The sequence below is a fragment of the Spermophilus citellus genome (genome assembly GCF_964194105.1).
Source record: "Spermophilus citellus genome assembly, chromosome: 1".
In the NCBI taxonomy this organism is placed as follows: Eukaryota; Metazoa; Chordata; class Mammalia; order Rodentia; family Sciuridae; genus Spermophilus; species Spermophilus citellus.
Window position 1 is genome coordinate 181,698,343 of NC_138182.1, and position 69,149 is coordinate 181,767,491.

At 43.5% G+C, this 69,149-nt stretch overlaps 1 protein-coding gene across 5 annotated transcripts; it reads right to left on the minus strand.

The window, feature by feature from the left end:
• Positions 1-917: 917 nt before the first annotated feature.
• On the minus strand, positions 918-52,550 carry ARHGEF37 (Rho guanine nucleotide exchange factor 37). 5 transcript variants are annotated; one of them, XR_014020743.1, is made up of 14 exons: positions 52,161-52,550; positions 33,260-33,447; positions 31,717-31,840; positions 28,280-28,427; positions 19,885-20,084; positions 18,275-18,405; positions 17,591-17,695; positions 15,199-15,309; positions 14,047-14,376; positions 11,573-11,701; positions 8,818-9,013; positions 6,941-7,098; positions 3,335-4,310; positions 918-1,442 (listed from the first exon to the last, which is right to left on the minus strand). XR_014020743.1 is itself a non-coding variant. In XM_081283295.1 (13 exons), exons 2-13 carry the CDS (start codon positions 33,434-33,436, stop codon positions 4,101-4,103), a joined length of 2,019 nt encoding a protein of 672 aa, XP_081139421.1. In that variant the 5' UTR covers positions 33,437-33,447; positions 52,161-52,550; the 3' UTR covers positions 2,676-4,100. The 5 variants fall into 5 exon arrangements, 4 of the variants coding, with proteins under 4 accessions (XP_081139421.1, XP_081139422.1, XP_081139424.1 ...); XM_081283295.1 differs by lacking the exon at positions 918-1,442 and having other exon boundaries at positions 2,676-4,310; XM_081283296.1 differs by lacking the exons at positions 918-1,442; positions 52,161-52,550 and having other exon boundaries at positions 2,676-4,310; positions 33,260-33,462.
• Between the last annotated feature and the right edge of the window lie 16,599 nt (positions 52,551-69,149).

The following is a 69,149-nucleotide window of genomic DNA, read 5'->3' on the forward strand; positions in this document are numbered from 1 at the left end:
CAGGAAGCCATTCCTGAGCACCTCAGCCCTCTCAGATCTCCCCCTTGCCTGAACACCTACCAGCCTGGCCCACGCACTTCTTCATGAGTGCTGACGGCATTGTGCCATCAAGCTGCTTGATGCTGTCCATCTCCAGCCAGTCGGGAGATGGCTTGAAGGCAGGGCTTTGGTGTTTCCATCCCCTCTGTGATGTCTAAGCAATATTCATCAACATCTATTACGTAAAGCACATGACAGAGGCTTAGAGAAATTCTGGAAGAAACACTTCCTGTCCTAGTAGGGCAGGCAATCTCCTGTGGGCACATCAGGCACACAGCCAGAGCCTAGTGATCTTCCTAAAATAAAATTCTGAGCCTGTCACTTTTCTGCTTCAAGCCTTTCCGTAGCTTCCCACTGCCCTCAGAATAAAACCTGAAGCTCCTTACCAGGCTGCCCCACACCCTGCAGACACCTGGGTTCCAGCCCTCTGGCACCTGCCATCACCGCCATCACCTCTGGCTTTTCCATGAGCCCTTCTGATTACCTTCACCTAACCCAGGTACCTGCTGGGCCTCCTCTTGGATAGCACTTCTTCCCGGAGTCCTACCTGGACCACCAAGTCTGAGTCAGAGGCCACCCCTCTGCCTTGAGCTCCTGTTACTGCCCTATCCTGACCCTTATATCTGCGTACCTAACTGCTGACTGGTCTGTCTCCCTCAGATTGTGGGCTCTGGAAGGACAGGACCCCAACTGTCTGATTTCTTACTGTATTCCCAGCATCTCTATTCAACTCTTGGAGGCACCAAGCAGGCATTCAAATAAACACATGGACAAACAAGGTGCCATTTTTATAGATAGCAAGTGTCCAATGAGCAAATGGCCCACCAGGGCAGCTGACTACCCAATGGTTAAAGCCACAAATTCCAGACACACTGTCATCTTTGCAATCTTTTATTTCCAGCAGTTCACATCAGTTACTCACTGAGCAAGTGTTCATTACATCAAACAAGAATTCATTCATCTTTCCTTGGATATTGCAATCTTTTTTTTTTTTTTTTTCAGTGCTGGGGATTGAGCCCAGGGCCTCACACATGCTAGGCAAGTGCTTCACCACTGAGCTACATCCCAGCCCTTGGCTACTGCAATCTTATTCTCATGTCCAAAACTGAGTTGGAGTCCAAAGGGTTAAAGAGGTCTCACTCCCCTGCAGGGAGCAAGGGTCACCCTTGTGAATGAGTCTGTAACTCCTGAAAGCCTTGTGCAGTCCTTAAGTAAATATCTTGGCAAGTTAGCACATGATAACCCAACGGTGAAATGAATGAGACACAGTGCAAAGGGTTCTAGGCATTTGGGGGTAAAGAAGGCACATTACACAGAGTCCCCTGGAAAAAATATAGGCCATTCTCTATCTTCTCGATATGCATTTTCTCACTCTTCAGTGACTTTTAATCTCATCCGCTGGCCTGTGAGAAACCATAACCCACATGCTACTGAACACATTTTTATTTTCCCTTCATGAAATAGCCTTGGTTCCAAGCATATTTCATTTTTTCTCCCTTATGCCTACAAGAACATCCAATTTTGTTTCGGTCCCTTTTAATGGCACTTAATAAATATACATTCTGGGACCTGACAGAACAGGCTGTCCTATTTCAAGCTGCCTCTAAAGCTGCCTGTTTCAACAGCTAGTACAAAGCTCAGATGGGGCACTTCCTAGTTCACCCCATCCCACCTCTGACCCCAGGTCTATCTGTCCACCACTGTGTGATCAGGCAGGGGTTCTCAACCTGGCTGCACATTAGCTGTACCTGGGGGGACTTCCTGCAGTTCTGAGGCCTGAGCCACACCCAAGATCAATCACATGAGCCTCTCTGGGTGGGCTCCTGGCTTGCATCATGATTTAAAGTTGCCCAGGTAGCCGCAGTGAGCAGCCCTGCTGAGAAGCCCTGAGCTAGATTGACAGCACACAGCGGGCTGTCAGTAAGTACCTGAGCAACCCACGAGTGGATTGCCTACTTTATTATCTGTTTCTCTCTGATTCCAATTTTTATCAGAATCTGAGCAGGAAAGAGAAAGGAGAATGCTACGAGCACATGTAGTAAAGTGAATTTGGGGCTGGGAATTAGATTGTGGGGACTGAGCTTCTCTTGCATTATGCAGAATCTTCATGCTTTAACAAGCCCAGAGGAGGCACATTACAGCCTGTCTGACACAGACAAGCATGTATTTCTCAAGAGCCTTCTAGAACCAGAGCTAACAGCGTTAGGCACTGAAGGTATAACACTGAGACATTCTTCAAAATAAATCTAAACAGGGATTTTTTTTCTTTTTCTTTTTTTTTTTTTTTTAGTACTAGGGGTTGAATTCAGGGGTGCTTAACCACTGAGCCACATTCCTTGTCCTTTTTTTGTGTTTTATTTAGAGACAGGGTCTCACTGAGTTGCTTAGGGCCTCACTAAATTGCTGAGGCTGGCTTTGAACTCTTGATCCTCCTGCCTCAGCCTCCCAAGCTGCTGGGATTACAGGTGCATACCACCACACCTGGCTTAAACTGTGTTTTATATACACTCTCATAAGGGTCCGTTCCAATCTTGCAAGATAGATGAAGATCACAATGCATCGACTTCTCCCTTCCTGTGAATCTTGAAGTGTATCTTAGCCCAAAGCATCAGCCTAGAGGCGGTGACCCTTCAGTGGCTACATTCAGCATTGCCCCAGATCAGGCTTCCTGGGCAGGCATGTTATTGAGGAGATTCAATTCCCAGGTTTGAGAAAGGGGTGACTTATTCACAGTGAATTCAGCTATGGGCCGCATGATGTCAACTATGGACTGTGTGGATGACAGTGGTCCTATACGATTATATCTCCCAATGCTGGCATAGCCTCTCTATGCCATCTGCACCACAAAACCTCCTAACAATGCATGGCTGTGCAGAAGGACCTCAAGATAGATCCTGGGTTGAGGGAAAGGACCCTGTGCCGTGAACCATGTCTGCTGCCATGGGCTGGGCACAGGGTGCACAGGACTGCCAACCTAGGCCAGCAGTGGCTGGGCCCACCCGACTGACACCACTGATAGAATTTACCCTGGTATCACACCCTTCAGGGTCGACAAGCCTCAACGTCCTGAGCCTCGGTCACTCTCACAGCCATGTGAGTGAAGTCATTCTGGGTGGGAAAGCTGCAGTGTGTCCTATGTCTAAGGCCCACAGCCAGCCACCTCCCACCCACACCCACTGCTGCCTCCGGGCCCTTGGAGGCAACCTGAAAGCAGGGGGTTCCTCAGCTCTTCTACCCAGAAATGGGAAACCAAGCCATTACCTCACCCCCACCCACCAGGCCTATAATCACCTACCTCACAGAGTTTCTGCAATGATTTGCATGTCCCATTGTCCCCTGGTCCAGAGAAAACAAGGTTGTGCACTGCTGCCAACAGCTCACACACCCCACCTGACATGCTGTCAAAATCCCCACTTCCCTGGAACCTCCTCTGAATTTGCCTACACACATTCCAGAACTGTGACTCGGTCATACCTCCTCCAGGGCCCAGCCAAGAGTCTCCTGGGAACCTCTCCACTGGCCAGACAAACCCATGGCTCCCCTCTGGAGAGGGCTCCCAGTGGTTCACCGTCCCAGATAACTTAGCTCACGGTATGGAGAAACAAAAGACAACTGGTCAACCCCTGACACAGGCTGGAACTGTGAGGCCAGGCAGCTCTGGACTTCTCCAGAGGTCCCTCCTTATAGCCACCCAACACAGAGGTAACATTCACCTGGTGGCCCACCCCTGTGGGCAGGCCTGGATGGAATCACAGGTAAGACTAATTACAAGCTGTGGCAAGTCCTGGCCAATCATCCATGACCTGCCATCTAGCAAGCTGTGACTGCAGGTTGGCATGGCTTCTTAAGGTAGACATAGTGATTGATCCTGGCTGAAGCCTTTGGTAGCCACCCCACCCAGCATCTGCCAGGCCCAGCTGCTTCTCCCTGCTGCCTTCTGGATGCCCTCCACTCACCCTGGCCTGATCTCTTCCACCCCCACATTTTCTTTGCTTCCTTTTCCCACCAGGATCACAGCCTCTAAACCTTTCCCATCCCTTGGCAACACAGAGGAGGTCACCCTAAGAGGGCAGAGTCCAGCCCCATGGAGCTGGACTTGGGGCTCTGGCCAGGAAGCTGGAAGGTACATATCCCCTCTGCCCATTCACTTCCACCAGGCTCCATTCTGGGTTCCCCTTCTTGTCCTGGGCCTCCAAGACGGTCACAGGCTGGCCTGCCTGCAGACTCACTTCGTGGCTGCTCCTGGCCACAAAGGGGTACACGGCTACCACCTGAAACACACAGAGGTGATATGGCAATGGTCAAGCCCCAGAGGCTGTTCATCCCACCCAACTCGGGTCCCCACGGCCAGGCATTCCTTGCCTCCCCGGTACATCCTTTGTGCCAAAGACAACGACATCTGCTAGCGATTACTAGGCAGTTGGCGCTGCTCCAGGACTTTTCTAGGTCTTGTTTTTCACTATTCTACCATTCTATTTGCCCCAGTTTTTCAGAGTAGGAAATTGAGACTTAGAGAAGTCAGGAACTTATTCAAAATTACACAGCTGTGACCTCAGAGCAGGTGAGCCGGCTTAGCAGCCTCTGCCTCCCCAGACCTAAGGGTTCTATCCATCAGGCCAGTTTCCCGGCCCAGAGGCAGGAGTTTGAGCAACATGGTTACTTGTTAAGGAAAAGCCCTCCTGGGCCTTTATTAAACTATTATTTAACTTCTCTGGGCCTTTGTTTCATCATCTTATGCAATGGGAGTAATGATGTTTTACTTTCTGGGTCATTCTGAGAATTTAATGAATGAATACATACAGAGGGCTTCACATGGGGCCCAGTACACAGTCAAGGCCCAGGCTACTTGGCTTGTGATTACCACTGCTGTTATTACCGTGGCCAAGCCTAAGGAACCATATGCAGCCTGGGAGGGTCCCAGGGGAATCCACTGAGCACCCCTGAACAGAGCAGAAGCTTCTACAGTGTTTGGGTGTTAGAGAGCTGAGCCCAGGGTGGGGCTTCCCTGAGATACTGCCAACATTGGCTGGAAGCTGGGTGGCAGTGGCGACCTTTCCCAGAGGCACTGGGCTGGGGCTGAGTTGGGTGGTCAGGGCCTCTGGTGCACCCTGTGAGTCCCTTGCAGCCATGGTGCACTATTTCTGGCTAAGGCTGAGGATGTTGGCCCAGAGCCTTCGTGGTGGGTGCAACAGGAGCCATGCAGTTAGGTTGTTTCTCCAGGCATCTCTACAGCAGCTCCAGGCTCCTCAGCACTCCAGCCAAGATATATGCAGGCTGCGCTCAGCACCGCTGGGTCCCTCCCCTTCATCTGTATTCTTTCTGTCACTCATACCTCGCCCGTGAGTTCCCCTTTGACTGTTGCTGACACCTGGGACAGCACCCTCCACTCTTGGATGTTCATAATATGACCCTCCAGCTTTGCCAGCTCATCCAGTCCTCTCAAGGACCCCACCATGCTGCTGACCCATCAAGGACTCTGCCCTGCAAAGCTAAACCCCTCAGTGGCCTCATTTTTTTTTTTTGGAGATGTAATTCATATACCAATAATGTTACTCTTTTAAAGTGTACAATGCAGTGGCTTTTAGTAGGTTCATAGATAAGTAAAACTATTACCACCATCTAATTCCAGAACGTTTTCACCACCCCAAAAAGAAACCCCACAGCAGTTAGCAGTCACTCCCTGTTCCCTGCCCCTCAGCCCTGCCCATGACTACACTTTCTCCATCCATGGATTTGACTATTCTGGACACTCATATAAGTAGAACCCTACAATAGGTGGCCTGTTGTGTCTGGCTTCTCTCACTCAGCATCATGTGCTCCAGGCTCAACCATGCTATAGCACATGACAGTACTTCATTCCTTTCTATGGTTGAATCATATTCCACTGCCTGGCTGTATCATGTTTTGCCTACCTATCATGTTGATGGACATTTGGATTGTTTCTACTTTGGGTTCTTATGAATAATGCTGCCATGAACACGGATGTTCATATTTCCCACTGTCTTTTTTTTTTTTTTTTTTTTTTTGGTACTGGGGATTGAATCCAGGGGTGCTCTACCAGTGAGCTACATTCCCAGCCCTTTTTATTTTTTATTTTGAGACAGGGTTTTTCTAAGTTGCTGAGACTGGCCTCAAACCTGTGGTCCTCCTGCCTCAGCCTCCCTAGTTGTTGGGTTTACAGGCATTGGCCACTGTGCCCAACTTTCCCATTGCTTTTGTGAGAAAGATTGAGGTCCTTGACAACATCACAAGCCCCAGTTAGCCTGTCTTCATCCACCTTGCCAGCAGTACCTCACCCCACCCTGCCCCTCTTTCTTTCCCCACCCACTGACTTCATCCAGTCCCTCACATAGCCCTGTCCTCTCCTTTACATAGGTCACACATACTTTCTGGAGAGCTCATGTCACCTGCACCCCTTATGCAGTTAATTCACCCTTCCTATCTGAGAAAAAGCTTCCTTCTCAGAAAAATCTCTCCACACTCAGGGCTCTTGCACTTAACCCTGCTGACTTTGCAGTAATCCATGCACTTATTTTATTAATCATTGTTTTCCCCAGGTTTTAAGTCTGAGGAAGAAAAGGACCATGACTTACTCTTGTTCATCATTATGTCTCATGTGCCACCAAACCTGGCCAATACTGAATGAATGAATGAATCCTGCTTGCCTGGCTGGTGGGGACAAGGATTAGCTCTCCATTGTCAATGTGGCAGGGGTAGGAGGCCCCTTCCTCCAGGTCCCACCCTTGGCCAGGACATTGACATGGTCACTGATCAAGGCCTGGCCTCACAGGGTGGTGACTCCTCTAGGTAGCAGGAGCATAGATTTCGACAGAACAGGAAAATCTAAGGCCCAGTCTAGGTGGTGGAGCGGAGGCAAGCCTGCACCCTCTCCCAGACTCACCTGGGTCACAGCCGGGACGGAGCAGACAGGGGCTGGAGTGGGCTCTGGTGTTAGGTGTTGGGAGCCTTCACGTGGCCCCGCCTGTCCTCTGAGCTCTTTCTCACTGGGGACCACATGGTACAGCTGCAGTTTGCCAGCCGGCACGTATCCCCGATGTCCTGGGGGAACATGCAGAAGGTTACCAGCTGCAGGCTGCCTTCCCGTCCAGTTTAGTGGAGGGAAACTCCAACAGTGCCTCAGCATTCGGGGGGGGGGGGGGGTGCCTGACAGGATCATGCAGTACCCTCTCAGCCTCCCTTCCCACTCTGCAATATTTCTAGCTTCTGCTTGCTTACCCCCAATGACAGGGGATGCATTCCCTCCTGGGACAACCCATTCCGCTGTAAACTGCTGACAGAGAGATACAAAATTCTCCCTTGGACTGAACGAAATCTGCTTTCCTGGTGGCCCGTGTCCCTCTAGTGGATGCCCAGAGCAAAGCTGCTTCCCCTCCCTGGGTGCCTTCCCCAGGCGGGGACGGCCATGCTCCAAGGGGCCTGCTCCTTCTCCTGCAGAGGCCACTCCAGTGCTGTTCTGGTTGCTGTCATGATGAACAGCCATTACTTCCCAGGGACTTGCTAGGTGACAGAACCAGCATGTGATTTAGTCTTCCCACCACTTCCTGAGGTGGGGTCAGGCTGTGACCTCCCTCCTATGTTGAGTTGGCTGAGCTCGGAGAAGCTCTGTGACTTCCCTGGGCTCACAGAGTTAGGAAACTGGTGGGGCTGGATCTACATCCGGTCCTCAGGGCCCAGGCCTTGCTCCAGCATGCATTCCATCACCTCCCCATCAGTCATCAGAGCACTCTTCTGTGACATCTGCCTATTTGTACCACTTTCTTAATTTTTAACACTGACCCACTCTTTAAAACTTGGCCTTATACTACATAATGAATTCATAATTCATAATATTATGAATACAATCATGGACTTAGAGATCAGTTACATTTTTTCCAATAAACATTAAAATACTTAAACAACAATTATAAGACACTGCCCGACGGGGACAACATGATCTGTGAGTCCCCTCACCACAATCCTGGGCAACCCTCACCTTGTGGGTCACATGCCTGTCTCTGGAACATGCTGCTAGGCCACTGTTGTCCGGGTTCATGGTGTCTCTTGTACTCAGCCCAGCTACACAGGGGCACCCAGGCCTGAGCAGCACACCCAAGGCCAGGGCCAGCAGAGGGAGGCAGCTTCATCACTGCCCTGGTTCTGGACATCAGGCTCCTGTCCATGTAGCCAGGATCCAAGCACCCCTTCTCTGTGTAGACCGCCAACCTTCACAGTATTGCTGAGGTTCTCGCCATATATCTGTCTACTCTGAGTCTATGAGATCCCCCAAGGTAGGGTCCTTGTTGTTTTTGTTTTTGTTTTGTTTTGTTTTGTTTTGTTTTGTACCAGGGATTGAATGAACCCAGAGGCACTTAACCACCGAGCCACATCCCCAGCCCTTTTAAAATACTATTTAGAGATTTGGAGACAGGGTCTCGCTGAATAGCTTAGAGCCTCACTAAGTTGCTGAGGCTGGCTTTGAACTTGTGATCCTCCTGCCTTAGCCTCCTAAGCAGCTAGGATTACAGGCATGCACCACTATACTCAGCCCTTGTCTTATTTTCAAAGTACCTGGAACACGGGTGCTTAATGAAGGATGTTGCAATGAAAGACTGAATTCCTGTTTTGGACATTCCGTACCCCATTGCCTGCACCCCAGGCCCTATATCAGTCACATGTGCTCATTCCCATCCTGGATTTGCACAGTCAGAATCTATCCCACTAGAGTGCTTGTCTCCCCACCAACTTTGATTGGGTGGCTTTCCCAGAAGGCACACATACCCCCAGTGTCCACCAGCCAGCGATTGCTGTTGCCCTTGGTGTCCTTGTTTTGAAGGAGGGCCACGATTTGGCCCCGTGGCAGGGTCAGGTCCAGAGTCCCAGACCCACTGATGTTGCCTGTGACCTGGTACAGCTTCCCGGGGCCATACCTGCTGAGGAGAGCCTGCACCTGCCGTTCAGAGCCTGGAAGGAGTGGCTGGGGAGAGGAGGGACAGACAGACACAGGGCTTGAGTTAAGTTGTCTAGGCTGGTGTCTATATGTGCTGAAGCCAGGGGTCCTGACCCCCCCTACCTCCATCAATGAAGGCCCATCCTGATCAGAGCAACTGTGCTCTCGCTAGTGGGTGGTTGGCTCTTAGCATCCAAAGGCATTTGAGGAGAAGCTTGCAGCTTCTGGAATTCCCTAGAATACTAACTCAAGTTCTGTAATTTCTCAGGTACAGAACTCCTAGGATTGAGGATGCAGAGTCAATATTAAAAATAAAAATTGGGACACAAGCTGGGCTCAGTGTCATCCTAGTGATTCAGGAGGCTAAGACAGGAGGATCATAAGTTTGAGGCCAGCCTGGGCAACTCAGCAAGTCCCTGTTTCAAAATAAAAAATAAAAAGGGCTGCTGGATGCAGTGGCACACACCTGTAATCCCAGCAGCTGCGGAGGCTGAGGCAGGATGACCGTGAGTTCAAAGCCAGCCTCAGCAAAAGTGAGGTGCTAAGCAACTCAGTGAGACCCTGTCTCTAAATAAAATACAAAATAGGACTGGGGACGTGGCTTAGTGGTCAAGTGCCCCTGAATTCAATCCCCAGTGTCCCCCCAGAATAAGTAAATAAAATAAAAAGGGCTGAGGATGTAGCTCTGTAGAGCACCTCTGGGTTCAAACCATAGGAATGTTTAAAAAAAAAATCAGGACAGAAGGCAATTTAGTAGTAGAGTTACTGTGTAGCAAGTGCAAGGCCCTGGATTCAATCCCCAGCAACAGAGAGAGAGAGAGAGAGAGAGAGAGAGAGAGAGAGAGAGAGAGAGAGAAGAATAAAGAATCAAGACAGCCCAGTGTTCCTAAACAGATCTAAAACAGAAGCGTAGAGCTGGGGCAGCTTTTTTTGGAACCGTGGTGCTGGGATAGTACTTCTTGGAATGGTGACGTCGGCATGAGTGTAAAAGCCAGTGGGGGAGCAGACATCTGCCTTTCTCTCAAGGCTGTCCAGCCTCCTGTGAAGAGAAAAGCAGCACCCCAGAATGTGCCGGGGGGCACATGAAGACACCACTAGGGAAGCTCCCATCTCATGGCCACCTGGTTCTGCGGCGTTCTGTGCTCTTAGCCAAGTCAGCCAGGAGTCCAGAGGGCTCTGTGTGGGTGGCAGGGTGGGAGGCTGAGACAGGTGTGCCTCTTTCCGCCAACTTACAACACACACTGGAAGTAGATATTTCCATTTGTTTCTTCTTTTTTGTTCTTCTGTGTCTCCTAATTTTTCAACAATAAGGATGGACTGCTTCTCCAGTAAGAAAATTACTATTTTAAGTAGACAGAGGAGATTGCCAGGATGAGTTTGAAGGGCTACTATTCTCTATTTTCTGTCCCCCTCCTTTTTCCCCAGGTTCAGGGTCCATAGCACACCCCCAAGAGACCTCTGACCTGAAGGCAGTGGGCTGCCCTCACTGCAGGGCGGGAGGCAGGGACAGCTGGGGACAATTGTGGCCAAGGAGTCAGTCTCCCCACTTGTGGCAGAAGTTAGTCCCTGCTGCCCTCTGCCCTCTGGCCAAGTGTGAAGGCCACTTTATCTGCCTGGCTCTGCTGGCCCTTACTCATCTCTGTGTCCCCGGGCCTTTTCTCCCTCATGGGGCATCTTGGTGCCATCTCGTGATCCCTCACTTCACATCTTACTTGTGACTCAACACAGTTTGTGTTCTCAGGTCCAGGCTTTGCCACACTCTGGGAGCCCCTTCTCCCAACAGCTGACCTGTGAGTTTGAAAATATGGATCACCTACATGTACTCTGTAAGTGGACTGGAAGACACTCTTTCTTTATATTTTAGAGTAGAGCACCACATACAAAGATGTTGTGTCTGCCGAAAACTGAAAAAATAAATATTAAAAATTCTCAAAAAAAAAAGAATATTAAAAAAAAACAACTGTCTGCCAGTCATAGCTCTATAAACCATCACAGAGCTAACATAGTGTGCTTTGCACACTGGGGCTGTGGCTCAGTGGTAGAGCACTTGCCTAGCATGCATGAGGCACTGGGCTCGATCCTTAGCACCACATAAATAAATAAAACAAAGTTGTTTCCATCTACAATTTAAATAAATAAATAAATAAAAATCAAAGTACCATAACAAAAAGAAAATTTAAACAACTTTTTATTCAAACTTTTCACTCATTTTAAATATTGCTTTTGAGCTGGAATCAGAAAGGAGTCAGGGAAAAGAACATGTTTTGATGAAATTTTTGAGGAAGCTCCAGATTTGGGATGCAATCACCACTTCCCATCCTTTTATCTAATTTCACTCTGTATTAACATGTTGGTTTTCTTACTCTTGACCCATGAGTCCTATGCTCTCCCTATGCTCATTGCCATGAAGAGGAGGTCTGTGTTGGGAGATGTGCCCACCCAACTGCATTTCACAGAGAGGAAGGAGAGAAGTGAGGAGAAAATAGTTCCACGAGTAACAGAAAATATTGGGAGGCGGGAAAATATTGAGTCCCCGCCAGTGGCAGGGGAAGAACTGGACAGTCTTTGGTGGGGAGGGACACTTACCTGCACAGTGGGAGGTGGCAGCACTTTCTCAAAGTTCTCTCGAAAGGCACGAAGCTGGCTACCCGTCTGGCCTAGTGTGTCCTCCACCAGCTTCCTGAAGGCTGGCTCAGAGAGGTGGTGGTGGGGCAGCTGAGTGGGACAGACACTGTCAAGAGAGCCTTCTGCAGGACAGGGAGGCAAGAAGCCCCTGGCCACCCACACTCTAGCCCCAGAGGTCATGAGGCCTTTTTGTCCTGGTCAGCTGGTTCACTCTCCTTTAAGAAAGTCTCTCTCTATAGAGCAGGTGCTACTGCCTGCCATGGTGCTCTAGCCACAGGACTGGTGGTCCTGGTATCCCTTCCTCCTAGCCACAGTGACTGATCCAAGGGATGACAAGGACGAGGGAAGGTCAATTGGACCCTCCCATCAGACTCCATAAGTAAAGGCTGCCCTTGGTCACTTTTCCTTTGGATTTTCTAAGGTAAAGGTACAAGCTTGTATGTCTTCCTAGTCACCTCTCCCACCGTGCAGGATTTAAAAACAAACAAAAAAACACTGCCTGAAAATACAGCCCATCTGGAGAGGAAAACAGCCCTGACAGCATTATTAGTCCTGCGTGGTACAGGCCTGAGCCTGGCTCCCTCCTGGGCTCTGCTTGTGCAAATCAATACATTCTTCATGCTGGAGCTGGTTTTGTCTGGGTTTATGTTATTTGTAACACAACGAGTCCTGAGTCCTGCGTAATGCTCTGTCTGGAGACCCTGACCCCATTAGGGACCTCTGTATCCCTATCAGACAAGCTAGGAGTGTGTGAGAACCCACGGCCAACAGGGACACGTCCAACTCTCTGAGTGGTGGCTCTTTACTCTGCATTTTGACCTCTGGACTTTCTTCCACAGACTGTGAAGAGGTGGAGGTATGTGCCATGCAGGCCTTTCCCAGCTGCACAGGGACGGGTCCAGGTGAAGGGACCACTGGACACAGATAAGGCAGGCTGGCAGCAATCCCCAGCAGGCCCCCGCAGTCTGCAGTTCAGGACCATTTAGGAAAGGCGCTTCCCTTCTGCTTTATAAACTTGGCCTCCCCCTGTTGGCCCCCAACACCGCCCAGCCCTGCACATCCCAGGCTCCACACCAGTGCAGAGGGTGAGAGAAGCAAGAAAAGATCCCCGAGCCAGGTTTACGCTTCTACTTTGGGGAAGACAAAGGCTTCTTTCTGCAGATGGCTCAGGCCTAAATCAATTCAGAAAGGGAGATTCAGACAGAACTCATTGCTAAATGCTGAGAGAGGAAAAAAGCAGAAAAGGCCACAGGGCCAGCCCTCCTGAGGAGGCAGCTTCCGGTGCTGCGCACATCCTAGGGGCTGTGGGATAGAAAGGATGGGAGGACAGAGTAGCCTCTCCGCAATTCTGAGAGCTTTGTGGAAAGACTTATTCTTCCGTACTGTATGCCAGGCTCTGTGGAAAGCCTGGGGGACGATGGAGGGGACTTCCAGGCTAAGGCAGTGACCAGGCAAAGGGAACATGGTCATGCTCAGAGATGGTGTGCTAGAGAGAGGGGCAGTGGGCCAAGAGTGGGGCTCTGGTCAGAGGTGATGGGAGGAGGAGGCAAATCTCAGAGGAATTTTAATGGAAGGAACTGGATGGGGAAAGCTGAGCAGAGCAACATGAAAAACAGGAGACTGAGTGTCACTGAGGACCACTGAAATTGTGCCCAACGTCCGACTCAAGAACCGTTCAGCTTGGATTAACACAGAGCAACATGTGGAGGCAGCGGGGTGCTCCTTCCTATACCAACTCCAGTCCTCAAACTTTTAAAATGAAAGTTTGCATGTTGAGGTTTGCACAGACCTTTCTGGAATCTATTTCTGTTTTCAGCTGAGAGCTCCTGTACAAGCTGAGCCCTATGTTCAAAGCCCAGGCTCTGGAATATGAACCAGGGTTCATTATCTGTGTGGCCTTGCATGAGCTACTTAACTTCTCTGGGCCTTGGCTTCTTTATTGTTAAAATGAAGTTAATAATAATAATACCTACTCTGTGAGGTTGTTGTGAGGATTAAATGAAATAATGCATGAAAAGTGCTCCAATCGGGTATATAACAAGAGCTCACCAGGAGGTGGTTACTAAAATTATAGCAGTAGCACCAGTTTCAGACATTTACTCCTGACTATGTAGAAGGGACCTTCTGTCTCTGCCACCTGGAGATGGGTCCCAAGTCTGCTATTTTCCCAACACAGCTTGGTCTGTTTGGGTCCCGGAAGCTGGGATGCCTGGAGTCCCAGTCCTTCCTTGCTTTCATGGTCTGACTACGCTAAGGAGGGAGAACAGACATGAAGGAGATCTAGAAGATCTCCACTGCCCCTCTTAGGTACTCGACAGCCTGTTTGGGGGGCCTATCCTAAAGAGGGGCACCATGGCAGCCCTGCAATCAGCTGGCTGGTGGGGCTGGGCCTTGCCTGGCTATGCCCCAGAGGTGCCCGAGTCCAGTGGCCTTACCTGGGCCACACTGCCTTCTGCCCTCTGCAGCACTTGCTCTGAAAGGTCCTTCTGGAGAGCCACAAACGTGCGCAGGATCTGGCCCAGCCACTGCATAACCAGTTGGTTAAATTGCGGGAGCTCGGCCACCAGCAGGGAGTTGAGGGCCTGGTAGGTGTGCCGGGCCGCCTCCTCCTCATACGTCACGCTGCCCACCTCCAGCAGCTTCTCTTCCACCCGCTCAAAGTCCAGTAGCTTATCCAGACGTTTCTTGATCAAGTTCTGAGGGCCGACCAGGGCTTTGGCCAAGTTGCACAGCGGCCTCCATACCAGGCCTTCCAGCCGCTGCTTCTGTGGGGAGGGAAGAACTTGGGAGGTGGGTAGGGAGGCAGCTTGGGGCTGGGGCTGGGAGAAGGGGCTTTGGAGGCAGGTGGGCCTGGGTTCCAGTCCCCCCTCCACCAACTGCCTGTGGCCTGCAGTACGTTATCTCATCTCTCCAGGCCTCTGTCTCAGGTCTGAAACACAGGGATGGCTGATAATGAGCTTGTGAGAGTGCCTGGCACAGAAGAGGCACTCACTTTATGTCCCTTCAGTATCATTACTGTGCAAAGATCTTGAAAAATAGTTTTTCAGAGGGTGATAGTCAAGAGCACAGTCTTTGGGGCTCAGACTCGAGCACACTACTGACCATCTGTGTAAAAACCCAAGAGGAGCTGGGGTTATGGCTCAGTGGTACAGCGCTTGCCTCACATGTGTGGGGCACTGGGTTTGATCTTCAGCACCACATAAATAAATAAAATAAAGGTATTGTGTCCTTCTGCAACTAAAAATTTTTAAAAAAAAGTTCAAAAAGAATCCAAGAGATCACATCCTCTGAGGCTCAAGCTCTCATCTGCAGAATGGAACTATTAATAGTATCACCCTCAAAAGCATGTGCTGAGGAGTTCATGAGGTAAAGAATGTAAAGGACTTGGCACAGCGCCCGGCAGAGAGTGAGGCTCAATAAACATTAATGGGGGCTATTTTTATCACCAAATGCACTAATAGTAATCCCTATCCTGCTGACCAGAGCACTTATGGATGTGGCAATTGTGTAAAGTGCCTGACTTCTAAATATTATCCTTGTAGGCTCTGCTACCTGCCTGGCAAAGAAAGGAGAAAAGTTCCACTTACAAACTCCAGGAAGGCCTGGCATTGAAGGTCTCTGGACAGGCTGCTGTACTGCTCCACAGGCCCTCCGGGGATGTCCAGATTGCATTCATGTGGCCGGAAGCGGAGGAAAGCCTGTATTCAGGGTCAACAGGACACATGCAGTCATGGCTCATCATGGTCATCTTCCCCCTGATCCCCTGCAGCCAAGCTCTGGAAGAGCAGCCCAGGCCCTCGGCACCCCACCACCCCCATGACAGGCAGGCACACAGCCTGTTCTATCCCCACACATCTTGGGTGATTACGAATTCTTCCTGAGACTGAGTCAACATCTTTCCCCCTCTGCCAGCACTTCTGAACTTCAAGCATTTGCAAACCACCTGTGATTTTTTTTTTTTTTGCCGTGTCTACATTCTGCATATTTCTATTAATACTTTTCCAACTATTCTTATTTAAATCAATGCATTAAGAAAATACCTACGATGTTACCACAAAGGGAAAACAGTAATAACTGCCATAGACACAGGAAAATAATTGCCATAAAAACAAAACAGTGTTAATAAATTCTGCCTGGGTACTGATGCCTACTGAAGACCCCTGAACCTGTGACTTCTTGCACACATATGAAAGATGGAACAGCACAGTAGGGCACAGTGGTGCATGCCTTAATCCCAGCAACTCTAGAGGCTAAGGCAGGAGGATTGCAAGTTCAAGGCCAACTTAGCAATTTAGAAAGGCCTAAAACAATTTTGCAAAATCTCAAAATTTTTAAAAATGAAAAAGGGCTGGGGAATGTAACTCAGTGGTAAAGTGCCCCTAGGTTAAATCCCAAGTAACCCCTCTCGCACTCCCTCCCCCCAAAACAAGATGCTCAGCACAGAGGCTTCTCCTTGACTCTGTTGGGGGGTAAAAGACAGAAACCCTTTCTTACTGTGGGATTCAATGTCAATACTGCATCTGTTGTATAAGCTGTGTAAGTCCTGCATCTAAGCAAACACAGCTTTGATGCTTCCAAATGTTCATTCTGCTGCCAAATACCCCTCTGGCTTCTCTCTGTCAAGGCCCAATACCTGCAGGTCCATTCCTCCTCTTTCTTGACCTGCCTCTGAGCACCTGCCCCTTCTATCTCACTGTGCCATAATAGGATCCTGGCTGCTCAGATCCTTGCACTGGGGACTCCAGATGAAGCATGAGCCAGCAGGGCCATCTGACCCCCACAAAGAGGAGTGTGGACCCAAACTTCCAGTAAGGCCACCCCAAAGCCCAAGTGGTCTGTGCCAATGAATGGGACTGAGGTAACACTGCCCAGGGGGCCATGCAGACAGAATGAGTCAGCACCAGTGATGAGGAAAAGAGGAATACTGGCCAAGAGAAGTGACATTCTGGGTGGCATGCAAACTGGTGGCCCTGTGGGCTGAATTTGGTTTGAAAAGATGCATTTTCTGGGGCTCGCAGAACATTTAAATTTTTATTTAATTAGTTCTTACGTTCACATGTCAGGATGTCCAGGGTATTCTTTCCTTAAAATCAGAAGATCTAGCCATACGGGGCCCACATTCCTATACAGCAATTGTCAACCAGAGTCAGGTAGCAGCTCTTCCTTTAGATCATTCATTCATTCAGCCTCCAAATTTCTTTGATTGAACCCAGGGGCATTTAACCACTGAGCCACATCCCCAGCCCTTTTTATTTTGAGACAGGGCCTCTCTAAGTTGTCTAGGGCCTCACTAAGTTGCTGAGGCTTGCTTTGAACTTGCAATCTTCCGGCCTTAGCCTCCCAAGTTGCTAGGATTAAGGCATGTGCTACCATACCCACCTCAGCCTCAAAATTTCAAACACTATATTTAAGTCTATTGAAAATGTCTCACAGGCAGCCTGTTGGACGTCAGGCTCCTGCTGGGTCCTATTGCTTCCCTGCCTCACTGTGCTACAATAGGATCTTAGCTGCTCAGATCCTTGTACTGGGGACTCCAGATGAAGCATGAGCCAGCAGGGCCACCTGACCCCCCAAAAGAGGAGTATGGACCCAGACTTCCAATAAGGCCACCCCAAATCCCATTATCCACTGAGCCCAAGTGGTCTGTGCTAACAGATGGGACAACATCTTTCCCCCTCTGCCAGCACTTCCGAGTGTCAAACATTTGTAAACCACCTACCACCAAGGAGACCTCAATAGTGGTACCTGCCTGTACTCTATCTGCACTGGAGTTTCTCTCCCCTGATCCAGGTGCTGGTCTGTCTGGGGGCCTTGTACCCCATTGAACTCTGACCCTGCTTAGCAAGAGATGCACCAGGGCTAGCTGGTCCTGGGCTGAAGTGTTTGCTTGCGCTGCTGACTTGGATTGGCCCTCCCACATTCTCCCTGTAGCTGCTGCTAGTCCAGACCCACCTGTTCTTAACCCTGCAGGGTCCTCACCTCCAGATTATCCAGGTAAGCAGCCACATTGCTCTTCAGCTCCGTCACACACAGGGACACCCATTGGAACCTCTCCTCTAGGTCATCAAATTCCTTGTCTTCTGTCTGAAAGTTACGCATGTGAGGGCTGAGAAAAGCCACATGGGGGCAGTGTACAACTGGCTCCCTTGTCCCATGTCATCACTGGGAACCATCTTTCCATAGACCCACCTACACATCAGGTTCCTGCAGCTCCAAAGCTGAGTGGTCAGTTAAAAGGCAGTGTAGCATAATAGTTTTGCATCCACATTATGGAATCAGACACAGAAGCATGAATTGGTTCCTAGCTCCCTAACTGTGTGACCATGGACAAGTGTTTTACTCTCTGGGAGCCTGTTTTCACATTTGCAAAATGGGGACAATAAAAACAGTTCACTGTGCAAATCAAATAATGCTCATTCAAATAGTTACTGGGAGCTACTTGTCAAGAACCAAAGCCTAGCCCTCCTATCTATAACAAGGACCCTGACAACCAGGAGCCCTACGCTGACTCTTCAGAATTGGGCAGAGGTACCTCTTCTTGGCACTTCATTCTCAGGCTCAACTGGTTCACTTCTGAAAGGAGCTTAAGCCTCCTGCCCACCACTGCACAGGGTCGTGTGCCTTGGTGGCTGTGTGGACTGTCCCTCCCCTGCCCATGCTCACCCTGGGCACCAGCCCTGCTTCCTGCTTCAACAGCTGGCTCAGCCGGGTAGTCTTCTTGGAGAGGGTGTGTGTGTTGATGCGGGCCAGCCGCTCCCGGAGGCTCAGAGGCTCCACCCTGGTGTATTTGGAGGCTGTACCAACAGAGAAGGCGGGCACCTTGGGTGACCCCGGAGGACCCAGGAGAGCAAGCATCCCTGATGTGTCTGGCTGGGGATCACATTCACCAGCAAGTCACACTGTGCTAGGGTCCTCAGTCCCTGCTGTGAGCCCTGGATGAAGAGCTGGGCTTTGCTGGGCTTTGCTGGACTTTGGTAAGTTACCACTCCTTCGGGCCTCGGTTTCCTCATCTGTAAGATGAGGCTGGCTACCTCTTAGGATTGCTGGGAGGATCACATAAGACAGCAGGTACAAGACATCCTAAAGAAGAACCCAGCAAGAGGTGATTTGCCCAGACTCCCCTCCGATGGTTTTAGGCAGGCCATCTGGGAGCCACAGCCCACCCCTTCTTCCTGCTCCTTTGTGACCTATGCACCTGGAAGGAGAAGCAGGTGAGGAGGACATGCAAAGCTGTCAAATGCCATGCGGCATGGTGGCGAGGCTCCCAGGCCCAGGACTGAAACTTGACTCAGTCTAGCTGTGACCAGGAGCAAAGGAGGTAAGTGCTCATCTTACCCAACTGTGAAATGGGGCCGGCAGGGCCTATCTCAGTGGGGACCAAAGATGAGGAAGGGAAAATACTGCATGGTTAGCTCTTACAAAACAGCTGCTCACTCCCCTGATTTGATCTCCACACACTGTATATGCATATCGAATTAATGCACTGTACCCCATGCATATTTGTGAAATTAAAATAATAATGATTATAAAAGAAAGCATTAGCTAAATACTCAGTGTGCAGCTGAATTTCTCTATACCTGGGACATTGCTTCTTTTCTAAACCTTTCTATTGCAACAAACTGAGAGGTAGAAATTCCTCCCACCACTGCCCCCTCATTTTATTTAACTCCTTAATTCCTCAGTATTCACTTCTCCCCCATGGTATGGCAGCCATGTGGTTTGAATGGGTTTGATCTCACTTTGGCTCAAGGAGTGGTTGCTGACTAATATAAACCAATCCATACAAATCCATCCTCCCGATAATAACAATGAGTTCAAAGAAGGGCACACACCCAGGCCTAAACCAATCAGTTCATAGCATTCTCCTAACCATGGTGATTGGTTCATAGTGCGCCTGTGGCCCAACTGGGTCTTATCAGAATGATGCTCCAATTTAATTTTTAAGGCTAAGGGGAGAAAAATTCTGTTTTATCCCAGAGGGTAAGGTATGCAGATATCAGTCTTGGAACAATAATAGCACTTTCTACTTCCAGGGAAACCAGCCTGAAAATGAAGCTAAAACACAGTAAAGAGCAAAGGCCAGAGAATTAAAGAAAAATGGAGCTACTACCTTGATCAATCCCTACCTAAAGCCCATATTACTTCTGAGTTTATACAAGCTGTTGCATTCTCTTTATTGGTAAAGTCAGTTTGAGATGAGTTGTTTTTCTTTTTGTTTCTGCAACCAGAAGCATTCATCACTGATGTATCCCCTAGATGTTCCAAGTCCTTACCCACTTCCTTGCGCATCTTATACTCGTTGATGTTGGCATTCACATCCTGGAGGGCAGAGGCAGCCCTCTGTAGGACCAGGTAGGCACTGGCATCAGGGAGTGTATTCTCCAGGATTTTCTGTAGCAGCAATGGGTACTTGGTAATCCTCTGCAGAGGAATTACCAGTAAGAAACTGAGGCCTGAAGGTCCAGCTTGCGGCCTGAGGGAGAAGACTGGTATTAGGTAGGGAAAGCCCATCCTTCAGGGGGCTGAGGGGCCCGGCTGTAGGCCCAGCTCTGCCATTTAACTTGCTCTGTGATCTTGGGTGAGTTACTCTCCCCCACGGTCTTCAGTGTCCTCATGTGTGATTTGTGAGGTTTACATGGGCAGTGACAGTCCCTTGCTTGCTCATCTGTACCAAATCCAATTGTCCATCCTCTGCCCTAGGTTTCCTCAGCCTCTCAGCAGCAGACACAGCTGACATTCCCTTATCCTTGATATACATTCTTCTTTCAGCCTCAAAGACATTCTCAGTCTTTCTTCTCCTCATTCCACAGGCCACTTGGCCTCCTCTGCTGGCCTCTCTCTACTGTTGGAGTGTCTTGGGCCTCCTCACCTCCCACTTACTCTCTTAGTGACCTCCTCTGTTCCTATGGCCTTAAATATATCCCAAACCCATATCTCTGCCCTGTTCACATGGCCAATTGCCTACTTGCCCTCTCTACTTGCACATGGCCCAAGCACAACTCTTTGTTGGGTACCTACATAATATTTCACTAAACAAAATAGTCTACTGCTTTTAAAAAAATGTTTTGAAATCACAGGAACTTAATTTTTGGTTTGCATTTAAGTATTCAGGAGCAAAAAGTCATAATATCTATAATAGACTTTAAATAATTTAGCATAAAAATAGATGGTAGGGTGGCACACCTGTAATCCCAGCAGCTCGGGAGGCTGACACAGGAGGGTCACAAGTACAAAGCCAGCTTCAGAAATAGTGAGTTGCTAAGCAACTCAGTGTGAGACTCTGTCTCTACATAAAATACAAAATAGGGCTGGAAATGGGGCTCAGTGGTTGAGTGCCCCTGAGTTCAATCCCTGGTTACCCCCCACACACACAAAAAAAAATGGGCTGGGATTATGGCTCACTGTTGAGTACTTGTCTCATGTGTGTGAGGCACTGGGTTCAATCCTTAGCACCATATAAATAAATAAAATAAAGGTATCATATATATCTACAACTTAAAATTAAGAAAAACAGATGAAGTAAGAAGCACAATGTTAGGTTTTGCTCCCTTTAGGTGGTGGGCATGTGAATACCCATTACCTTGTCCTATTTTTCTATAGGTATCAATTTTTTTATTTTTAAAAAAGTAAAACAAGCGGCTGGGGCTGTAGCTCAGTGGTAGAGTGCTTACCTAGCACATAAATATAAGGAAAGAAAGAAAGGTGTGTGTCCATCTTCTCTCTCTCTCTCTCTCTCTCTCTCTATATATATATATATATATATATATATATATATATAGTTGTAGATATATACCTATATATAAAGATTTTATACACACATATACACACACATACACACACACATATATATATAAAGTAAAACAAAATGAGGGGCTGGGGTTGTGGCTCAGTGGTAGAATGCCTGTCTAGCATGTTTGAGGCACTGAGTTCAAGTCTCAGCACCAAATGTAATTAAATAAAATAAAGGTCCATCGACAACTTAAAAAATTAGAAAAAAACCGAACACCTCATGGTGACAAGGTCCATGCCAGATACACTGCTAATGGCTGGATGGCATCTAGAATTTCATCAGGAGTCCAGGGCAGCTGGGGAGGGGCTCCGAAAGGCTTTCCTTGATCACAGCCAGCGGCCCACTGGCCTGGCTTCTGAGAAACCCCAGAGATCCAAACCTCAGATGTCCAGTATGCCTCCTCCAAAAAGACTCACGAGTGCTCTTCTGGCCCCTCTTTCTTTTTCTTTTTTTTTTTTTTTTTTTTGTAGATGGACACAACACAATGCCTTTTTTTTTTTTTTTAATGTGGTGCTGAGAATCGAACCTGGGTCCCGCCCGTGCTAGGCGAGCGCTCTACCGCTGAGCCACAATCCCAGCCCCTGACCCCTCTTTGATGGAGCCCCCACCTCTTGTTTTTCTTAAGTAAAAGTCTCCAGACCAAATGTCCAGGAAAGAGCATCCATGAGGCTAAGAATAGACAGAGCAAGTGGGAGCCCCTTTGGGGACTGCAGGGGTGCGGAGGCAGGGTGGGATTACCCATTGGGACATGCCTACACTGTCCATCTGCTCTCACCAAGGGAGTCCTGGAGCTTGGCTAACTGTGGGCAGTGGAGGTGGAAACAGTTGGCAGATATTTGCAAAGCTCCATCCTCTGGGCTTGCTTTCCACAGGAAAGAGCCAATTGCCTCCTGGGGACAACTGTCACCTTACAAATCAGTGAGGGCTCCTCAAGAGATGATTCCATCCCTTTCCTCATGATCATCATGGCGTTACTACAGAATGCTGGCAGCCACTCACATTTACAGGCTCTCTAAGGTAACCTGGAGAGAATTTGTTTTATTATGCTTTGTTTTCAATTTGGCTCCATGGGGATTGAAACCAGGGCCTCACATGTGCTAGGTAAGCACTGTACCACTGAACTACCTCCCCAGCCCTTTTTAAAATTTTATTTTGAGACGGGTCTCTAAGTTGCCTAAGCTGGCCTCAAAGTTGCAATCCTCTTGCCTCAGCCTCCCCCTCATCCCCAGTGGCTGGGATTACAAGCATGCATCCCTAAGCCTAGTGAAGAAACTTCTATGTGGCCTTTCAGATAGGGGAGAAAATATCCTGAAAACTGATACGCAGAGCTGGATGAATGTGATGAAAGAGGGCTTTTTATAGTCTCTCGTGGGTCATCCCTTGGGCAATTTGTGAAATGTACAAACCCTTTGCTCCATCAACCCCAGCCTAGAAATCCACCCCACAGAAATACTGGTTCAAGCAAACCAGGATAAAAGTAGAAGTTACTCAGCAACTCTAGGATTGCCAACAACTGGAAACAACCCCAAATCCACCAACAGGAGAATGATGGAGTAAACCAGAATCTAGTCACTGTCCTGGGAGGAACTCTATGCAGGCATTAAAAAGAACATGGGAGAACTACCCATACTGTTGTAAAAAGATATTCATGGCTATGATTAAATGAAAAAGAAAGTTCTAGAACAGCCTGTGTAGTAGGAGTACCTTAAAAATTCTGCTTGCCAATCTATCCATCTATTTGCAAATATACAGAAGAAAATTTGAATGGACAACGTTCACTGCTGGAGGAAGAATGAGGAAATGGGAGACAAGGAGAAGGGGCTTGCAGATCTTACTTTACGTATCTGTGCATGGTCTCGTTTTTTCAAAAAGTATTTATGTCCTTTATATTTGAAACAAACACTAGTAACTGGTAAAGGAAAAAAAAAAAAAAAAAAGCAGGTTTTTCTCCAGACTGCTACCTCAGCCGCCATTCTGGAACTTGGGCGCTAGTGCTACACTAACCAATCCATCTCTTCAAGGAGCCTCCAGGGTGGTCCTACCTAACAGGGAGCCTCCGCCAGCCACAGGGATGAATCTTTGGTCCCTTTGGTTTCTCAGGGGGAAATGCTGCCTTAAAAGACAGGACAGGGCTGGGGAGTGTAACCCCTGGGTCCCCGCCCCCATCCCCAGCACCATAGGGTGGGGGGAGGATCAACAGAACACCCTGCTTTCTCACTCACCCAAATAAAGGGTAGAGGACAGCATGCATTTTGGAATCAAAAAGATTCAAAATTAGAAGATTCCTAATTAGAGATACCATCTCTCCTGACAGACTGAGAAAGGACCTTTTTTTGGCAGGTAATGTGATTCTAGTTGGCCAAGCTCAGGGAAGTATCCTGTGGTCATAAGCACAAGAAAGCCAAGACCATTGTTGGAAGAGGGAGGAGACCCAGAGCCAGGAAGAACTTCATTACTGACGCAGCCAGACGTTCCTACTGAGGGCAGTTTGTAGTCTTATAGGCCGGGGGAGACCAGCACTTATTGGGCAGCGTCCAGGTACCCTGGATGTCTTGCGTGCACAGTCCCGCACTGCTAAAAATAGCTCCACGATTCACATGTCCCTCTGAACATCCAGAGCCTGAACACAGGCCTGGAAACGTACTGTGATTTCAAATACCAAAATATGCTTGTGACACCTGGACTCTATCCAGTCACATAGCACAACTCTGGAAATTACCAGTCACTTCCTTTTATATGTAAGACTCCGGTCACGTGCAACAATATCCCCCTGGCTCATTTTCTCCACCTCCCCAGGGGGTCCTATTTTCTGTGCTTCCATCATGTTCTTTTCTTCTTTCTCTTATCAAATGCAAGGAAGTCACAGTTGTTTGCACAGCTAGTTGCTGCCGCTGGGCACGCACCCTCTCTGCTCCTTCATTTTCCTGGGCCCCTTGAACACAACTGCTTCAGACTTCTCTTTCCTTAAATCCAACCTTATTTATTTGAAGCAGACGCAGCATCTGATGGCTTCATTATATCTGTAAGTGTTGCCATGCCTGAAGATTTACACACTGAAATAGGTACTATTTTATTAGGAATTATTTTCCTTGTATTTCTTCTCTGTATTATAGTTAAGTCATTATATTGTGTTTTATTTTTCATTTATGTATATAGGTAGGATTTTTCTTTCATGTTCTCATGATAATAAATGTATTTAATATTTCTTAAGGAAAAGGGGGCACTGGGACTGACAGAGTTAAGAACCACAGGGCAGTCTCAGAGAAAATACAACCCCCGCCTCACTAACATAACCAGAATAGCTAGTACTTATCGAGTGTCACTTGTGCGTCTGTGTCTGTGCTCTGGGAGGTACTGTTATTACTCCCACCTTCCCCATAAGGACACTAGGTTCTGACATGTGAAATAGCTCTTCCGTGATAAGGGGGCCACCAGATCCGCCACCAGGCAGCCTAGTTCCAGGGCCTATGAGAAAAGCTGAGAGGGCAGAGGGTGAGACAAACAGCAGCCTTGGTGCCAACGAGGGCTGCCCTACAGGGCTTCTAGCATGTCTGAACTAGATGCCAACACATAACTCCTGGGAGGTGTTACATCCAAGTTTCTGGATTCCTGTGAAAAATCAGAGGCTCAGGCCCCAGGGGACTCACATTCCCACCTAACTATAGAGGCAGATGATTCACAAAAAATGGCTGCAACAGTTTCCCTCCCTGTTTTCCAAATCCTTTGAACTTGAATTTGAAGCCCTTCTCAACAAGAAGGGGAAGGTGTTCCCTATCCTTTGAGTCTGAACTGGCCTTAGGACTTGATCTGAGTGACAACAAGACTCCACAGGCCTTGCCTGCCCCCCTAATCCGGAGAGCCTTGTAACCATCGCCTGAACAAGGCAGCCTGCAAGAAGAGAGCCTACGGGACGAGGGTAAGTCAGTTCCAATGTCCCAGATACAAGACAGAGCCCATCCAAGATCAGCAAGCTGACCCCAAGTAATTATAGTTTCATGGGGCTGCTCAGCCAGGACCAGAAGAACCATTGGCTCAGCCCAGTTACATTGCTAATATGCCTCATATTTAGTGTGAACTAAATAAACAACTGTTCTCAGCCACTGTGTTTGGGGTGGTTCATTATTCAGCAGAAGCTACCTGACAGCAGCAGTGCCCCAAGGCTGTGTGGCAGCCAGCTCACACAAGGTGTGCCGTTCTCCAGCACCAGCCTCCACGGCTTTCCTGTCCTACAGCTAGAGCCTCACCTCCCTGACTTCTGAACCCTGCCTAACTCCTACAGAAATGTATTTAGTGATCCTTGCAAAAGTCTGCATCTGTAAGACCCACAAGGGGGAAATGAGTGTGGTTTTTGGAGGCAGGGAGGAGCTGGGATCTGGGTACTTGAGAAGGAGAATTTCGTGGAAAGAGGGAGACTGAGGAGAGGGAGCAAAGGCAGAGGAGGAGAGGAGGTGGCTGGAGGTTCCCCCTGGGTTAATCCCATCTGTAAAGACCTGAATCTACACTCTCTTTCTCTTGGATATAAAAGGGATGTATGAGTAAAATGAATTAATAATAATAACTCTATCCTTCCTATAGTACTCTGGTTTCCAGAAAATGACCTTCATCTGCCTCCATCTGGTGAGTTGTCCTGGGTGAGATATTACCTTTTCTGTGTTTTCTTTACTGGTCATTGAACCTAGGGCACTCTACCACTGAGCTAAATCCCAAAGCCTTCTTTTTCTTTTTTTTTAATTAATTAATTTTTAAATTATTATTATTTATTTATTTATTGTTCAAGGAATTAAACCCATCCCTAGGTTCACATCCCCAGTCCTTTTGTATTTTTTTTATTTTGGGACAGGGTCTCACTAAGTTGCTGAAGCTGACTTTGAACTCATTTTTTTTTTAAGTTTTCTGCGGACACAACATCTTTTGTTTGTATGTGGTGCTGAGGATCGAACCCAGGTTGCACGCATGCCAGGCGAGTGCACTACCGCTTGAGCGACATCACCAGCCCCTGACTTTGAACTCATGATCCTCTTGCCTCGGCTTCCCAAGCTGCTAGAATTACAGGTGTGTACCTGTCTCCTTTTTATTTATTTATTTAATTTATTTTCTTTTAAGACAGGGTTTTACTAAGTTGCCAAGGCTGGCCTTGAACTTGGCAGTCCTCCTGCCTCAGCCCCCTGAGTAGCTAGGATTATAGGTATGCATGACAGCACCCAGTTATAATTCTTGTTTTTATATATATATTTTTTAGTTGTTGATGGATCTTTATTTTATTTATTTATATGTAGAACTGAGAATTGAACCCAGTGCCTCACACATGCTAGGCAAGTGCTTGCTATTCCACTGAGCCACAACCCAGCCCTCTTTTTTTAATATAGAAAAGAAGCAGAAAAATTTTGCAGGAAAGGACAAATGACTCTTAAGTAAACAAAAAAGATGACAAACCTATAGATGCAAAATAAAACCACACTGAGACACCACAACAGGCACTCTGACCTGTTGCTAAGGGGTATGTAAATTGACATTGCCTTTACAGAGAGAAATTTAAGTGTATCAAAATTATCCATATATATTTCCTTTGAACTAGCAGTTACATTTCTGGAAACATACCTTACAAATATACTTACACCAAGTAAAATGACTTAGGTTTGGGGAATAAACACTGTAGCTCTCTCTGCAATATCAAAAGAATGGAAACAAACCAAGTGTCTATCCAGAGACCAGTTAAATACTGTAGCCCAGATACTTCCTAGAAGGGTGCCTGAAGGTCAAAGGGCCATGAATGTTAAGGGTTGAAATAGAAAGACCTCCAAGGGAGATATATGCATAATTGAGATTTTTTTAAAATGACACAAACTGGGCTGGGGGAGTTGATCAGTGGGCAAATAACCTGCCTAGTGCCTGCCTGGTTCAATCCCCAGTATCACAAAAAAAAATTTTTAAAAGATAAAACTTTCATTTAAAAATCAGGAAAATAAGTGTATATATTTGCAATTGCTTGTATGTACAAAAAGGAACTACACAAAGAGACATGAAATATTTAAAAGTGGTTACCTTAACTTTGGGGATAGGAACCAGGTAGATAAAGGGTCGGAGTTGGGAAGATTCTTTTGCTATATTAATATTTATGTTTTACAGTTTTTGACTCATATAACTAAGTTATTCATTCAAAATTTAAATTAAAAAATACTTTCCCTGCATTTCTTTATCTGGAGTGTCTACACATGGTGCCAGCTCTGGGCTGTGAGGCAACTGGGGACAGTTCTGACACATTTTTATATGGGCTTCAGCCATCTGTAAAAAGGGGGCCCAAAGTGATACACACCTGCTTCCCAACCCCACTGTTGACAACGCTTGGTTCCTGGTTCCCACTATGTCACTGCCCCTCTCTGAAGTAGCATGAGTGTTATTCACTAAGTGTTTCTGCTTTTTTGCCTCTGGATACATGGCAGGATGGGGCTCCCCACCTCCTAGCAGGTGGATACAGCAGTGATTAGTCCTACCAAATGAGCTGTGGAAGCAACGGGTGTTATTTCTGTACCAGAGCATTTAATACCAGTGACTGACTTCTAGAGCTCCTTCTTCCCTTGCCATAACTTCTGCCAACACCCCAGAGGGTGGCTGCTATGAGCATGCCTCCTGGAGTGAGGGTGATAAAGGAAAGAGCCTGAGATGGAGCATAAAAAAGATATCAACCTTTGCCATTTGAAACCACTGCAATTTGGAAGCCATTTGTTTCAGCAGCATGGCCTGGCCTGTGCTGACTATAAAGGTACTGATATTAACACACTCCTGAAGCAGCATGAGCAACCCCAAATAGGGCTAAGATGGGAACTGCCCCCCTGAGCTCAAGGTCAGTGGGGCAAGAGCAAGGGTTCAATGCTACTCACACCACTGCCTCAATGGTGTTCTGGATCTTCTGCTGCAGCTCCGGCTCCTTCCGGTACGTCTCCAACAGCAGCAAGGCCTGGTCATAGCTGGCACAATAGACCTTATAGACTCGCTCAAACTCCTCTTGGAATTCCAAAAATAATTTACCTAACAACGAACAAGCAACAAGGGATTATCAAGGGCATGTCCTCTTGCTTAGAGGAAGGAGGCAGAAGGTGAGCTACCTGGCTCTGCGGTGAGACTGCCAGGCTTCACCAACATGTTGCTGTGGGCAAGTGATCTCCTATTTCTGTCTTTTTATCTGTTCCGTAATGTTGCTGAAGGACTGAGTGACACAGTGGTGAAGTGCCCAAGCTGTAACCTCCTAGTACAGTTTGAGTATCCTTCATCTAAGATACTTGGGACCAGAATCGTGGGATCATAATGTATTTGCACATACATTATGAGATATCTAAGGGGTGGGATCCAACACTAAACACAAAATTCATTTATGTATCATATAGACCTTGTACACACAGGCTAAAGGTAGTTTTATGCCATATTTTTAGTGTGCCTGTGTTTTGACCATGACTCATCACAGAAGGTCAGGTGTGGAATTTTCCACTTGTGGCATCATGTCAGCACTCAAAAACTTTTATATTTTGAAGAGTTTCAGGTTTAGGATTTTAAGATTAAGATCATTGTGATGTCATGTGTAGCTAATAAAAAAAAAAGATTAGGTATCATCAACCTATACAGAATAAACAGTAGCTACAATTGCTGCAATAATAGCAAAGATGCCCACATTTAGAACTGCCTTATGGCTTACAAAACACACTAGTGACCATCAGCTCATTTTATCTTTGTGATTAATTCCTGTGCAGCAAATACAGTCAGGAACCCCCAAATGTACCATGGAACACATGGTGCAGTATAGGCAGCATAGTATAGGTAGGTAGTTGCAAACAAGTGAAGGCTTTAGCATTAGAAAGAACTAAGGCCACATCATGGGGCAGACTTTCCCCAGTCTTGTAACCTGGGGAAAGATTTGATTCCTCTGACCCTGCATTTTCTCATCTATAGAATAGGCATAAAGTTAGTACTCACTTCCAATAGTGTGTGTGTGTGTGTGTGTGTGTGTGTGTGTGTGTGTGTGTGTGTGACAGAGAGAGAGAGAGAGAGAGAGAGAGAGAAAGAGAGAGAGAAATAATACATGTAAAGCACCTGAAATAAATTTCACTCACCAAATATTGACCAACTACTTATTTATTGACTATGTGCCAGGCACTCTGCTAAGCTCTGTGAACAAAACAAAGCCCCTGCCTCAGGGGTTTATAGCTTACTGGGGAAGACAGGCAATAAATACGGCAGTCCCGCCATATCCATAGGTTTTGTACGCATGGACTCAAACAACCGAAGATCAAAAATATTCAAAAAGAAAAATGTGTCTGTACTGAACACACCCAGGCTTTTCTTCTTGTCATTCCCCGCAAGCAATGAAGTACAACAGCTATCTATGATTGTGGTATCTGACAGGGTCCTGAAACCTGCAGCCTGCAGATACCAAGGGATGACTGTATACTACATACACGAGGTAGTGATGAGTGTCACAAATTAAAACAAAATAAAATAAAGAGAGAGTGGCAGGGAATCTATTTGGGGAAAGACTCCATGAAGATACAAGCGAGCATCTATTAGAGACTGGAAGCAACCAGCCCTGGGAACTCAAGGCAAGCGCAGTTCTCTGGCGTAGGATGAACAAAGACAGAGCCCAAAGGCAGGGGAGTCTCTGCATGAGGGGGCTCAGCTGGAGCAGAGCGAATAAGGACATAAGGAGGAAATGAACAGGAGACTAAAGCCCCATCATGGAGGGCCCCGATGGAGTGAGGCACAGTAAGTTATGCTAATCTTACTTGCGATCTTAAGGTGTCCAGATTGCATTCTACAAGGGTGGCAGGAAGCAAATGGAGGGTTTTGAGCAGGGGTGATGTGATCTGATTTCGGCTCAATTTCGGGAACATGTACACTAAAGCTGCAAAGCATAGGGAAGATTAGCACAGCCCCTGTAGAAGAGTGAAGTGCAATTCATGAGGTGTTTCATGTTTTTAAAATAAAAAAAACTAATGAGATTGGTGGCTTATAGTGGGCGGAAGGAACAAGGCATGAAGAATGAGGGAATGGGGGTGGCCCAGTAGGGAGGAGAGAGAGGGGAGCCATGCTTCATTAAAATTAATTTTGTGTATAGCTCTGACTCTTGGGACTGCGGTGATTTTTTCTATAAGCCTAAAAGTGCTCTAAAAGGTCGGGGGGGTCTGAAGGTATAGTTCAGTGGTAGAGCACCCTTGGGTTCAAATTCCAGTATCAAAAACAAAACAAAACAAATCTGAAGAGCATTTGGTGGCCCAGCAGTGAGAAAGTGGTAAGAATGAAGACAAATGTGTTAACCACAACAGGGAGGTGGGAACCAGGGCCACAGGCAGGACAGGTGACTTTTCTGCCTGCCAAAGTCATAGACTGGGTCTCTAACCAGGCCTCCTTTGGGACCATCAGATGGTTCTCAGTAAATTTCCACACATGACATCACCACCCCAGGACCTTCACTAGTGCAATCCAGCAAATCCTCAGGGATAACTCCTGGGAGAAGGCCCAGGGTCGGGAAGAAGATGACCAGGAAAGGAGACCCCCAAAGCTTGTATCTGGGGAGAATCTGTGGGGTAGAAGGAGGTCAGCCAGCTGCAGAGCAACTCCACTGAGAGCCAGTGTGGACCTGGCCACAAAACTTAGAGCAGCTTCTCCATTCTCTCAACATAGGGATGTTCTCAGGAATGTGAACATGTTAAAGACACTGTCACACCACTGTGGTCAGGGATAGGGGAGTTTCAGTAACTGAAGAGCAAAGGAAGGGAAATTCCCAGAGAGTGGAGAGAAAAACAGGATGTCCAGGACACCAAAGTAAAGGCTTTTCCCTCCCCTTCTTGTCCTGACTCATTTAGGAGAAAAAGAAGTCTGTTAAAAAAACTGTTGTGGGGCTGAAGATGTAGCTTAGTGGTAGACTGCCTGCTTAGCATGTGTGAGGCCCTGGGTTCCATCCCTACTACCAAAAAAGTCTTGCCTGAGGTCCAAAAATCTTTAAAAATGCTGTTGCTACCCCATAGGAAAAGGGCTTTCCTTGCATAGCACGGCCTGGGAAGAGAAGTTTAGCCAGCAGAAGCCAGAGTAGCCTGATCTGGCACATGGCTGCACCTTTAAGAGGTGATTAGGACACAGGGACCAGATATAATTCGAGGGCCCTACTGCCTCTGACATGTTGTGTTTCAGGGATCCCCAAACCAGACTCCCAATTAGACACACTTCCATAGAATTCTAAAGCCCCTTCCCCCCCATTCTGCAATGACCACATGCTAAGGACAGTTCCACAGGAAGTGAAGGCCAATAATTCCCTAGGTTTTCTGCTTACCAATTAGGTACACTTGCTCCTCTTCCTTGGAGGCCGTCTCCTGCAGACCATGAAGAAATCTGCTGCTCACCTGGATGATTTCATCCATGTTTGAGAACAGGACATCCAGATCTCCCTGTGGCAGCTGAAAAAAAAAACAAACAAAAAACAAAAAACAAAGAAGCCCAAGGAGGTCGCTGGGAGTCTGGTAGAGGGACTACCTGTGACTTTGCAGAGTAGCCTCAACCTCTCACACCATCAGTGTCCCACCACCCAGGAAGACTGCCTGTCCCAGTGGAATGTTTGCAAGGATTTGAAATTTACAAATTATGTTTTTTCACTACTCTGCAAGGATAAAGGAAGACATGGAGTACTCAGCATGCAAAAAAGGCTGAACGAGGGCTTCATTCCTAGGTCTGCTGCCAACTGTCACTTTTTTTCTCCCTGTTTCTCCATCTGTCATCTGACAATGGGAAGTTAGATTTCTTGCCAGCTCTGACATACTTGGCATATACCATCATTATCTGGAGATGCACTCCAAACTCCAGCCCCTATTAACCAGGCTACACTACTGTGAAAAAGGATGCAGGACATCTATATGTAACACACCAGCACCAAAGTGTGAGCTGGGTGCACGTCAAGAGGGAACTGTGGTACAACGTTTCTAGTATGTATGCTCTTATTTTTGCTAAAATGAAAAACAACATATATATTTGTTTTAGTGTCTATTATTCTGAAGGGTAAAATAATAGAGGTCTTTTATCTTCTACATTATCTATTTTGTTATTTATAATCATTCAAGAATCACTAATCAAGCCAAGTGTGATGGTGCACACCTGTAATCCCCGTGATTTGAGGCTGAGGCAGGAGAACTACAAGTTCGAAGCCAGCCTCAGCAAGTTAGTAAAATAAAATAAAGAAAGAAATTTGTCTCAAAATAAAAAAATTAAAATAAAAAGGGCTAGGGATATAGCTTACTGGTAGAGCACACCTAGGTTCAATCCCCAGTACTCAAAAAAAAAAAAAAAAAATCACTAATTGAACGTCCATTATTTATGTATCCAGACTGGGATATACTGAATTAAACAAAGCCTTTGCTGTTCTGGAGCTTGCATACTTGAAATTCTATAGCAAAATCCTATATTGCTTTTAAAATCGGGGGGGGGGGGGAAGATGCAAAAAGCGAACACTATAATAGAAACCCACGAGAGTGCTGATTTCTCCAAGTCATCACCCTGTGAAATGAGACAATTAGAATGTAGGTCAGTTTAAGCAATCTGTTCTAAATTGAAAAGGGGCTTGTCCATTAGCTCAATTAATTCTGAGGGGCTTACTCCTCTCCCCATTGGCCCGTGAATAAATACACTGCGACTCTAAGCTATCCAAGGCCTTGCTGGAGGTTGGAGAGCCAGTAAATGGTAGTCCTGGGGCTTATTGAACACTCAGACTTAATACTCACATGCTTCCTTTCCTTCAGGCCTGCCCCAGGACAGATGTGAGGTCTCAGAAGCACATCCACATGTACCCCTATAAGGATGGCCTATGGGTGGCCCCACCCAAGTACCTGGTGGAGGCGGCCCCTGATGTTGGAGGCACAGAGTTGAAGCATGTGCAAATAGGAGACCTCAGTGTCCAGGAGCTCCCTGACAGCCAGTCTCTGATGGAGCAACCGTCTGTCCTCAGAGCTGTGACCTTCCTCGTCCGGACTCCCTGGCCTGGAGGTGGTCTCATGATCACTCATGTCCTCAGGTTCTGGGAAAAACAAAACTATCCTGATTCATTTCCAGGGAGCACTACTGGGAAATGCTGTCCCTAATTTGAAGACAACTATTCATCAAGAGATCTAAAAACATCTCGTACAACAGAGTTAAGATGAAGTGTTGATTAGCCTTTAGGGGCAGTATCTGGACTATATAAAAAGGCAGACAACAGCTCAGATCAACTGCTGACATTTTAAATTCATTTCCCAGGACTCAGACAATGTGCTTTCCTGGCTCTTCTATTTTTGCCCCAGCTCTTGACCCAGATTTCTTCATCTGGTTCAGCTCAGTGCTTCTCCTCCTCTCTCTCTCCTGATGGTTCCCCCCCACCCTATTATGCCATCAGGACATACAACCTATCACCTGGACTACTTCCCCAGACTCTAGGATCATCCTTCCAAATCCACACCTCTCTCCTGCTGCCAACCATGTGCGCTCATTCTGAACATGTTTCCAGTTTAAACTCCCTGAAACAAAGCCGTGATCACAGTGCTCCCTGTTGTAAGGCTTTTAATAGCTCCCTGCTGCTCAGTGGTCCATTCAGCCTCATTTCCCCTCCAGTACAAGCAAGTGCATTACTTTGCTCCATACCTGCCTAGTCCTGCCCTGCTTTTGTGCTTCTATACCCCTGTGTCTCTATTCTCCAACATGCATCTTCTCTTAGGCCATTCCTGGTCCTCCCCCTTCTCACTCCACCAGCTGTACTTTTCTGAAACTCCCACTGCCCCTTTATCTCTAAATTTAAAAATATACAGGAAATAATGTGGACAAGATGACTTGGAAAAAAAACCTTCCTACTTCCAAACGCTTAGGAATGCCAGGTCAGCTATAATAAACTTTAATTTAACTGCATGACAGAGCTTGCAAGAGAGTTAAGGAAATCACAAGGCCCAAAGCCCAGGGAACTGACCTGAGCAGGGAGTAGCTCATCTGATGCAGCTGTGGTCCTCACAGGGAAGACAGCATGGTCACTCCCAGCAAACTGGGGACTTAACAAGCTCCTTCAACCATCTGGGACCCCCCAGGACTTCAGTAAAATGATAGGTCAGGAAAAAAGAAAGTCCACCCACATTTACAGAAAATGTCAAAAATACTTCTCCATCTTGGTTTGGGTCCTAGGTGAACTGGCCTTCTAGATTTCTACAATGACTTGGAGGCAAAATCAAGGAAAATAAAAGGACTAAGGGGACAGACAACATTTTGGCCCTCTGCCTCCTAGGTCAGCTGGGATGCAGGGAATGACACAATCCCTCTAAAGGGCCCTGCAATTCCAGTGAGACACCCAACCTCCTGATCAGAGGGATCAAAAAGATCCCAGAAAGTAGGAGTTATCAGTGCATGTTCTACCAAAAGGAGGGTCACTGAGCAGGAGAATGTCCCCCAACACTTCCAACAGAAGCTATGTGGTCCTCAAGACCTGAACCCATCCCCACAGATGGCACAATGGGTAGAGGAAAAACCAAAGAGGATAAGAAGCTCCCCACAAGTCCCTAAGAGTAACTCATTGACCTTGAAAGGAAAAAGGAAAAAAGTTAATTTGGGGCCAACATGAGGCTGCCTAATTGGGGTCTTAAAATACCCACGGGGAAGGCATAACCAGAGGCAAGTGTGCCATAATAGAGGTAAAGAAAAAACACAATCATGGAGCTCTTTAAAAGAAAAAGACCCCTACACGTACATAATTTATGGAATTGGACATCTTCTGACTTTGGCTCCCTCTTGTATTCTGCTTCAAAATTTACTTTTCAGCTTAAGCATCTGGCCTTTTTCACTTATGAAAGTTGGCCATTGTTTAAAGACCCTTGTTCATTTTCTTATGCACCAGTTTACCACCAGCCAGAAAACTTAGGAAACCCTACTGGCTGATGCCCTAATTCCCTCCAGAATGAATGAAAAAAAGGTAAGAGGGGAATTTTATGGGTTGGGGATGTGGCTCAGTGGTAGAGGGTTTGTCAGGCATGTGTGAAACCCTGGGCTCAATCCCCAATACTGCCAAAAAAAAAAAAAAAAAAGGTGAATTACAACAGAGACTTTATCAAAAGCAGTGACTATCTTCCTAGGCCAGCAGATGCCCCATAGGTAACATGTAAAAGTCTAGCAACTCTGCCTTCATTCTGTATCTGTCTCCTTTATTACCTTAAACTTTGTGACCTGCCCAGCTCTACAGGGAGACATGTCAACCATTTAAGGATTGTTTATCCAAAACTGCTAACCCAAGGTTTATTAGCCCTAAATTGATCTAACCTGTTTTGTCCCCCTTCAAGACTAGGACAAGATTTGCAGGGACATTCCTTTTTTTAATATTTTTTTTAGTTGTTGATAGACTTTTATTTTATTCATTTATTTATATATGGTGCTGAGAATCGAACCCAGTGCCTCACACCTGTCAGGTAAGTGCTCTACCACTGAGCCACAACCCCAGCCCTTGTAGGGACATTTGACTGTCAGCTTTTACAGGTTCCTGGCTCACACTCCTGGAGTTGCACCTAGAAGTCTCCAGTTGTCATCCTACACCTTCAAGGAACACTGCGAGGTACATCGCCCACAATGAGACTGTCCCCCAAGCAGGGGCCATCATCTCCTGGGAACTGTATTACCCCCCTTTCAGAATCACAGGTCTGAGAGATAAACCTCCTGAGCAGCAAGTGGAAATTGCCCCCTCAAGAGATAAGAACTTCTCCAGAGCCACCTGGCAGAACCAGAACTCAAATAATGATCAACCAGACCAGTTTGAGGAAGATTGCTTAATTAGGCACACTTCTCATCCCTTGCCCCAATTCTTCCTCCAACTAAACCTAAAGCTCATGGCAGAGCTGAGCTATTTGATCTCACTTATCCTTCCCAATATGGCCACATTGATTAAATCTATTTTTCGGCTTTTCACCATTACCTTTCTGTTTGGTTTGGGGGGTAAATGGATGGATCTGGTTTGTTGGAACCCGTGGAATCAGGTCTCTGACCTAGGACACTGGAAACAGCTACAGGAGAAATAACACATCTCCAGGAGGACACATCTTAACCTAAGCTACAGATAACCATGTCCTTCAAATGAGTTTGGATTCCAGAATTACAAGAAGACCATTTCTTGTAATAAGTGAGCACAAAGCAATGAGGAGCAAGATTAGACCCCAAATTATCAGGTAGAAATGATAATACAAAGGGAAATGAAAGGCATTACAAAAAATGAAAACCTATATGATTTTTTAAAGCAACTTACAGAAATTGAAAATTTAGTCTTTGAAGTTAAAAAAAACTGATTAGACAGATTAAGAAGACACTAAGGAAAAACAAAGACTAAAAGGGCAGATAGATCTGGAGAAATTTTCCAGATTGTTAAACAGAGAGAAAAATATGGAAAATACTAGAGAAAAATATAAGGGATATGGATGCTCAAATTTAAAAAAATCCACATAACAAATGCAAGTCCTGGAAGGCAAGAATACTAAAAAGGGTACTGAGAGCCATGGGGCACAACTGTAATTCCAGTGACTAAAGAATTACAGTTGAGACAAGAGGACCACAAGTCCAAGGCTAGCCTCCACTACTTAGTGAGATCATGTCTCAAAAAAAAGGAAGGGGGGCGCTGGGGATATAGCTTAGTGGTAGAGTGCCCCTGGGTTCAATCCCCAGTACATGAGAAAAAAGTAAAGAGAGGCAATATTTGAAGAGTTAAGACTGGAAACTATCCAGAATTTATAAAAGATTTGAATACTTAGATCTAGGAAGTACAAGTTCCAAGAAGGATAAGTTTTTTTTGTTTTGTTTTGTTTTTGTTTTTTTGTTTTTTCCACATCTAAACATGCTGTGGAGAAGTTGCAGGATTCTGAAGGCCTAGAGAATCTGTTCTTGGAAAACTACTGGAGAATTTGTTCCACAAAAACAAAGAAATAAGAAAGAGGAAGATTCAGGATATGGTAACTAAACACTGGAGAGGGAAGGACCAAAGGAATCCTCAGAATAGGTGAGGAAAAATCCTAGGCTTTGGTAGTTGGCTCCAGGCAGAGGGCACAATCTGGACTAGAGAACTGCAGAAGGTTCTAGAATGTCTTATAGGCTGGTTTATTGAATTGATACAGAATTTGGTGTTTAATTAGGAATAATAACATAGATAATACATAGAAAACTAAGAAACCAATCAACTAACAAAACAAAACAATTGTTAGAACAACTTTTATGCAGAAAAGAAAGAGTCCTGTCCAGGCTGAGCACAGTGGTGCATCCCTGTAATTCCAGTTGCTCAGGAGGCTGAGGCAGTGGCATTGCAAATTTGAGGCCAGCCTGGGCAATTCTGAGCCTTTCTTAAAATAAAAAGGGTTGGAAATGTGACTCCATGATAGCATGGCCCTGGGTTTAATTCTCAGTACAGAAAAAAGGAAAAAGGAAAAAGAAAAAAAGTCCTGTTCTGTCACCTTAATGAAGAAATGCTACAACTGAGGGACCAAGAAGAATCTGAACAAACAGGTCTTGCTGGGTTTCTCTACTCAGTCTATTACTATTAGCTCATATCGTTTTTGCACGATTAGTTTTCTACATAGTGTGTGTGCTCCACAAACCTAAGCATAAAGTCAGGTAGCTCCACTGGAGCTCCAGTCTGAAGGCTCCTATGTCAGGCACAACTATGATCATATAAGTTTGCTATGTCTTTCTCCTGTTAATCTACTGCCATTTTATTTCAGAAGACTTAAATATTCAACTTTCTGAGGGAAAGTATAAAACTTTTTTGTATGTGCTTTTTAAAGATAAGGGGGTAAATTCTAAAACAATTAGCCATAAACAATGGAAGGAGTTCTCTTTTGGTAGCTGGGACAGGAAGGAAATGAAGGAAGACAGGCTGTTTTTCATAACATACACTGTAGAATTGTCTGCTTTTTATAATAAACAGAACTATCCATCTCCTTGAAATATATGCTCTCGTGTCTGGGGCTGGGGCTAGGGCTCAGTGTTAGAGCACTTGCCTCACATGTGTGAGGCACTGGGTCCAATCCTCAGCACCACATAAAAATAATAAATATATTTTTAAAATGAGTCTAAAATTATGCTTCTAAGAAAAATAATTTTCTTAAACTTTTTTTTTTTTAAGAATTGCAAAATTTGGGACGGGGTTGTGGTTCAGTGGTATAGTGCTTGCCTAGCATGCGTGAGGCACTGGGTTCGATCCCCCACACCACAAAAAATAAACAAATAAAATAAGAGAAATTGTGTCCATCTACAAGTAAAAAATAAAAATAAAAAGAATTGCAAAACTTGGGGCTGGGGTTGTAGCTCAGCAGTAGAGCGCTCGCCTAGCACATGCGAGGCCCTGGGTTTGATCCTCAGCACCACATAAAAATAAATAAATAAAATAAAGGTACTGTGTCCAACTACAATTAAAAAATAAATATTGAAAAAAAGAATTACAAAACATTATTTCTTTCAAATTGTCTTTGTTGCAAATTTTAAAAACTGGGAAGGCCATTTTTCCCACCTAAAGACTTCATAAATAGGGACAGTGTAGGAAGTATGTCATTTAAAAGGATCATATTGAAAATGGTAAAAGATGATATCCACAGGCATTTATCCAACTTGTCAGAAGCAGGTCCTCAGGCAATCTCAGAACCACGATCAGGTTACTTCACAGTCCAGAAATTACACCTGAATTCCCACACTTAACAGGAAGGAATGTGGTTTTTATGATCCAACCAGGGAAAAAAACTGTCCCTACATAACACTCTTGGAAGGATTTCCAAGTATTCAACCTCACATGACAATGACCATTTCTGTCCTATTACCTCATCTTCTCATCACAAAATTTATCGGAAACTTTCTTTGAATGTGGTTTTGTTTGAACCTGGAATTTAGAACTGAGTGAAGTAGGAATAAAGATAATGCTTCAAGTGTCCATTCACCCAGGCAGGTTCAGCATTGTTCTGAAGTCAACAGTTCTGACAATGCAATACATTAGGGGTAGAGTCATGGAATCCTGAAGCATGATATTGGGATATGGCCAGTGAAATCTAAATGCACCAGATCATATGTGATTGAACTTTCAGTGAGAATTGCTAATGGATGTTCATGAACCATGATGCCATAGAAAGTTAGTAGATAAGGAATCCTGCTCTACTATGGTCCTGAGACAGCCACACCCGGGGGAGAGCTCGTTCAGCTGAGGTCGCAGTCATTCACTGTAGGTGCTTGTCTAACTCTGACCTGGAGCCAGGATGCAGGACAGGTGACAAACAAATCAGCAAGACCACGAATGGATACAAAAAGTATGAGGAGCCTTCCTAGCCCACCTGAGGGCTTCGTCATCACTTCAATCCTCAGCCCCAGGTAGCACAACAAGCAAGAAACCATTAAATTTATTTAAAAAATGGGAATCCTACAATTTTGCAGAGATTAATATTCAAAAGTAAAACTATATATAAACACCAACATTAGTAATTCAAAGGAAGATAAAAGCATAATAATAAAAAATCTTTAATAATGTAGTAACAATCAACAATAATTTTTACTCCTTAAATATACTAAACAAAACATGTATTAGATGCTTATGGAGAAAATTATAAAACTTGAGTAAAATACACTTAGGAATCAACTACAAATTGAAATATACCATGATCATAGATAGAAAGATTCTATCATAAAGATGAAAATTCCTTACAGAGTGACTAAATACAATTTAAAATTTTTTTTTTGTAGTTGTAGATGAGCAGAATGCCTTAATTTTATTTATTTATTTTTATGTGGTGCTAAGGATCAAACCCAGTGCCTTACATGTGCTAAGCAAGAGCTCTGCCACTGAGTTACAGCCCCCAGCCCTTCACTTCTCTCTCTCTCTCTCTCTCTCTCTCTCTCTCTCTCATATATATATATGTATATGTATATATGTGTGTGTATATATATATATATATATATATATATATATATATATAGCAACCACTGAGCCACATCCCCAGCCCTATTTTATTTAGAGTCAGGGTCTCACTGAGTTGCTTAGTGCCTTACTTCTGCTGAGGCTGGCTTTGAACTAGTGATCCTCCTGCCTCAGCCTTCCAAGCCACTGGGATTATAGGTGTGCCTGGCTCCTTCAATACAATTTTAATAAAACTTCAAACAGGTTTTTTTTTAAATAGGGCATAGTAAAATAATTCTCACATATATATGGAAAAATAAAGGTCTAAGAATAGCCAAGGAAATTCTGAAGAACTACACAAAGAGATTTGTCCTATCATGTATCAAGACTTACTATTTTAAAGCCATAGTAATTCAGCAGTGTGGTATTGAACAGAGGTAGAAAAAAATATTAGTGGAACAGATTAGAAAGCCCAGAAACAGACCATAGTGAATAGGGAAACTTGATATGACAGAAGTTTCATAAGTGATCAGTAAAAGGATGGTCCATGGGATAACTGGCTTCCCATATAGAAAGACAAATAAATAGAATCCTACATAGCACTCCAAATAAATTCTAGATGGCTTTAAAAAATTACATGTGAAATGCTAAAAGTTTTAAAAGAAAATGTTTGTATGCTCTCCAGATTGGGAAGGATTTCTTCAACAAAAATACAATGTACAAACCCCCAACAAAAAGATTAATAAAGGTAGATAAATCTGACTATATTCACATTGAAATGCTCTGTTTTCCAAGCAATTCCATGATCAAAACAAAAAAAAAAGCCTCAGATCAGGAGAAGATACTGCTAATGAAAGTAGCCTGCAAAAATTTAATATCTAAACTATATATAGAACTGCTAAGAATCATTAAAATAAGGCAATCTGGTAGAAAAATAGACAAAAGACACTTTTGAGAATACATTATTTTAATTCAGTCACTATCAGTTTCAACCTCCTTCTATTGGGTCTTACTGTTATACTGAAACTGGAGAGCTAAAAACCAATTTCTCAAATTCCCTAACTGCTAAGAGTTTAAGAAGTATTTTCAGTCCCATCAATCAGATGGTTTTGTTTGAACTTGGAATTTAGAACTGAGTGAAGTAGGAAGAAAGATAATGCTTCAGGTACCCCATTCACCCAGGCAGGTTCTGCATTGTTCTGAAGTCAACAGTTCTGGCAATGCAATAGGTTACGGGTAGAGTCCTGGAATCCTGAAGCAGCATCTGGAAGAGCAGCTTCCCTATTCTCCAATTTCCTGATTGGTGCAGAGGGCAGCAGCTCTTTGGAGGGCCATTCTTTTAGCATGGCTCTGGGACTCATCTCTACAGTGTATTCTGTGGCCCACTTCTCCAGACCCTTCAACAAGTACCTAATAAACCTCTTTTAAATCTCTTTTTCCTTAAAATAGAACAATGAATGTGTGTTACCTGCAACTAAACCTTGGCTAACACAGATTAGAACAGGAAATTCATAAAAGAAGAAATGTAAGTGGCTAATAACCAACAAAAAGATGATGAACTCACCAGTGACAAGGCAACTGTGAATTATTAAAACCAAAATGTTCATCAGAATTGACAAAATGTAAAAAAAAAAAGTATCTATGAACAGGTAGATGAATGTAGACTGCTAAGAAGTCTTACATACTGATATAATCATGTTAATTGTTGCATCCACTCTAAAAAGCAATTTGGCAGTATGTAGAAAAGTTCAAAACACACACGCGAAGAGGGCAGCTCTACTCCTAGATGAATCCTGCCTTCAAGAAATGTCTCCACATACACACGAGGAATGTGGACAAGACTGTTGACGGCAGCACTTTTGGTAATCACAGAAAACTAGAAAGAGCCTGGATGTCCAACATCAGGAGGGTAGGAAAATAACACAATCATACCACCAGTGAAATTCTGAAGAGTATAAGTTGAATAAACTATATATTCATGTTTCAACATGCATATCTCCACAAACATCATAAAGAAAGAAAGAGCAGGGGAGAGAAACCAGGTGTGGTGGTACATGCCTGTAATCCCAGCTACTCAGGAGGCTGAGGCAGAAGGATTGAAAGTTCGAGGCCAGATTCTGCAACTTGGTGAGACCTATCTCAAAAAAAAAAAAAAAAAAAAAAAAAACCTGAAAAAGGGCTGTGGATGTAGTTCAGTGGTGGAGCAACCCTAGGTTCAATCTCAAGTACCACAAAAAATTCAATTAAAAAATAGAGAAAGAGAGAAGAAGAAAGGAAAAAACAATACAGTATGATACCATATTCTAACTTTTAGAATATGTTTAACAGTGCTGTGTATTGCTTAGGGATAGACACACATATGGAACAGATATGGAAATAATAAATTCAGAATAGCAGTAACCTATGGAAAGGGAAGCAAGGGAAAGGAATTGAAGAGAGTATCAAAGGAGCTTAATAGTATTTGAGATTTTTAAAAGTTAAACCTTTTATTTTAAAATAATTAGAGATTCACATGCAGTAATAAAAGATATCCAGAGAAAATCCATGGACCCTTACATAGTCCCCCCACCAGATAACAGTTACACTGGCATTGATACATCCAAGGAGTGGAACATTCCACCAGGAATCCTCCAGGTTGCCTCTTCACCCTCTTAGCTCCCTGTCATCTTTACCCTTGGCAACCACAAATCTGCTCTCCATTTAATAACCATATCATTTCAAGAAATTATGTAGCTGGGCGCTCAGCAGGCTAAGGCAGAGTTCAAAGCCAGCCTAAGCAACTTAGCGAAGCCCTAAGCAACTCAGTGAGACCCTGTCTCTAAATAAAATATGAAAAGGGCTGGAGACATAGCTCAATGGTTAAGCATCCCTGGGTTCATTCCTTAGTAACAAAAAAAAAAAGAAAGTTACATAAATAGAGTCACTCAGTATGTAACCTTTTAGGAATGACTTTATTCAGTCAGCACAGTTCGTTGGAGATTCATGCAATTCTGTGTATCAATAGTTCCTTTCTTTTATTGCTGAGTATCTGAGATATTCTGTTTGTCTAAAAAAATGTGAAGCAAATATGACAAAAATGTGAAATTAAACAAAGCTAGCAGATAAATACATGGGTATTTGTTCTATTGTTTGTTATTTTCTAGCTAAACTATTTCATAATATTTATAGTGGCGTGCATCCCATTCCACCTTAGACTCAGGATATTTATGACTAGGCTTATCTTCCTGGCTAGACACTAGGCTTCTGGAGGCAAGATAAACACCTATTCATCTTGTTTCCCCTCTGGTACTGGGGATTGAACCATGGGGTGCCATACCACTGAGGTACATATTTGGCCATTTTATTTGATTTTGAGACAGGGTCTTGCTAAGTTGCTGAGGCTGTCCTCAAGCTTTCGATTCTCCTGCTTCAGCCTCCACAGTAGCTGGGATTACAGGTGTGCTGGGTCACTGCTCCTGAATGTACCTACTCATCTTGTATCCTCCTCTGAGCCTCACAATACTGACAAGGAATACATATTTGCTAAATAGATGGCTCTTGTAGTTGTGTTAGCAGTTGTTCAAGTTTCTGTGTTTTGCCATAAGCATTAAACAGGGAATAAATATATAAACTGAGTGTCTGGGAGGGCAAGGTTGTTCCGAGGCTAAGGGCCCACACAGATCCTGGAATGGATATGTTCTGGTGCACCACTGTGTTCCTGTCAATGAACACTGTCATGGCCTGCCTAACTGTCCCTGGCCTGCCGCATATTCACTAGCTTGTGCCTAGCTTCTTTACGAGATCCAAATAAATTTTTAGGAGAGCTATCCAGATTCCAGGAGTCAGAGCTGTTGCCAAATAATAAATAAACAAAAAAAACATAGGTGGTATTTTACAGAAAACTGCTAAAGATTGAAAATAGCACTACTCATTAGGTTAATTGCAATCTAGACCTCCAGGTTGGCCTGGCAAGACCTCTTTGAAGCAGCATTCTACTATCCTTTAGTTTATAGCCTGTGTAATAAAAGTTATAGCACAGGCTATAAACACACTTTTATAGGAAAGAAACACACTTCTATTTCTTTAAAAATATCATTATTTGGAAATAAAAAGGAATGAAGTGCTGATGCGTACTACAACATGCATGAATCTTAAAAACATTACCCTAAGTGAAAGAAGGTGTCATGGAGGACCACATATTTCATGATTCCATTTGTTTGGAATGTCTGGAATAGGCAACTCTACAGAGACAAAAAAAAAAAAAAAAAAGGATGAATGGTTGCCTAAGGCTGAAGGAGTGGGGACTAGAGTGTGGCTGAAGGGTACAGAGTTTCTTTTAGGGATGATGAAGATGTTCTAAATTGATTGTGGTGATGGGTGCACAGGTCTGTGAATATATATTAAACAACCACTGACTTGCACACTTTAAATGGGTGAATTATATGATATGAATTATCTCAATAAAACTGTTACCAAAAAAAATTATGGCTGGGTATAGTGGTGCATATCTGTAATCCCAACTACTCGGAAGGATGAGGCAGATGGATTGCATGATTGAGGCCAGCACAAGCAACTTAGTGAGATTCTGTATCAAAATAAAATAAGAAGGGTTAGAAGTCTGGGGATATTGTTCAGTGATAGATGCTTGCCTTGCAAGCATGAAGCCCTGGGTTCAATCCCTAGAATGGGGATGGAGAGGGAAGGTTAGGCTATGGCTCAGTGATAGAGCGCTTGCCTAGCACTTATGAAGCTCTGGGTCCAATTTACAGTACCACAAAAAATAAATGTGGGGCTGGGGATGTGGCTCAAGCGGTAGTGCGCTAGCCTGGCATGCGTGCGGCCCGGGTTCGATCCTCAGCACCACATACAAACAAAGATGTTGTGTCTGCCGAAAACTAAAAAATAAATAAATAAATATTTTTTAAAAAAATAAATGTGTGTATATGCATATAATATTTTATATATATGAATCATACATTGCTGGTGGGAAAATAAAATGGCACAGCCACTCTGTTTCTCTAAAAACAAAACATATACCCTACCACACTCCAAGGCATTTAACCCAGAGAAAGAAAACTTAGGTCCATATAAAAACCCATTTATGCTGGGTGTGGTAGCACACACGCCTGTAATCCCAACGGCTCTGGATATCAAAATATCAGGAGGATCATGAGTTCAAAAGCCAGTATCAGCAATTTAGGGAGGCCCTAAGCAATTCAGCAAGACCTTATCTCAAAAATAAAATATAAAAGAAAAAAAAGGTTGGGGATGTGGCTCATTAGTTAAGCACCCCTGGGTTCAATCCCCAGTACCAAAAGAAAAAAAAAACTTATATACATTTATTTGCAGTAACTGAAAATAACCAAAATGTTCTTTCAACAGATGAATGGTTAAACAAACTATACCTCCATTGAATATTTGGAAATAAAAAGGAATTAACTATTTATACACACCAACAACTTAGATGTTTTCAAAGGAATAATGCTAAATGAAAAAGAAATTCAATCTAAAAAATTAACAAAAAATAATGATAATACAATCTAGGAAGGTTACAAGCCTGGTGATGTGGCATAAGAAACTAGGGAGGCTGAGACAGAAGGATCCCAAATTTGAGACCAGCCTGGGCATTTTAGAGAGACTCTGTCTCAAAATAAAAAATAAAAAGGCTGGGGATGTCCATGGAGAACACTCCTGGTTTCAATCCACAAAAACAAATTTTAAAAGGTTACATGCTGTGTGATTTCATCTAATAATAGAAAATTACAGAGACAGAGGACAGATTAGTGGCTGCCTGGTTAGGGGTGGGGAAGGAAGGCGTATAGGTGTGGATTTAAGGAAGAGCATCAGGAAAAACCTCTTGAAGAGGTCTGTATTTTCTGAGGTGGGGGAGAGTTACACAAATTCTTCACATGGAACAAAATGGCATAGAACTCCATACACATGTATTATGCCACTTCCTGGTTTTGATATTGTGCTATATTTAGATAAGATAGGGCTGGGGCTGGGGCTCAGTGGTAGAGTGCTCACCTAGCATGTGTGAGACACTGGATTCTATTCTCAGCACCACATATAAATAATTTAATTAAGTAAGATATAACCATTAGAGAAACCAGAGGGAAGGGTACACAGGACTTTTTTGTATTATCCTTGCAACTTTATGTTCATTATAATTATTTCAAAATAATAATTTAAAGACAAACAAAATATCATTTAGCTTAAGTAATCTATCTTTGCAACACTCTCAGGATAAACACAGCTCACCAGCCTGGAAGGCAGGCGGAGTACCCTCATTCCATTTCCTGGCCTGGCCTGATAAGGAGACTTATTTCAGAGAACACACCCATGGAAAGGTGGCTTTCCTTAAGGCCAGTCAGGTGGCTAAGTAGCACTGGAAAAATAATCAGCACAGTCAAGTCCTGGGATCTCTTTGATGCCTTCTGGTAAGCAGTTATGAACTAAAATCAGGAGACAGTGGTGTAGGTCAGTGGTAGAGTGAGTGTTTAATATTTCTTAGGCCCTGTGTTCAATTACTAGCACCTACCCCCTCAAAAAACAAACAAACCAAAAAAAAAAAAACAAACCCTACATCAGCCTGGCACATAGTTTGTGCTTAAAAAAATGTATTGAATATGCTATAGTTAATGATTCTGCTTTTTGGATCAGATACAATTGAGTTAATTCTCTTCTCTCTTTTTTCTTCTCTCCATGTTAGCAGAGAGAGATTTGGGCATTTGTACATTCATTCAACAAATACTTCAAGCAGCTACTATATGTCAAGCATTTTTCTGGATTCTGAAAATACAAAGGTCAAGAAAAATTGGCTCTGCAATAAGGAAAGGGTATTTAAAAATATCTGGTGATTTGCTCCAAGTTTCACTCTGCTAAAAGCAAAGAAACTAAGTAAACTAAAACAGGTCAGACATCTTGATTATCTCATCCTCCAAGACAGAAGGAGTAACAATGGAAAGTGATACTTGGTACCTAACTCTGCCCAGTCAGAACTGAATGGAGATAGGGACTAGCAGAAGTGAAAGCATCATCTTAAAGTTCAGGAGGCAAAATTCCCTGGCAGGAAGATAAGCATCCTTTGGCTATTCACCCCCAGGCTATAGAGGAAAGCCAATTTAAGAAAAAAGGAAGAGAGACTATTGGTCAGATTCTAAGGGGAAGGTTCACAGAATGCTGTCAAAGGTGAAGTTCAAGTACCGTGATAGCAAAAGAACCTGTTGAAAAATAAAGAGAGGGAATGTCTATAGAAAAAGGAGCAGCCACATGGGGATCCTGGCTGATGAGCTTGGTTAGTAAGATACCTACAATAGTCTGCAAGCTCCTATACACAAAGTTTCCAGAACTCTAAAATCCAGAAGGATCTGGGATTGAGATTTTATAAAGATGACCTCCAAAGCCCTGTCCCTACCATCACTACCAAAATTATTTTAAGATTCATGTTCAGAAAAGTAAAAGCTATGCACACTATTTGATTGCTTTGCTGTCCTCTTCTTGATCCTAGGGAATGACTTCGAGAAGCACTATGAAGTTTTTAGCCCAAGCCCTCAAGTCAGGAAAACCTGATTTCAAATTCTAACTCTGCAATCAATTGGCTGGCTTTCCTGAGATTCTTATATAACCTTTGCCAGGCTGTTACAAGATTTCATAAGATAGTTTATGTAAAATGTTTAACAGAGTGATCTGGACATGGGAAGCCCTCAATAACAGTACCAGTTTGGGGTTGTTTTTTGTTGTTGTTGTTTTTGGTTTTTTTTTTTTTTGTTGTTGTTGTTGTTGTTTTAAGAGAGAGAGAGAGAGAGAGAGAGAGAGAGAGAGAGAGAGAGAGAGAGAATTTTTTTAATATTTATTTTTTAGTTTTCGATGGACACAACATCTTTATTTTTGTATGTGGTGCTGAGGATCAAACCCAGCACCGTGCGCATGCCAGGCGAGCGCGCTACCACTTGAGCCACATCCTCAGCCCCCAGTTTTATTTTGTTTTTGTTACTCTTTTTGTTAAACTGGAAAGGGCAGTAACTATTGATCTGGTGGATGAAAAAGTTGTCAAAGGTGAAAAAGTTGTCTATGGACCCTTGGCTAACCTAGAAGCATCTAATCAAGTTCAGCGGATAGCAATTACAGCTGATCAAGATAATAATAATTATCAAGAACTATGTGCCAGAACATGAAAATTTAACTAACACTCTTGAAATAAAACAGAGATTGGGAGAGAAACTGAACCCTGATAACATTAACAATCCAGCCATGACAGAGACTGAGTCCCTTTTGGCTGTTGTTTTGGTTTTGTTTGGTTCTGGTTTTATCTGACTTTTTGTTTTTGGGTTGCTGGGGATCAAACCCAGGTCCTCTTACATATTAGGCAAGCACTCTGCCTCTGAACTACATCCTTATCCCTGTTTTGTTTTGTTTTTGTGGAATTAGGGATTGAACACAATAGGTTCTACCTCTGAGGTACATCCCCAGCCCTTTTTAATTTTAAATTTGAGACAGAGGCTCACTAAGCTGCCCATTCCGGCCTTGAATCAACGATCCTCCAGCTGTAGCCTCTGGAACGGCTGGGATTACAGGCATGCACCATGGCACAGAGGTTGGGTTTAGTTTTTACGTAAGCTAGTACATTTTTATTTCCCACCCCCTTGGGCCTAAGCCACTCTGAGTTGGGTTTCTGCCACCTGATTAAAACAAATGGTTTGTTAGTCCTAGGAAAGAGAAAAAGATCACTTCAAGTTAGCACTTAAAAAAAAAAAAAAGTCATTCCGGAGTAGCCTCATTCCCTTATTGAAAACTGACTACATTAGTAGACCAAAGGAATGCTGTATTCTAGAGTATCTGGCCCAGTAAGGTGTTGTCATTCTCTTGTGACATCCTTACAAATAAGGAATAAGATGCTGTGATGGAGGCTGGGGGCAAGGGTGGTGATAGGACAGTAATATGCACTAAAAACTGATAAAACTACTAAATGCAAAGGGCGCTGATCAATGCCAACCTCTAGGCTCTGCCCTGTTTTATTAAGCCCATCCATTCATTCTTAGTGCCTTCCACCCCCAAGACCAGCTGAGTCTATACTCTTGCCACCTTCTTGAGGCCTAGTACGCTGTGTCCTGACTGAATGCACAGTCCAGTTACTCTGACTCCTGATCAACACTTTGCTGGTCAAGTTTTTAATTTTAGCCACCCTAATAGATAAGAAGCAATCTCTCACTATGGATTTTATGCACTTTTCCTTAACGTTTAATTATCTTGAGTATCTTTTCAAGTGCTTATTGCCACCCATATATATTCTTTGGACATTTGAAAATTTTTGTTTGAATTAGGAAAGAGGCTCTTGCTTATTATGTAACTAGACAAACCATACAGAAAGGCATAAGAAAGAGTTCCCAGTCACCCACTGCTAACCCCAAACCCATAACATAGGTAACCTAAAGTTCAAAAGAATCACCAGGAGCACTAATAAAGCATGCAAATTATTGCCCCCACTCTTGAAGATCCTAATTCAGTGGTTTGGGTGGGGCATTTTTAACAAACCCCTAGGTGATTCTGTATAAAAGGTCTATAAATCATTTCTTGAGAAATTCTGCTCTTAACATTGTTCTACAAGGAATAAAGGGGGCAATTATGGAGAGGAACAGCTGCACCACTGCCTTCAAGTAGGACAGGCTTTGCCTGAAATGGGAAGCATATTTGCTCTGTATTGGCCTATGGAACATCTAATGTTTGGAACCTAAAGGTCAAATTAGAAAAAAATGCTAATTTTTTTTGAAACTACTGTAAAACAAAATCAGACCCTAGAGCCAGAAAGTAAGGAACATACCAGAGTTGCCAGGCTTGAAGAAAAAGGGCTCCTCTGGGTTGAGAAATGACTGGGAGTGAGGTAGAAAAAGGGTAAGAGATACCCGCTCCCCCCCCCACACACACACATACACACACACATTCTGTCTCTCCTGGAGGAAAGACTTCTTTTTATAAATACATGGAGAGGAATTTAACCCACCAGATAGGTGGTATGTGCCTTAACCCAAATTAAATAGCAGTTATTTACCCATAGCCACGTTTTTCTGGCTCTATTAAGAAGGCCTAAAAAGGTAGAGAAAGGAGACAACACAATATTTTTAAAGAACAGTTCCTTTTATAGATAAGAAGCCTGCCCAGGCCCTGTCCTCACAATTTTGGATCCACAGATTTAAAGTTCTTAAGAAGGTCAAAACAAGCAACAGGCTTTGGACAATCAAGCTCAACAAGTGCCACTTTGCTTCTGTGACAGCACCCAAAGACACATCCCCCTCCCCATTAGTTAAATAAAAAGCCATTTATCTGATTTAGAGCAGAATGAACCAAGGCACTGTTTGCCACAGTAATCTGCTGATCCAAGCGGGAAATGAGCCAGCTGCCAGCAACTCCTGTACCCTGGCAGGAACTCAGTGAGCCTCCATTGCTGGGCAAGACCGGGTGTTGCCAGGTCCCAGCTTAAAAACAAACCATATGGTGTAGTGGAGCAAGTAAACAGTCCTTGTTGGAATATCTGGTAGTTTCTACTTTCAGCATTTGACCTTGGGTCAAATATCGAGTGAAATTCTTCACTGCACTCTTATTTAGGATACTATTACCAGGGTATGTGCTCTTGTTTGCAAATCATAATAGGGTTGACTTTATATTTTCATGCTTACAATTGTATTTTATCTCATATGCAGTCCAATTTCTTCCAGTCCAGTTTCTTTCCCTTCTGACTGGCACAGCTGGGATTGACTGGGCCATGTGCCTCAACTCTTCTGTAAAGTATCAACTACCGTCAGGCATCAGGACTTACTCTCATTCTTTTTTTTTTTTTTTAAGAGAGAGTGAGAGAGGAGAGAGAGAGAGAGATTTTTTAATATTTATTTGTTTATTTATTTTTAGTTCTCGGCGGACACAACATCTTTGTTGGTATGTGGTGCTGAGGATCGAACCCGGGCCGCACGCATGCCAGGCGAGCGCGCTACCGCTTGAGCCACATCCCCAGCCCTCTCATTCTTAAATTTGATAATAACCTGGAGGGCAATGCGATCTTATTTCCATTATACAAATAAAGCTGAACCTGCAAAGGTTAAACTACTCATCCCAGATCACATTTCTAGCAGCGTCTAGACGCTGTCTGCACTTAAAAGCTGCTTCTCCACCGACTGCCTTTCTATAATAAAGCAAATAAACTGATCTGCGTCGTCAGTAGGCAGTCATTCCTTATAGTAGGCATACCTGTTAAACCTGAAACTGCACAAAGTTATATGTGAACTACTCTGTGGTGAGTGGACACCTACTTCTAAGGGGTCAGTGACTTCCAGAAGGATAAGAACCAGTATCTGAGCAGGCTATCTGCTTCTCCATTCCCATCTAATTTACGACAAGCAGACCTTCTGGCTTGTAATACCAGTTTGGACACTAGTTTTGTGAGTGTCCTTGGCCAACTCACCTCACCTTATGGAACACAGATTTGCGTTCTCTTTTTCCTGGCCTTGATTGTCTATTCATAATCATAGCTTCTTGGCAAAGGTTCTTTACCATTGTTTGTATGTTTCCATTGTTTTAATGCATGGTTTCTTATTAAAATCCACCTCACATTCTACATGGCAGCAGGCAGAGATAAACAAATAATAATTATTTTGTACCAACCCTGCTTAGCTCTCTGGGCTTCATTTTCCCACGTATAAAACGACTCAATTGGGCCACATGGATCAGGTGGCTTGTATCCCTGTAAGACTCAAGACACAAAGCTAGCTAAGGAGCAAGCAAGCCGGAACCTGGAAGTTAACCGCATCCTGCCTTTCTGTCCCTGACTTCCCTTTTTTGATCTACCCAGCAGCTGTTTCCCGCACCCCTCCCAGCCCCATCCTGCCCGGGTCGGGCACACTCACCGCGCGCACGCGCAAGGTGCCCGCCTGCGTCCACTCCAACACCAGCTGCGACTGCCAGGTGACAGCTCAGCGGGGCGCTACGGGCGCGCCCGCAGATCCCAGCACCCACTCGACTCTGAGCAGCCGGGTACACCACGCGCCAGTCTAGGGCGCGGCGACCGCGGTTCTGCTCACGCTGCTGCGTGCGTGCGTGCGCCGCGCGGGAGAGGGCAGGCCTCCAGCCCTTGTTAGTTGTTTTTCGGGAGTCAGGTTGTTTGCCCCGCTGCTCCTTGAGTCATCCACGGTCTGAGTGGCCCAGTGGCTGCTGCAATAGCCATGAACTGGCCTGCACCTGGGGCAAAGCGTTGCAGCAGGGTTTAGAGCCGCGCCCGCGGAAGACTCACCCACCTGCGCTTTCATTCAGCTGCCTTCTCCTTGCCGGGCTCTTCACCTCATAAACGGAGCAGGTGGAGGGGGCGGGGACGAGGGGGCAGCACTTAGGCCACCCGGTGGGAATGCTGATAGGCGCTGGATTAATGTGCGCCTATCCAGATCACTAAATTCTAGGGCTGGGCCCCGATTGAATTGTCTTGGCTGCTGAGGACCCATGGGCTCTTGCCCCAGCTTTCCAGGGGGCTCCCTACACCACCTCAGGCAAATCAGCCAACTGCCTCTCTGTGACGGGGTGTTGGTCCATTCTCTCACTCCTCTGTCAGAGAGACTGTCAGTGAGACCCCGTAGGGAACATAACGGACAAGTCCCCACCTTGTTGGGCTCCCAGACATTGAACACACAATTGAAGATGATCATTGATGTGAAGCATATGGAAAGGTTCCTATCAGCCAACCTTATCTTGTTTGTGAGGTCAGGAATGGACTATATTAACCTTTCTAATCTTTGCAGCTCTTTTATTCTTATTCTCACCATTAAAGCTTATTGTTTATTGTCACTAATGATAGTGGTATTAGTATTGCTTACAAAGAGCCATTTTACTTCTATTGTTTCGTTCATAGCTTTTCTAAGAGATGGGTATTACTATTTTCATTTTATTTTTAATTTTTAGTATTGGGGATTGTACTCGGAGATGCTTTACCATTGAGCTACATCCAAAGCTCTTTTAAAAATTTTATTTATTTTCTGGAGGTGGGTACTGGAGATTGAACCTAGAGGCACTCTACCACTAAGCTACACCCCCAGCCATTTATTTTTTATTTTTATTTTTTCGGGGGGGGGGGCGGTACCGGGAATTGAACTCCGGGGCACTCTATCAATATGCCACATCCCAGTCCTATTTTGTATTTTAGAGACAGGGTCTCACTGAGTTGCTTGGTGCCTCGCTTTTGCTGAGGCTGGCTTTTAACTCACGATCCTCCTGCCTCAGTCTCCCAAGACACTAGAATTACAGGCATGCCCCGTCTTTATTTTTTATTTTGAGACAGCATCTCTTTGGCTGGAATTTTTGATCTTCCTGCCTCAGCCTCCCTCCTCACTGAGATTGCAGATGTGTGCCACACCACCTATTCTCATTTTAGAGAGAGACTCAGGCATAGTGGCCCACCCCTGTAACACCAGTGACCTGGGGAGACTGAGGCAGGAGAATCACAAGTCCAAAGCCAGCCTCAGCAATTAGCCAGACCCAAAGCAATTTAATGAGATCCTGCCTCAAAATATTTTTTTTTAAAGGCTGGAGTTGTGCTCAGTGGTTAAGCATCCCTGGATACAATCCCCAATACCCAAGGGGGGCGGGGGTGGGCCTAAAGAAAATTAACTTGCCCATGGCCGCACAACTACTAAAGATCAGGACCAGTATTCAAGTTCAGACTAGGGCCTCAGGGTGCTTAACCACTACCCCACATCCATAAAAATATAAAAGACCAGAATAGTGTCCTATCTTGAATATGACAGATGAGAGCAACCGAGGGAGGTGGTTTTGTCTGTAGAAGAAAAAAGGGAAGTTGAAAGTCTTTTTAAGGAGTAGTCCTATTGATTAGACTAACTGTGCATGAATTGCAGAGGTCACCAGGCTAGGGAAAGCTAGAGTGGGAACATTGCAATTCAATATAGGGGGAAAAATTTTTCTAAAATGACATCACTTGCCTGGAGAGAGTATGTATTCTACAAAAAGGAAGCACTCAAGCAGAAAGGTTTATTGGTGATGCTTCAGATATGGGTTTAGGTAATGTCTGAGGGTCCTTCCAACTCTGCTATTTTATATAGTGTAAAATGTTACCAGGAAAAATGAGTCCTAGAGTGGTTAAGTGGTTTGTCCAAAGTCACCCATGAAGTAAAGAACTGAGGTAATCTGATTCCTTAATCAGCCTCCTTGAGTCTTTGGGAGTGAGGGTCTTGGGAATGCTCAACTCTTCCTTCATGCTCCCATAAAAAACACGTGTGTGTCCGCCCAGTTTTTCCTGGGTCTGTGGAATCATCTGCTTTACATGCTTTACTTCATCTTATTTGTGTTTTCAAATACAGTGTCAACACTCCCTGGGCAATTGCTGTCCCAAGTGTATATTTGATAATATAAGAAGAATTAAGCTAGATACAATTTCATTTGGAACTAATGTTTCTTTGATTCTATTTTAGGACTCTGAGATATTTTGAGGGAAACTTCTAATGTACTGGCACTAATTCCTCCATCTCTCATCCTAGTCACAAATATTTTGATGAGCAGCAATCTACTTGTCAACTTCAAAAGAGGCATTATTTTCTTAATCCTCGGGAAAGCTCCCTTTTTTATACATACTTTTTTAAAGTACTTTTAGAAAAGTTCTTCTCTAAAACAGGAATCCAGTTGCCTTTTGGGATTGATTTCTAGAACATTGGAATCACTTTGTCCCTAGTGGCACTAACCCAAAGATAAAAAAAAAAAAAAGTGTCCCTCTTCACCACAATGTATTAGAAAAGAAAGAAAGAAAGAGAGAAATGAAGAAAGGAAGGAAGGAAGGAAGGAAGGAAGGAAATACATTTGTCTGGCTCAAAATTCAGAAGTGTACTGTCAAAGCTGAGTGCAGGAGCACATGCCTGTAATCCCAGCAACTCAGAAGGCTGAGGTGGGAGGATTGCAAGTTCAAGGTCAACCTAGGTAACTTAGCAAGACCCTGTCTTGAAATAAAAAATTTAAGAGCACTGGGGATATAACTCAGTGGTAGAGCAACCCTGGATTCAATTCCTAGTACTGAAAATAAATAAACAAATAACAAAAGTATTCTGTCAAGGTTATGGCTTATTGACCTTTTGATTCCTTCAGTGCCTGGCATAATGCCTCATACATAGTAGGTGCTAAATAAGTGTTTCTATCTCTTGACTTTTGACTGATGGCAGGATGACATCAGACTTTCAAGCCCCCACTACACATGACAAATCTAGGTCACTTTGGCCTATACTGATGGATTCTCATTGGAACTTGTTCTTACAGAACAAGTAAGGGAAATGATCCTTACCTCCCCGAGTTCTGGGATCTGGTCTTTGCAAGTGTCACAGAAGTCCCCACTGAAGGGTAACTTGTGTTCTTCATATTGGCATTTTGGACCTGTTTTTCTCCTACAGACAACAGGTTGTTTGCTGAGGAATAGTCAATCATACCTGATTGACTTAAGGCAGGTAGAGCTGCAGATAAATTGCTTTTTAAAAGAAAGCATGTGGGGGGAAAATTGAGTCCTGGGGTGGTTAAGTAGTTTGTCCAAAGTCATCCATGAAGTAAAGAACTGATGTAATCTGGGGTTGTAGCTCAGTGGCAGAATGTTTGCCTGGCATGTGTGAGGCATTGGGCTTGATTCTCGGCATCACATATGAACAAATAAATAAAATAAAGGTCCATTGGCAACCCAAAAAATATAGAAGGAGGAGGAGGAGGAGAAGAAGAAGAAAGCAAGCAAGCATATGGGGATCAGCACAGTGAGCCTACTTTATAGAATTATTCCCTTAACTTTGTGGTCCCACTGCACACATGTGTTACCTATAAACAAGGATTTAGACTCTTCCCTTTTGCTTGCAAATGTTAGATGAGTAGCTAAAAGCACGATTAAAGACTTGGCACCTCTGCCTCTATTTTGCATTCACTTCCTCTGTCTCAAGTCACCTTGGATTCCAGGAACAAGATCTGGCCTGATGAACATCATGTGATGAGTTGTAGCTACCGCCCGAAACAGCAACTTTCTTATCCCAGACATGGTCCAGCCTGACCCATCTTGGGGTGATGATGAACCAGACCACACCTGATCAAGATCACCTGCTTGGGCAGCTACAAAAAACCTTCAGCTATACAAACCCCCAAAAGCTCCCCTCATTCCCCTTTCTATTAAACCCCAAAGTTTTTATCAGCCCCTCAAAGATAATGTCAAGGATGGGTCCCCTTGTCTTCCTAGTGTAACCACACTGATTAACGTTCCTTTCATCCTTGTCACCATTGCCATTTCAGTTTGGATTTTGGGAAGAGTAGCTGGACCTGATTGGATTCTCAGAGTCAGGCCTCTGGCCTAGCACTCTACCACTGAAATTCACTAAAATTGACTGGACGAATTTTACACATCACCTGCTTCTCTCCAGAATCACAATCCAGAATGAATTGGCTGATTAGCCACACTGGAGTCATAAGCAGTCAGCAGCCAGGGAAAACTGATACCAGAGCCTTTTGGTTTTCATGAAGGAGATCCAGGCTAGCCTGTTCCTCAGGTGCCTCAAACGTACAAAAGTAATCAGGAGATTGGGCAACAAAGAAAATGATAATAATTTGTAGGCCAAAATTTGGAAGAATGAAAGGATATAATCTGCATAAAGTGCATAATATAGCAACTGAGCTGCATTCTCAAAACCTGAGATATATATACTTGTTACTCAACCTTTTCAATTTTTAGCTAATTGGCTATGGAATGTAGCTCAGTGTCAGGGCACTTGTGCCCTGGGTGCAAGACTCAGCACACTCGTATGCCTTTGTGCATGCACACGCGCGCACACACACACACACACACACACACACACATACACACACATATACACAATTAAACTAATCAGAGGACTTCTTTACAACAGTAATACTTTCCTCCCATGACTTTCTTTTTCTTTCTCATTGGAGTCATTTGCAATTACAAAACCAAGCAAAGGGAAAATTGAGATAAAATATAAGTTGTGTCAGATGTATACTTAACATCACAGTAGGAGTGAAAGAGTCCCTTTAAAATTAAAAGCAGCTAAAAAAAATTAAAAGCAGCTTACTGAAAACTGCTTTTCTACATTTGGAGTTTTCTCCTGCTGATAATGGAAAACTGAAAAGCTACCCTGTGACCCAGGGCAATGATCCCAAAAGCTGAAACTGTGACATATTTCTGACTATCACAACCTAGCAAATTATATACATTATCTATATAATTCATTTATATAAATTTTATATATTTATACATAAATATATAACATTTATTTATGGAATATTTATCATATATTTATTTACATAATATTATATAATGTATATCATAATATTTACTTATATTTATATATGTATGTAAACATATATTCACCTATAAATATTATATTTTATATAACATATAAAGTTATCTATTTTTTTTTCTGGATTTTACTTCTATATTGTAACTACTTATATAGGAACAATAGAAGCAAACTAGCTGCTTCTCCCCAGTTTGGATCAAACTGCACTAAATTTATTTTTCCTTTTTACCTTCTTTACTTATTTCTTATGTAGGCAGTCAACCAAATCTAGCCAGCCAGGGTCTAGGCAGTTTCCCTTCACTGCCTTTAACAACCTCTCTGTGCTGCTTTTACAATTTGTGTTGAAATCTCTCCCTCATACCTCTTCTGATTCTTTCTCTTCATTTCTTCCAAAGCTTCCATCGAGGCTCCTTGCTCTTCACATGTGCAAAAACTCCCCATTCACAGGCAGAGCTGTTTTCTCTTCCCAATCAAGTTTTCTTGCTCCCTCCTCCCACAAGCAAGGCCAGGACCTCCCCAGTGGACAAGCCTGAGCTTTGGAACACTCCTTTTCTGAATCTGTAGAAATACATGGGGCTTTAGGTGTGCCTCAGTTCTGGAAATTGGCTTTAAAATATTACCATCATGATCCTTTAGCCCAGTTTGGTGGAAGCTGCTTTGCTTTTACCATAGTCAGTCTTCCTTTGGTAGCAGTGACAGAAATCCAATTCACCCCAAAATTTCAATGACCAGTAGAAGAAAAGACTGTCTCTACATTTGTGTCTTTTCAAAGCTCCTTGAAGAAGGGACTGACAATTCTGAAAGAATTTATTAGGCCAGAGAAAGTGTGAAAGAATCAGGGTCATGTGTTAAAAGGATATAGGAGCCAGGCATGTGCATGCCTGTAGTCCCAGTGGCTCAGGAGGCTGAGGCTCGAGGATCACGTGTTCAAAGCCAGCCTCAGCATCTCAGCGCTGCCCTAAGCAACTCAGTGATACCCGATCACTAAATTAAATATAAAAAGGGCTGGGGATGTGGCTCAGTGGTTAAGTGCCCAGGGTTTTAAATCCCAGTACCAAAAAAATTTAAAAAAAGGGAAATTTGAAAAACCTTAATGGATGTTATTATGAAAGTTTGATGTAGAATAGGATTTTTTTTTGAGAGAGAGAGAGAGAGAGAGAGAGAGAGAGAGAGAGAGAGAGAGAATTTTTAATATTTATTTTTTAGTTTTCAGTGGACACAACATCTTTGTTTGTATGTGGTGCTGAGGATCGAACCCGAGCCGCACCCATGCCAGGCGAGCGTACTACCGCTTGAGCCACATCCCCAGCCCTAGAATAGGATTTTTAAATAGTCTCAAAATATTAACTTACATATTACTGATTAGTTACAAAGGCAAATGGTAGCTTTGCAATGGAGTAACTTTATGGACATCAGCAGTATTTAAAAGCTAGTATCTCTAAGCACCGAGATACCCTGCATCATGTGAATCCTAATATGATGCAAAAGAGGTGACACAAGGTTACTTCAAAGGTATTCCTATCCCAAATATAGAATCTGAATCTAATCATGGGGAAACATAAAATAAACACAAATTGATGATATTTTACAAAATAATTGGACTGTAGTCTTCAAAAATGTCAAGGTGAAGTGACAAAGACAGACTGAAGATTCCAGGTTGAAGAAAACTGAGATAACAAGAAATAATGCTATGCTTGACTTAACTGGGCCCTGGACTGCGAAAAAATGTAAGTTGTTACTGGAACAATTGATGAAATCTGAATATGGACTGTGGATTAGATGGCTGTGTTGTATTGTCATTAAATTTCCTAATTTTGATACATTGTTACTGTTATAAAGACAATGCCCTTGTTATTAAAAAATACACTGAATATTTAAGAATAAAGGGATATTATATATATTTATAATTAGAAGATTTGTGTGTGTGTGTGTGTGTATACATACACACACACACACACACACACACACACACAAACATGCATAAAATTAGTAGTGGAGGGAGATGCAGATCTCAGTGAGATGAGAGTTCTGTTGGATTGATAAACCTGCAAGAAACTACGAGCAAATAAACTGGTCAGGTAATGGCAGGACAATAAACCTGAAAATTCATGAACTGGCCCATCTACTTATCTTTGTGACTTTGGACAAACAAAGTAGCCTGAGACTTAGCTTATTTTTATTTTTATTTTTGGCACTGAGGATTGAACCCCAGGGATGCTTTACCACTGAACTACACCTCTGGTCTTTTGTTTTTCTATGTTGGGACAGTGTTGCTAAGTTGCTGAGGCTGGCCTTGAACTTGTGATCCTCCTTCCTTGATCTCCCAAGTTGCTTAGTTTCTTTATTCATGTGAAGTGAACATAAAATCTTTAAATATTTTCCAGGCCTGTGTAGAGTAGTCATGAATGACAATATCCACCAGATGGCAGCATTGTATAATCATTGAAAACCATGACGCTGCATAGTTTCTGGAAGACACATTTTTTGGCATATTCTAGAATCTATTAAGTGGATATCCGCTTTTGTATCTTCTCAGAATCATTAAAATAAGTGAGCAGTTTCTTTCCAAGGATGTTTTTTAGTCCTGAGATACACAGATTGAAGAAATGAAAACGCAGAGTCTTTGAAGTAAAAAAATCTTGAGTTTGGCTGGGCCTAGTGGCACACTCCTATAATCCCAGTAACTTGGGTGGCAAAGACAAAAAGTTCGAGGTCATCCTCTGAAACATGGCAATACCCTGTCTCAAAATTTTAAACAAAAAAAAATTATATATATATATATATATATATATATATATATATATAAAAAGGGCTAGGGATTCAGCTCAGGGGTGGAGTGAGTATCCCTGGGTTCATTCCCCAGTACCACAAAATAAAATAAAATCTGAGTTCAAGAATAACAATGCACCCCTGACTCATTTAGTATGCTTGAACAAATTAAGAAAGATCTCTGGGCTTCATCTATCCTATCTAAAAATTTAAAACAATTGAAATTTTCCCGTGAAATCTGTGTGTGTGTGTGTGTGTGTGTGTGTGTGTCTGTGTGTCTGTGAGAGAGAGAGAGAAAGAGAGAGAAAGGGATTAGGTAATATAGGTAAGAACAATATTGTATAAAATGTTATATACAATAAGTATAGAAAATAATTATGCTTTAGCATGAGAAAAATCAAAGTAGATGCCAGTATCCTCATGTTATTAGAAGAAAGGTTCTGAGGCCTTAAAATAGCCCAGAAATGTTGATGGTTCCTGAGATACATTTAAAAGCCTATGTTGACCTTGTCAAAAGGAATTGTTTACCCCAAAAAAAAAATCCGTTGTGGTAGTGTCATAGTTCTTAAGCTTTTCTTATTTGGGGCTTTGGAAAATAATTATGAAGTTTCTATTTCATCTGACAGCCTGTCTCCTTCCAACAATAAGGTTAAAGAAAGTCACCTTTGGCTTGAATTGCCTAATAATAACATCAGCAAGTTATATTTCTATGAGGTTTATGGCTTAAAGAGCTGTGACATATCCTGTTTCAACTAGAGCAGAAGCAATGGCAATCAAAGATATAGTGTGAGACAGTAAAATCATAGGCTAAGAGGATGACAGAACTTGAAATTCCAAACATAAGAAAATATCAAAATCTGAGTTCCATATAGGTTAGAGAGGCTATGAAATAATAGAAAGGGTCTGAAGTCTACCATTTGCCTGCGTAGAGAACCAGTGATAAGAAGTATTTTTAGGAGTTGAGATCAGGTTCAGAGTCTGACAGGAAGTAAAGAGGGTCTGGAAAGTCTGGTAGTAGCTAAGATTTAAATAGGTCACTGGGCAGGAGGAGAGACAGGAGAAATTAGTACTCCTGAAGCAGAAGTAAGCAGCATTGTCTAGGGAGATTTGCTGGTGGGGAAATAACTAAGACTAGGTATCCAGGATCAGCAGCCAGAGAGACAGAGACTTCTGAGTTCAAACTTTGACATTGAGGAGAATGGGCATAGCCCTTAAGAACTCAGACCCTAATTAAGCACTAAGCTGCAGAACACAGACACTGCAGATGGGCTGCAGATGGGCTGATTAAACAAGTTGGAAAGGGGATGACTTCAGTCAAATGTAAGTCTACTGAGGTAATCACTGATAATTTTTCAGATCTTGATCCAGAACAGGCAGAGAGAACTGGACAGGGCATGCTCCTTGTGAAGGTGAACAGACAGACATCATAGGACAGTGGAGTGGAACACTGGGAATTCTCAAAAGCTGGTGTTCTTGGGGAAGTCACCACACCTCTACAGAATTTCGGCTTCCTCACATAGAACAATAATTGCTTTACCTGGTTCTTAAAACTGGTCAGGAAAAACATGAGTTAATGCACCACAAGATACTTTATGAACTATAAAGGGCTATATCAATACAATTTCATTTTTTCATGCTTTTTGGATTAGGGATCTACAATTCAAGTCCAATCAAGACCCTGGTTCTGTTCACTGCAGAAAGTCTTTCTGGAGAGATGCTAGGCTAGCTGGGATCAAATGATGCATTTATACCATTTTCTGTGATACATATCAGTGCTTCCTGGTATTAGTATGGGGAGTTGAGAGTTAACAGGATGTGGTCTCAGGATCAGCTCCCCTCAGGAATGGCAACTCAAGCATCTTCCAAATTTAGTTTTCACAAAGGAGAGTAGATTACTACAGTGAGCAATAATGAGTCATAGGGAGCACAGTTTCATGCTCTTGCTAATGAACAATGCAGAGGAAGAGAACAGGGACTGAAGGAAGAAAGAAAAGAAAGGGACATAGAAAATGCAGCTATTCCAAAACATTAATAATAGTCTTCCAAATAAAAATAGCTAACACAAATATTCCAAAATGTCATGCATGTGAGAGCATACTTCCAGGAATTAATGGTTCATATGATTAAGACAAATTTTTAAATATAACTTGATTATCTAAATATTGTCAAGTCAGTCTGACCAGAATAACAGGAGTGGGGTAAAAGATGAAATGCTATTATTCACTTGTGTCCCCATAACAGGACTGGGGTACTGGGCACTTGTGAATGGTAGGATTTTATTTTCTACTGTGCTTTTCAAGTCCTGGCCTCAGTAAATTTTTTCAATGAGTATATGGAACATCAGTGATGTGCACTTCCTTCTTGTCAAGACATATATCCATCATTTTATATATTATCTTACACAATGTTCCTTTCAGACCAATGCGTTAAAACCTCAGACATTATTTCAGAATAATTCTGACAGGAAGGGGAGAGGCTTGTGGAAATAGTATTCTAAGAGGCTATGAAACACACTGTTGGATTTTCACTTTTGTTTGTTTTGGTATTGGGGATGGAATCCAGGAGTACTCTACTACTGAGCTATATCCCCAGTCCCTTTTATTTTGAGACAGAGTTTTACTAAATTGCCTAGATTGGCATTGAAGTCCTTGAAGTCCTCCCATTTCAGCCTCTTGAGTAGGTAAGATTATAAGCATGCACCACTGTACCCAACTAATCTTTTCTCCTCATAGGTTAATTATCTCAGGTATTTGCGCATGCTAGGCAATTGCTGAGCTACATGCCCAGTCCTTTTTATTTTATTCTGGGACAGTATCTCACTGCATTGCCAGGATGGCCTCAAACTTGCAATCCTCATGCCTCAGCCTCCTCAGTTGCTGGGATTAGAGGTGTGTGCCAAGGCTTCTGGCAGTAAATTTTTCACTGTTGAATCTCATTTCTTTACTGTTTAAAGGGTAAATTTACTTCCTGGTTTCCCTCTATGAAAATGGAAGCAAGGCCTGTAGCATTTCTAGAAATATATTTTAGAGCAGGGCATAGTGGTGTACACCTGTAATCCCAGTGCCTCTGAAGGCTGGAGCAGGAGAATTACAAATTTGAGCTAGCCTAAGCAATTTAGGGAGACCCTGTGTTATGGTTTGGTTATAAGTTGTGCCCTGAAAAGCTTGTGCAACAGGCAATGTTCAAGGGTGAAATGATTAGATGATGAAAGCAATAACCTCATCAGTAGATTAATCCATTTGATGGATTAATAATTTGAATGGACTACTGAGTAGGAGCTTGCTGAAGGAAGTAGGCCCCTGGCTCCTTGTGTGCACACATGTGCTCTCTATACACTGAGGATTGGACCCAGGGTGTTTGACCTCTGAGCTACACTCCCATCCCTTATTATTTTTATTTCAAGATAGGATATGTCAGTCAGCTTTCTTGTTGTAACTAATAAACTAAATACCCCTTGAATTGTTGGGTGTGGTGGCACACACCTATAATCCCAGCACCTCAAGAGGCTTGGGCAGGAGGATTACACGTTTGAAACCAGCCTCTGCAATTTAACAAGGTTCTAAGCAATTTAGTGAGACCCTGTCTCAAAATAAAACAACAACAACAACAGCAACAAAAGACTGATGATGTAGCTCAGTGGTTAAGTGCTTCTGGGTTCAATCCTAATACCAAAAAAAAAAAAATTAATTAATTAATTAATTTAGAAAAACCCTGGTATCATAAAAACCAACTTCTGATTGTGTTTTGGTACAGTTTATGGTAATTAGATCCATCAGTGAAAAAATAAGTCTCACTTTCTGTTAATTTTAACAAATAAATTTAAATCTATTCATACACACTTATATAATGATATGTATCACTGTTGGGGCTCAGAGAACAATACTTGACAGAGGAGACCTCATAAATAGCCTTAGAAGCAAAGTTTCTGATCTATCCTTTTGTCTCTTGCCCCTTGTTCTCCTCTAAAGTAAATCATAGAAAGCAGATTCTCTTTCCCCCAAACCAGCCATAAAAACTAGAATTATTCCTCTTTCTGTTTAGAAGCTGGCTATAATGAAATTCTCTGACCTATCTTTTTGATACCAGGTCATAAGACTCCCGTTCCAGGATGAGTCCTACCTTGCTGTAACCAACGGGCCAAAAAAATTCTTGATGGGCCTTATTGTGTTTTCCTACTGTCTTTTCCTATTAGCTCATACTGTTTTTGTTGTCACATTTCTAACATGATCATGCATCCCTATTTCATCAGAAAAAGCATAAAATCTGGAGATATTGTGTCACATACAACTATGATAAAAAATTTTTTTGTTATGGCTTTTCTCCTGTGAATCTATTGCCAGTTTATTTCATAAGACTCAAATATCAAACCTTCAGAGGGAGAATCTGATCTTCCCCAAAATACATACAAAATATGACTGGATGTTTATAGAGCAAAATATCAACATTTGGTGATTATCTCTAAGAGATTTTTTTTTCTTTACCTGACTTATCTAAGTTTTTAAAAAATTTCAAACGAATATTCGTCACTCCTGCGAGGAAAAACAACAGTAAACATTTTATATGGATACATGATTTTTAAAAAATATTGTTGGGAAGTAAACACATGGAGCTCACCTTTAAGAATCTAGAAGCCATAACAGACAAAAGAATACATAAGTTCAAAGAATTAAATAAATGTATGGTTAATGACTCCCTGAAAAGTAAGAAATGTTTGCAGAATATCTCAAATGTGTTTGAAGTTGCTATCATAGATGTAGCAATCTACTTGAAGAAAACTCCATAAACAGTGCAAAGGGGAAGAATGGGGACTATAGGAAGTGCTCTCACTGTCAAAAACTGAAAAACAGAACAAAAATTTTCTTTTTTGATACTGAGGGTTGACCCAGGGGCACTTAACCACTGAGCCAGACCCTCAGCCCTTTGCGCTTTTTATTTTGAGTCAGGGTCTCACCAAGTTGATTAGGGCCTAAATTGCCGAGGCTGGGCAATCTTCCTATCTTAGTCTGTGTAGCCACTGAGATTGCAGGCATGGGCCACAGCACCTGGCTTGTCCTCATGCTTTCAGTCACTCCACTAACTTACTTATCTGCTATTTATTATGCACAAGGCTATGAAATAGTTAAGCAACAGGGACAGAGTGCCATATTTTGAGTCACTGCATTTTTGTGCTTATTTGTACCTCAAAACTCTAGAGATGGGCAGGCCACCCTGGTGTTTTTAGCGTACATCTAAAAATTTCTTGTGTTTGTCCTTATTATTTTACTCAAGATAATTCTGGTTACCAGTGACCTTTCCTTGAATAAATATTAGTGGCTTAAAATTTTTTTTTCTAATTATCTAGACCTCCCTATGAACACAGAAATAATCACTAGGATGTGACTGTTCCAGCTTCCCTTTCTAAAAATTTTCTCTTTCTTTTGGTTAGGTAGTTGAGGGGTCTAGTCTTGTCTCTGCCACCAAAATCTGTATGATCTTGGGAAATTCAGCTTGCTTTGGAAGGGCACAGATGGCATGTGTGAAAACACTCTATAAATTGCATTTGAAATGTAATGATTACTGAACTAGATGATCTCTAAATTTCCCTCAAGGCCAAAAATTTTCATTCAATACCTTTATTTTTAGTGAATTCACCTGATTTAGAAGCTAGCAATTGCATTTTGTTACATTTAAAAGAGTACTTCCATTGTGGCAAAGCTGCTGCTGATTCAAGAAATATGGAATGATTTGTGACTTTACATCAGCAGGACTAACAACAGATAATTCTTCAATTATTTAGGATGAAACTTACTGCAAATGACACATGATTTTAAGGTTGAGTCATAGCCAGCACATAAAAACATCATCTTCAGGCTGGGGCTGGGCTCAGTGGCAGAGCGCTCAACTGGCATGTGTGAGGCACTGGGGTTGAGCCTCAGCACCAAATAAAAATAAATAAAGTAAATGTACTGTGTCCATCTACAACTAAAGAAAAATAAATTTTTTAAAAGCATCATTTTCTACATAAAAGCACACAGTTTGTCATCCTTGATTTCATAAACTTATATTTAAATTTTAAGATGTATCCAACTGCAATCACATTTGAACAGACTGTAGACATTCATACAACATTTTAGAACATTTAGTACATTACCAGTGCTGGAATAGTGACTGTCACAGGCAGGAAATAAATGAAGATACACACCAAATGCATATAAAAAATTATAGAATCTCAGAATTAGAACCCTAAATTATTTATACTAGTGGGTCCCAGAAGTGAGATTTCATGGACTAACAACAGTTCCCCCCCCAAAAAAATAATGAGGTTTTATATATATATATGTGTGTGTGTGTGTGTGTGTGTGTGTGTGTGTGTGAACTTTTTATTTTCAACTAAAGGTATTTTTAAAACAATAAGACAACTATCTACCATCAGTATCATTTTATAAAAAGGGATTTTTATGACATGTAGGAAGACAAAATCTAGACTAAACTACAATGTAAAACTAGATAAATGAAAAATTCATTCTACTGCTCTTATTTCTCCAATATCTTTATGGAAAACGTTGTTAGACTTACACCTGTCCATACTCAGACCTTTGGGGATCACTTAATCCATTCTATGCTCCCCCCATTCTACCATAACACCTGAACATACATAAATATGTCACAGTAAAACAGGGAGCTGAAACTCCAAACCTCCATTCTTGTGAAGTCAGACACCAAAAGTCACACAAAAGAACTGTATTATAGGTGAAATTAAAAGCAAAGTTCTGCTTAAGCAGAGAGCACTCTCAAGAGAGAGACAGGGCCATCTCCAAGTAGAGAAGGACAAAGCTGACTCCAATTTTATTACTGTTTGATGTTTATCATGAAGGCAGGGGACCACCTTCTGTACTGTTTGCTAAACAGGTGTTCAACTCCTCCTTCACATGGGGCCATGGAGTTGTTTTGTTTTGTTTTAAAGAGAGAGTGAGAGAGGAGAGAGAGAGAGAGAGAGTGAGAGAGAGAGAATTTTTAATATTTTTATTTTTTTTAGTTCTCAGCGGACACAACATCTTTGTTGGTATGTGGTGCTGAGGATCGAACCCCGGCCGCACGCATGCCAGGCGAGCGCGCTACTGCTTGAGCCACATCCCCAGCCCCATGGAGTTTTTGACTTTAGTTGGTCCTCTCTGGATCTGTCATGGTGGCCATCCTATTTATGGGGTGGTCATCTACAAGTCAATCCCATGTTAATGTGGGCACTGGTGTCCATTGCTGGTCAGAAGTTACTTTAGTGCAGCTGCACTACTAAAGGAATCTTCCTTCCCAGACAAATGGAGACACTTCTAGCTATAATTTCTAGCTTTACATCAACATCAATGGACCCTGTCATTGAGTTAGTCCCATTAACTCTTAACCCTGTCAAGAGTTAGTCCCATTAATCTTTTTCTCTTGCTGTGATTTCCAACTAGCTCCCTTGCTTCTATTTTCTACAAATCAACTACCACCTTTGCTTTCTCATTTTCTTTGGAAATTGTTTAAAGACCTGAAAGTTGATTGTGACCTTGCCTGCATTTCACTGCTCATTGCTAGCTACTACTTAACAATTACACCAAAAATCCCTTTGAATGTATATACTTTATCCCCTTATTCCTCAAAGTGAGCATTTTATTAAACTTTGTATAACTATGATAGAAAATCAGCAAAACAGTGATTATCCCTGGAAACCTCAAACCTGGATTTTTTTGAAATTTAGTTATTTTAAAGGTACTGGCGAGTAAACTCAGGGGTGCTTTACCACTGAACTACACCCCCCTCCCATTTTATTTTTTTATTTCTTTTTTTTTTAAAGAGAGAGTGAGTGAGAGAGAGAGAGAGAGAGAGAGAGAGAGAGAATTTTTAATATTTATTTTTTAGTTCTCGGCGGACACAACATCTTTGTTGGTATGTGGTGCTGAGGGTCGAACCCCTGCCGCACGCATGCCAGGCGAGCGCGCTACCGCTTGAGCCACATCCCCAGCCCCTTTTTTATTTCTTTTATATATTTTTGCACTGGGGATTGAACTCAAGGGCGCTTATTCACCAAGCCACATTCCCCAACCCTTTTTTAAAAATTTTGAGATAGAGTCTCGCTAAATTGCTGAGGCTGGCCTTGAGCTTGCAATCCTCCTGCCTTAGCCTCCCTAGTCTCGCTGGGATCACAGGCATGCGCTACCATGACCGCGTCTCTTTTTATTTTGGGATAAGGTCTCCTTATAGTGCCAAGATTGGCCTGAAACTTGTGATCCTCCTGCCTGAGCCTCCGAGGTGTCTCACAGCACCCGGCAATATTGTCGTTTTCAACACTACCAAGATATGACTCTTCTTTATGAGGGGGGGGGGCGGTAATAACAACTGTTCCTACGGATAGTTTATGCACTGCCTACTTTCTCTGTTGATTCTGTCACTAATGTTCTGTATTAAGTAGCTACTAGGATTTTTCCTCGAAGATCAAATGTATCAGTGGGGCGACAATGCAAGGACACAGGGCGGCAGAGAAATTTCTGCTTCCCCTTTCCCCATCTGTTAAAAAAAGGGGGGGCCTCTAATACTCCGTTGAGAGTGGAATTCTAATTACTAGTCGTCAGGTCTCTAGGTCTGCTTTTCTCTTCCTCTCCACCAGAGGCGACAACCTCTTTCCAAAAAGAAGATAAGATGGAAAAGGCCGGCTCTGAGGAGTGGCCAAAGAAAGATCAAAGGCTAAAAACCGCCTAAAACAAAGAGCAAAGGTCGATACCCAGCTCCCAAGGAGGTCTGAGACTTCCTACCGCCACACACACACACACAAAATGAAGGTGA

What these genes read in the sequence shown, in the direction of transcription:
- ARHGEF37 (XM_081283295.1), bottom strand. Translation starts at nt 33,436, where the DNA reads ATGAGTGATCATGAGACCACCTCCAGGCCAGGGAGTCCGGACGAGGAA. An exon ending in GGAGCAAGTGTACCTAATTG is followed by an intron (nt 28,428 to 31,716) that starts GTAAGCAGAAAA and finishes GTTCGTTGTTAG; the next exon opens with GTAAATTATTTTTGGAATTC. An exon ending in AAGCAGGGCTGGTGCCCAGG is followed by an intron (nt 17,696 to 18,274) that starts GTGAGCATGGGC and finishes CGTAACTTTCAG; the next exon opens with ACAGAAGACAAGGAATTTGA.